Genomic DNA, 62,299 nt, shown 5'->3' with positions numbered 1-62,299 from the left:
TAGTAATCATTTTAATAAGTACCCTTTTTCTTGAGTTATCGATCAAACAAGATCCTTTTCCAATTCCCTTAACGCATTCCGGACCTTTTTTTGGTGGCTGAAATCATTTATAATGTCAATGAGATCGAAGAAATTATTTGATATTCTGACCAATGGTTTAAGATCGCACTGGAGACAAATATTGCATGAAGATAGGCTATAACTTTTTTTTTATTTATTTTTATAATCAAGAAACAATACAGAAATCTACGAGTATATATATAAAAGAAAGTCGTGTTAGTTACACTATTTATAACTCAAGAACGGCTTTACTGATATGCCTGAAAATTGGCGAGGAGGTAGCTTAGAGCCAGGAGACGGACATAGGATACTATTTATTCATTTTTTTTCGAATTTATGCCTTGAAGAGCTGCTTATTTAACTTACTAATATTAATATTTTTAATGTAATAATATATTTTGTATAATTTGTTATTTTTTATATGAAATGTAATATATTAAGAGTGAGGTTAATAAATGAATAATTTTGAAGATATCTCTAGAACGGCAGAACGGATCTCGATTAAATTTGGCATACGTATAGAACATAGTCTGATAGAACACATAGGCGGAGTCGCGGGCATATAGCTATATACAATAAAAGTCTGACTATAGACACTTTTGTACTACACTATGAAATGAAACAGTAGGTAAGTTTTTTTTTGTTTACAGCAAATTAGTGAGCTCGCTCATACCATATACAGGGTGTACAAACGCGATATAAATTTATTAGACTTAGGATTTTATATAATGATTTTTAAGTATGTTTTTGTTGCTTATATTATTTTTTATATCAGTAGGTAACTTATTTATCAACGTTGGAATTATATATTCTGACGTACGCTTACCGTAGACGTTGATAACTAAAACTTACTTCTATTGAATAAACCGTCGCGCAAATAACACCAAAAAGTAACAATAAAGTATACATGGTGTTTAAATCCGAAAAAAAAAATGTTTTTTTCTCTGATGGCAACAAAACACTAGCTAAATTTTCTGTATAACGAATATATTCAAGTAGTAAACGTATTAATACAAGTTCTAGATGGTAAGGAAATGAAAAAAAAATAAAAAAAAACACTTATAAAGTAACGAACAAATGCATCACGAATTATCATGTTTTTAATTAAAGATTTCTTGTGTTTTTATTTTTTCTATGTTTGTATAAATGTAATTAGAAATTGACATAAAATACTCAATTGAAATTAATTGATCTTCATACAGTTCAATAGCAGAAAAATCATTCGCTATTTTTAAGCAAATACTTTACTAAATTATTCAAACTTTCGTGAGACATTATACTAAACTGATATAAACATGGCTAAACACTCACGTATATACGTCCGGTGGCGGCACCGACTAGTTTCGATCACATCGGGGGCCCTTAATCAGGATGAGTGTGATGTGTATTATATCGCGGACGCGGCCCGTCGCTCACTCACGACTTTTTGACGGTTGACTTCACACATGTCCTTGAATTTCTTCTCAGATATGTGTAGGTTGCATTACGATGTTTCCTTCACCGTAAGAACGTCGGATAAATGTACATATGTAAATCGAAAAGCACATCGCTCACTCACGACGGGCCGCGTCCGCGAAATAATACCAGTACCACTCATCCTGATTAAGGGCCCCCGATGGGCTCGAAACTAGTCGTTGCCGCCACCGGACAAATATACGTCAGTGTTTAGCCGTGTTTATATATCAAATACTTTACTATTTTTATTTTATTGACCAATTATAAAATACACCGAAATACACATAAACATAATATAAAAACTTATAATATATATTAATAATAATACTCTTTTATAGGGGTGTACATTTCTTGATTTTCTGATTTCTTTAGTATGTCTTTTATAATTTTAATTATTTGCGTGTAATTCTAATCAACGATTAACATTTACTAATTAAAATGACCGATTAAAGATTTTTTTATTTCGTTTTTTTTATACAGTTTTGTTTTTAAAAAGACGTTGTGTCATGCGTCTTATAATAATTATTATTTTATTATGCTGCTTAACTTTTACTTTTCAGGTAAGAAAAAATATTTAATATGATAAAATAGTTCTGATAAGAATTGATATACAGCGCGTCCCAAAATTCTACGACAAAACTGTAATGCTGTATTCAGGAGTTATCGATCTGGCTATAACTACATGGGGAAAAAATAGTCAGTGTCTGATCATATGGTGGAGGGTATCAAATTATAAGAAAAAAAAGTTTATGTAACTTTTAAACAAAAACAGTTGGATTTTTTTTAGTACTTTTCCCCGTGTAGTTATCGATATGGCTATACATCATTACCGTTTTATCGTTGAATTTTGGGACACGCCGTATAACCTAAACGAGAGTTGATTTTCCGAATGTCATTTGGTATGTAAATGGTAACATTAAAGGGGTTTACCACCACGAAAGAGCCTCCTTAGGATTTTTTAAGCATCACTTCTGTGCTCCGTAGTACGTAACTTTTAGGTCTAATGTCTTTGCCCCGAGAGGGAGCTTGCCTCGGCAGCTGACGCAGACGGGGCCGCGGACGAGAGCGAAAGCGTGCCCGTGGCCCCGTCCCGATGCGTTGGAGGAACAGAGGGGTTTAGTGGGTATGCCTCCGCTATGGAGGAGAATCCCACATAACTACCGCGTCCCCAGGGGCGCGGAGTATGCATAAAGCATTCCGCTCTGGAAAAAAGGTCTAGTTTAGTCTAATGTCTAGCCTATAAGTCTATAATAATAAATCAATGTCTATGTTCTCTAAAAATTCTATCACAATTTCGAAATATAGAGAAAAATAGAAGAAAGAAAACCCGTATCCCAGACACCTGACCTTACATATTAGGTGACCTAGATTGCGGCATGGCTTTACCCATTAAAAAAATATCAGAAAAAAAAACAACGCACACTTTATGTTTATAATATATTTTTTACTTATTTAAAATGCTCTTTTTATTCCAGGAGAGTGAAGAGGTAAAAAAATAACTTTTATAAACACAAAATGTGTTTTATTGGTTTTTTTTTTTTAATTCATTACTAAACGAATCTTTATCTTACTAATATACTTACAAATCAATTTAAAAATATTAATTAATTTTTATTTTTAACTTTAGTATCAAGATAATTCAGTAAGTACTTTTTATCAAACACTAGCCGTTGCCGACGACTCCGTTCGCGCGGAATATTAAAAGAAATACTTTATTAGTAGTCTATCCTTCCAGACTTTACTCGACATCTATACTAAATTTCATTGAGATCCCATACAGCTCTGGAGATACTTTCTAACAAACATCTAAACATTCGCATTTATAATATTAGTAAGTGTATGAGTCGTCTTCGTTCGCGGTGTTGCAAGTATAGAATTTTTTTTTACACCGTGCAAACAACAAAAACTCTAGACCTACAGACAAGTACTAAAGTTATATTTTTTAATTTATTAAAAAAAAAAACATGTCCCCAGTCTCAGGACTTGGGCTACCTAGTTTTAGACATTATTAATAAGAATCATTTGGCGCGAATAACGCGCTTACGTTATGAAGTCAAATGTCAGAATGATTAGTGAGGGGACATAAACGTCGACATTTTAGTTAGGCTAGTGTTGCGCCATTACACCGGCACAGTGTCGGATTTTCTTCCTAACAGCAGTGAGGCTTTACTTAGACTCGAAGGCCAAAAAATCGCACCTTAACAAAATATCTATACAATAGAATCTAACAAAATACAAACAAAAATATGACAGATTTTGTTTTTTTAAGAACGTTTAGGCAAAGAATAATATCTTTCAGATCCAAGAAGGCGATGGTATGTGCATCAAAATCCACGGCTTAGAAGTTTGTTTTCCCACCGAAGACCAGAGGCCAAAAAAAAGAGTATGTTTTATTTTAATTAGTTTAATGGCACCTCACTATACGTCCCCAACAAGGGGCTCGGAGCCTACCCTAAGTTCAGAGTGATCAGGCTATAGTCAACCACGCTGGCCAAGTGCGAGTTGGTTGACTTCACACATATCTTTGAATTTCTTCTCAGATATGTGCAGGATGCATCACGATGTTTCCTTCACCGTAAGAACGTCGGATAAATGTACATATGTAAATCGAAAAGCACATTGGTTCCATGGCGGGATTCGAACCCAGGACCTGCAGATTGCAAGTCAAGTGCTTGTTGACCCCTGAGCCACCGACGCTCTATCGGTATATCGGGTATCGGTTATAGACCGACAAAGTTATCGTAATTGTGTAAGCACACTAGCGCCCTCCTGACAATGGAAAAAGTTTCATTGGCATACTGTAGCCTTGGCATATATTTTTTATATATGTACTTTTGTACTATACCTATGTAAGTGTTACTTTCCTGACAGAAATAATCACGATAGCAACATAAAAACAGAAAAGAAAAATAAATATAGTTGGATGGATGTTGTTAGGAAATATATCCAGAAAGGCTGCATGGATCTCGCTTCAATTTGGCACAGATATAGAACATAGTCTGGAAGAACACATAGACTACTAATTAAGTTTTAATTCCGCGCGAACGTCGACAGCTAATTAAAGTATTATAAATGTCGTTATTTATATTAAAAGCGTAAAAAACGAAGATTCTCTCATCATTTAGCTATAAAACATCGTTAAATTATAAAAGAAATAAATTAACTTACACGTGAAGCTGCCCGTTCAATCTGAAACATAACAATTTTTTTTATATCATGAGGTGGCAAACGAGCGAGCGGCCACTTGAAATCGCTATAATAGCGAAGTGACCGTTGCCTATAGACATACGCAATTGCATAAGCGTTGAATAACTATAATCGACGGAGGGGAGGATGCACGGAATTTTTTTTTCCCTTTCCACGCATCCTCTCATCCGGAAAGTCCACTTACACTTCCCATCCTTTCCTTATAAGAAAAAGGGTGGGAAGGGAAAGGGAACTAAATTAAGCCTCCGGGACGCACACATCAGACGAAACGCGGAATTGCTTCCACTTCACGCCTATCTTCTGTGTGGTCGTGGTATTTCACCGGGCGAGCCGGGACAATTCGTGCGAAGATGTTAAAGCGGGCTCTACCACTGTTAAATTAAATTTATAATTATTATTTTGTGTTTACAGCCTGGTAACAGAGTAAGTATAAAGTTCAAGTATATTTGAAACTGGAAATATAGAGATAAATAATATATTATGATAGCTCTCGCCTGCCACTTCCCTCGTTTCGAATAAATCAATGAGATATAACACAAAACCATACAAACTTGCACAACTATAATATTCAGAAATGCGAATGTATGAATGGATGGATATACTTAATCACGAGACAATTATTATTTTGTGTGTATTCACAGCTTGGACGAAAAGTAAGTGTAAAATTTAAGAATATTTGTAATTGAAAAGATAGTGATAAAAATATGTTTTTTTGGGGAAAAAAAAGGCGTATGTGAGATTCTTACTCACTAAAACCCCTTCGGTGGCCAACCTCATGTGCGTCTGCGAGGGTCCCGGGATCTCCAAAGGAACGCACTGGAATCCTTTGCAGTGGGCTTCTGTACGATTCCAGGAAAATACTTCCTCGTGCCTTCGGCAATATCACGCAATGTTGCCGTCTTCTCAGGATTGCTTTTACTGGCGATCAGGGCTCCCTCTCTCACCGCCACAACTCCCTTTTTTAACGCGACTGCGTGAAAAGGGAAGAAAACAAAAGTAGCCTTATTGACAATCTACAAAACGGTCAGCGCGATTGAAAGATAAAAATAGCTAGCGCTCGCCTGTCACTTTCCTCGTGTTTAAGTAATCGATGAAATAACATAAATCCATAAAAAACTTACACAATTATATTAAGAAATGCGAAAATTTTGATGGATGGATACATATTATACCTGAGATTGATTATTTCATGGATTTTTACAGCCAGTAATAAAAGTAAGTGTCAAGTTTAAGTAATATTTGACGGGTGCGGTGGGTTGCCGTTTACAGAAGGGTTCATTGTAAATTATTTTCAAATAACAACGTAGATAACGCGCGATAGTTCAACGTCCGTTCTGGTCGACAGCCACAAGAGAAGTGTGGGGTCCCTCCGCTGGTAAGGTCGAACCATCGAACGCCGACAGACGGCGCTGGCGTCCCGTTCCGTAGTGAATTCGATTGCCGCAGTGGCGCTAGTGTTACGTTAAGACATTTAAAAATGTTATAGGTACAAATACAAAATATTTGACATTATGAATATGTACGTTATTCCAGACTTTTGAAATCTCACAATGTCTTTTGCAAATGCTCAAAAAACATTCATTTCAATAAAGTTGTGATCTTATATTTTTGTATTATAGGTTTAAATTTAAAATTATACTTAAAAAAAATACATTTTTTTATGCCTATAAAGGTTTTTTTTATAATTTGTATTTTCAAATATAATAATTTGTAAGTAAATTACAAGAGATTTTTACACTTGATTATTTTTTTTTAAACAAATGCAAGGCAAATAATTTTTTTTGGCTTTATTCTACATATATTTATATTTGAAGCGTCAATAGCCTAATGGATAAGGGTACGGATTTCCGATCACGAGGTCGGGGGTTCGAATCCCGCCATTCGACTATTCTCGTAAGCCATATCCTAGCACAAGCCTAGAGCTTAGTTGGAATGGTAAAAGAAATATTAGTAAATTTACAAAAAAAGTCTGCTAATATTAAAAAAAAAAGATATGGGCACAATTATTTTGATGTAGATTTAATTTTTAATCCGCTCATTAAAAATCATCCTGTATCACAAATAGAGGATGATTTTTGACGATGATTGACGTTAAGATTTATAATTTTATCTATGTGTACTAACATTATAAAGCGGAAGAGTTTGTTTAAACGCGCTGATCTCAGGAACTACTGGTCCGATTTGAAAAATTCTTTTTTTGTTGGATAGTCCATTTATAGAGGAAGGCTTTAGGCTATATAACATTACGCTGTTACCAATAGTTTTTTTAATACACAGCTAGCTACTAATTTTATATTTTCTTTACAGCCTAAATCTAAAGTAGGTATCAAATTTCAGATTTATTTCAAACTGAAATTGACGAGATATATACTTTGTTCGAGCGAATTAAAAAAATCTCTAAGTCTTGGACTGAATTATAATCTATATCCGTTTTAAATTTCATCCAGACTTCTAAATTTACGTAGTAACAAAGATCAATACAATTTTTCGCTTTTACATTCGTAAGAGTACTCATAACTTTCAATCATTTTACGCTAAAATAAAAAAAATAACAAAAAATAAATCATCCTGTATAATACAAATGGTGTATTACTTCTTATAATGTTATTAATATTGTAGCATAATTATTTTAATTATAAATTACAGTCCGGCTTGTCTGGACCGAAAAAGGAGAAAATGAGGAAACGAGTAAGTATTTGAGGGCTTTCAAGATTTTAAATATTATAAGTGGAAGTGGACTTTCCGGATGAGAGGATGCATGGAAAGGGAAGATATTTTCTTGCTGTGCATCCTATCCTCCGTCGATCAAAGGTAGGCAACGCATATGCAATTGCGTAAGTCTATTGCAACGGTCACTTCGCTATTTTAGAGATTTCAGGTGACCGCTCGCTCGTTTGCCACCTTATCATATAAAAATGTATATATCCATACATATGTATGTATGGAGTCCATAATGTGGATATGATTTTAATTTTACTTTTACGTTTGTATAGAGACTATTAGTAATGAAATCAAATTGACATGTAATTTTCTTTACATAGAAAAGGGTAAGTTTCTTTACCTAAATACTAGTAAAGAGTAAAGATTTGACTGTCTCTTTGTTTGTTTGTTTGCATTGAATAGACTTTTAAACTACTGACCCTATTTGTAAAATTCTTTTACTGTTGGGAAGCTACAGTATCTCAGGTTACAGACTATGTTTATTGCCTACGGGTTTTTTGTTAATTTCGGTTAAAGCCTATATTAATTAAACATAGGAAAGTCAGATTCCATAAACATATTCATCATCAGCTCACTATACGTCCCACTGACCAGCTCGGAGCCTACCCTAAGTTAAGGGTGATTAGGCCATAGTCAACCATGCTGGCCAAGTGCGGGTTGGTTGACTTCACACATATCTTTGAATTACTTCTCAGATATGTGCAGCATCACGATGTTTTCCTTCATCGTAAGAACGTCGGATAAATGTACATATGTAAATCGAAAAGCACATTGGTATATGGCGGGAACCCTGGACCTGTAGATTGCAAGTCAAGTGCTTAACCCCTAAGCCACCGACGCTCTACATATATTATGTATATGCTGTTTATTTACTCTCATAGTTTTACGATACATTATTTTTGTTATATAGAAGAAGGTAAATATCATTTTCTTTTTCATATATTTACACAATATTTACTTAACGTAGCGATAAAAGTGTTTGATATTTTATATATTTTTTTTCCATATCGTTTTTTCAGACTGAAGCCGTAAGTATTTTCGTTTTAAAATTATTCTTATTCCTATTGCCCCCTTTAAATTAATATAATAAATAATTTTAACACAGTATATAAAATAATTCAGAAAAAAAAAATTAACGATTTTTTTTTTGCTTTAAACAGAACTTTGATTACGACGTACGTATAATTTTATATCATTAACTATATAAAAAAGCTAACTGTTATCTGTTTCAAATTGTATTCAAATACATATGGTTAAAACATCTATCCATCTATGCTCATTTATAATATTACTAACGTATTCATTTATAGTAAATTTCATATCAAAAAAATATATATACAAAACATATTATATTAAAAATAGAACACCACCGGCTGCGGAATCCCATGATTCAAACAACCAGTGGTGAGGTCTGCAGACAGGAACCTTCTCACGATGCGTGCTGTTTCTAGGATAACTGCCTTTTGTATCGGGTCCTTAATCCAACTGTTTAGCGAGAGCTTCTTGATATGTTGGTCGAAGCTCTTCGCTATCAGTCCATTACGATACGACTATCGGTATAATGGTGACCTTGTGAGCCAAACCTAGGTATATTAACATTAGTAAGATTGTTAAGAGATATAATAAAAATATTATTTGATAGGTTGTCGTATAAAGTAAGTAATTATCCAACTTATTAATAATCATCCTGTATAAATCCCCCAAAAGGGCTCGAGACTATCACAAGGAAGTGATTAAGCCCAAGTTTACAACCCTAGCCCAACGCTTGTCTTCACACATTTGAATTTCTTTGCAGATATATGCAGGTTGCATCACGATGTTTTCCTTTACAGAATTTCATTACTTTATCTATGCTAAATCTAGCTGTCGCCTGCAACTCCGTCCGCGAGGGATTAACTTAGTAGCCTATGTGTTCTCCCAGACTATGTTCTACATCTATGCCAAATTTCACTGAGATCCATGCAGCTGTTCTAGAGTTACCTTTTAACGTCCATCCATCCATCTAAACTTTCACATTTATAATAACAAAAAGATTTCTTTGTATTGAATAGACTCCAAAACTACTGAACTAATTTGAAAAATTCTTATATATATATTTTTTTATATCATAAGGTAGCAAACGAGCGAGCGGCAACCTGAAATCGCTGAAGTAGCGAAGTGACCGTTGCTCAGAGACTTACGCAATTGCATATGCGTTGCCTACCTTTAATCGACGGAGGAGGGGATGCACAGAAAGAGAATATTTTCCCTTTCCATGCATCCTCTCATCCGGAAAGTCCACTTCCACTTCCCATCCTTTCTTTATAAGAAAAGGGTGGGAAGGGAAAGAGGACTAAATTAGGCCTCCGGGACGCACACTCATCAGACGAAACGCGGAATTGCTTCCACTTCACGCCTGTTTTCTGTGTGGTGGTGGTATTTCACCGGGCGAATCTAGCCAACTCGTGCGAAGATGTTAAAGCGGGTTCTACCACTCTTAAGTTGAAGTATAATGTTGAAGCTAAACTATCCCCTGGTATAACTAGAAAAAGTAGTTTTCTAATTCCACGTAGACAAAGTTAAGCAAATGTTTATAACAATTCAATATTAAAGGTAATTAGATCTTAAGTTTTTTTTTAAATAATTTATCAAGATATTCGTATTAATAAATATTTATTTCAAGGTAAATAAATTGCTGTGGAAAATCGACGCAATAAATATTTTCAAATTATCAACGCCTTTTAATATTACCATTGTGTTTGAATTAATATTGTTATGTTAGTATTAATGGAGCGTTCTGTTACACAATACGGTAAGTAAACGATTTAATAACTTACAATTTGAAACATCCAAAATAAATTAAATATTTATTCATTTTTCAACATGGCAACACAGACTTATTTTAATAAATATAATAAGATCATAACCTAACTTCAAAGTTTATTATTTATTCAACAAAAATAAAAAATAAACTCGTTTAATAGTTTAAGTTAGTAGTTAAGCACTTGAAGTGTAATCTGCAGGTCCTAGGTTCGAATCCTATCAGGCGAGGTCGCGGACGAAAGCTCAAGCGTGCCTGTGGCTTCGCCATGATACGTAGGAGGAACAGAGGGGTTTAGGGGGTATGCTTCCCATCCGGAAGAGAATCCCACATAACTACCGCGTCCCCCCACCCCTGGGGGCGCGGAGTATTCATAAAGCATTCCCCCCTGAAAAATGAAAGGGTTCAAATCCAGTCATGTACCAATGTGTAAATTTACATATGTACGTATCCCACGTTACGGTGAAGGAAAATATCGTGATGCTGCACATATCTGAGAAGAAATTCTAATATATGTGTGAAGTTACTGCACTGGGTCAACATTGACTATGGCCTAGTCACCTTTGACTTAGAGTCTGCTTCTCAGTGGGAACGTATAGTGAGCTGGTGATGATGGCTGCTGCACGAATATCCGGCTCGCTAGGTGCAACACTAAACAGAAAATTGTTTCAAATGTAAAATATAACTGCATTTCGTCTGATTGTATATTGAAGGCTCAATACTAATTATTTTCTTTGCCACTTTTATTTTACAAGGAAAGAATACTTAAAAGTGGATTTGACAGGGAAGGGATAGATATGACAGGACATATCCTTGACATTACATTATTTCTTATTTTAGTAAATGAAAATGCAGCATCTGCAATTCTTTGGTTCATCATCAGCTCACTATACGTCCCCATCGAGGGGCTCGGAGCCTACACTAAGTTAAGGGTGATTAGGCCATAGTCAACCACGCTGGCCAAGTGCGGGTTGGTTGACTTCACACATATCTTTGAATTTCTTCTCAGATATGTGCAGGTTGCATCACGATGTTTTCCTTCACCGTAAGAACGTCGGATAAATGTACATATGTAAATCGGAAATCGAAAAACACATTGGTACATGGCGGGATTCGAACCCAGGACCTGCAGACTTGACTTGACCGCTGAGCCACCGACGTCTTAACTTCACTTAGAAACAAAAAAAAATTGCGTTGGTTTATTTTTAGCTCTGAAATTAATCTGTGTTTTTATTAGTGTAAATTAAATAGCTATCGCTTATTACATTATGACATTGTTTTGTTGAAATAAGAGCGCTTGTTAGTAATTTGTTGAATTCAATATCTTTTTCACTTTTACAGTTTATATAAATGAAACACAATTTAAATCTGTTACTCTTTAAATCTGTCTCATTTAAAAAGGTTATTGATTAAAAAAAACTTATACTAAAAAAAATATTCTATATTCTTAAAAATAAAAGTGTAGTTTTAGTTTTTTTTTTTTGATATTTTTTAAACTTAACTCATCTCTAGTAATTCCTTTTGCAGGTAAAAGAGTTTGAAAATGTCAACACCAATGCATTTTATATTTTTGATGCTATTTTTTGGTTTAATCGCTATGTTTGACGTAAGTTATATGAAATTTAAATGTATTTTAACTCCTAAACTAATTTTAAAATAGGAAAGATTTTTGTATGTAGCGAAAAAAACTCAAAAACTACTGGATCGATTTCAATTTTTTTTTTTACAATTTTGCTACATTACTAAGTACAAAATTTCTTGTTATCTTACTAATATTATAAATGCGAATGTTTAGAAGGATGGATGTTTGATAGAAGGTATCTCCAGACCGGCAGCATAGACTGGAAGAACACATAGGCTACTAAATAAGGTCTTTTGTCAATTCCACGAAGACGGAGTCGCGGGCGACAGCTAGTAGGCTATATTTATTAGTATTTTCTTTTTAATTCTGTAAACAAAGTCGCAAGAAAAATTTAGTATATTCCAATTTAAAATATATATCATATTCTTATTTCAAATATAACAGACGTCCCAAGTTTCTCAGTCATGGCTGAAAAATATGAAAAAACATCGAAACACCAACAGAGGTTTGGGGACAAGGATTTTATGGCCAAAACGAAGCGTAGTAAGTAACTTCTTACATCTAATATATGCGGTACCAGAAACTAAACACTAGTTATTCCGTTTCCACTATTTCCCAGAAATAAAAGTTTTATATTTTAAAGTGGCACAAGCAAGCAGCCATCACCGAACACCAAAGCGATCCCAGCCTACAGACATCCACAATTGCAGGGTTCTTCAAGAACCGAGCGTATCACCATCTCAAAGGACGCCAATGCATCTGTTCCCCTGGTCTTATAGATGCCCATGGGCGTCAATGAACACCTCGGTGTTCCCGCTGCTCGTTTGCCCCTTACTGTTATAAAAACATACGTTGCCTGCTTTTAATCGACGGAAGAGACACACAGAAAAAGAATATCTTCCCTTCCTATCCCTAACGCCATCAAATCCACTTTGTCTTCCCAAGTGGAGATAAACGCGGTTATTTCGTTTCCCAACTTAACTAATAAATAAATTATATACGTCTTTTAAAAATAAATAAACTTTATGTACTAGTTTACATAATATTGGTAATCATTTTACATTTCAGGATCAAAGAGATTACATGGGACGTGGACATGACGATGGAGTTCCCGTGAGATTTACGGTAAGTACTCAGGCAACTAGACTTTTATTACAAAAAAAATAACGAAATAAGCAGACCAACATAGTTGCTTTACACAGAATTACATTAAATTAGTCTTAAGTAAAATGTAATTGATATTAACTGTCACACGGAGTCGTTAAGAGATACCCTTAGTTAAGATTTGATACGAGATTTACTTGTGTCAGTAAGTGTTAATAGCTTTTGCACCTTTTTGGTTTAATGGTTTGGAAAATAAAGATTTAGGGCGACGCATAGTTAAACTCATAGTTATTAAAGATATTAATTTCAGCCATGTAGTCGTAAGGTAATTTTGGATTTTTAAAACTATATAGATCAACGATGTTTTCGTAGATCTTAAAATCTTACTAATATTATAAATGCGAATGTTTAGATGGATGGATGTTTGTTTGAAGATGTCTCCAGTACGGCTATAACGGATCTCGATGAAATTTAGCTTACATATAGAATATTGTCTGGAAGTGGAACAAGGAGCGTCGGTGGCTCAGTGGTCAAGCACTTGACTTGGAATCTGCAGGTCCTGGGTTCGAATCCCGCCATGTACCAATGTGTTTTTCGATTTCCGATTTACATATGTACATTTATCCGACGTTCTTACGGCAAAGGAAAACATCGTGATGCAACCTGCACACATCTGAGAAGAAATTCAAAAGATATGTGTGAAGTCAACCAACCCGCACTTGGCCAGCGTGGTTGACTATGGCATAATCACCCTTGATTTAGGGTAGGCTCCGAGCCCCTCGATGGGGACGTATAGTGAGCTGATGATGATGATGATTGTCTGGAAAAACGTATAGGCTACTAATTATGTTTCTTTTTAATTCCTCGCGGGCGAAGGCGCGGGAGAACGTTAGTATTCTATACATGATACCTATGTATTTCAATAATTGAGTCAAAAGTTTTATATCTGTCTTACCTCAATAAGATGAAAGTATGATTGTTTGTGTAAATTTCAGTTATTAGGAATTGTTTTTTGTATTTCAGACCCCAGGGTCAGATGGATGGTATTGTAAGTATAATTTTCATTAGCTATCACGTATTTCTTGCTATTTGGGATAATCAGATACATATGTATGAGTTACAATCAACTTTTGTTTAATATTTAAACGTAAACAAATATATCTTACTAATAGAAATGCGAATGTTTAGATGGATGTTTGTTTGATGGTATCTCCAGACCGAGTAAACGGATCTTGATGAAATTTGGCCTACAAGTGGAACATAGCCTAGAACACATAAAGTACTAATTAAGTTTCTTTTTAATTCTGCGCGGGCGGCGTCGCGGGCGACAGCTAGTATATTATAAATGCGAATATTTAAAGCCATAGATGAATATCTGTCTGAAGATATCTCCAGAACGGTTCGAGGGATTTTGATGAAATTTGGCATATATGTAGAACATAGTCTGGAAGGACACATAGGCTACTTGTTTTTTCTGCGCGAACGGAGCCGTGTACCACGGTTTATTTTTTATATATAATCTCGATATTTTTAAATTAATTATCTATAGCTATTAAACACGCTAAACACGATCAATTTTAAGTGAATAGTGTAACAGTATGAACAGTTAAAACTAAAGTCAGCAACACACCTCCAGTTTTAACTGATAAAACTGTATAGTTAAAAGTGAACGATTTGTTTTAACTTTTTAATACTTTAATTATTAGAGCTGGTGCGGCTTGTGAAGCGGCGGAAAAAGCTAAAGCAAGCAAATACAGGGGTCTTGGGGAATATGATTTTGCCCCATTCGGTGTCGATACCCTTGGTCCGTGGAGCCCTAGCGCTTTAAGGCTTTTTAAGGAAATGTCAAAAAAGTAAATCGACATCACAGGGGACCGAAGAGCTGGCAACCTCCGACAAAGAATTAGTATAGCTATTCAAAGGGGAACGTTGCCATCTTAGGGACCTTGTCTAAAAGAACTCCTATTAATATATAGTACTCACCTCGTACCTTTTTTTAATTTTTTATTTATTTTTGTAGATTATTTCTTAAACGTAGACAAAGGCATGCAAAGAGCAAAGGTGTGTATGTGTTTTGTTTTTTTTTTATAATACGACTAAATAAAGTTGATTCACTTTTGACATTTGTGTTAAGAGAATACAATGTTTTTTTTTAATGTGTCGACAGTTTAAAATCGGCCAGTATTTTTGAAAAAACTTTTTTCTTCCACAGAACTTGGAAGGTTACGAAGACTAGTATTAAATTAAAGAGTTAATAATTGTTAATGTAAAATAAATATATGAAGCACTTGTCTATTTGCTTTTTTTTTCCTCGTAGTTTCCAATTTATTGATTTTTTTTTATATCTTAAGGTGGCAAACGAGCGATCGGATACCTGGAATCGCTGAAAAAGCGAAGTGACCGTTTCCCATAGACATATGCAATTGCATATGCGTTGCCTACCTTTAATCGACAGATGAGAGGATGCACAGATAAAAAATATTTTCCCTTTCCATGCATCCTCTTATCCGGAAAGTCCACTTCCACTTCCCATCCTTCCCTTATAAGCAAAAGGGTGGGAAGGGAAAGAAGACTAAATTAGGCCTCCGGGACGCACACTCATCAGACTGTAGTTGGAATTGCTTCCACTTGACGCGTGTCTACTGTGTGGTCGTGGTATTTCACCGGGCGAGCCGGGACAAATCGTGCGAAGATGTTAAAGCGGGCTCTACCACTGTTTACCCCCTTCTGTTATAAAAACATTAAATATTTTGATTTTGTACGTGTTTGTTTGCATGCAAATTAATTAAGTTTCTTCACCCCGTTTAATTAAACATTGCCTAGTACCTAACTGTTACGGTAAAATTAATTAAAAAACTTGTTTCCTAATTTACCTTAAATCTAATTTATTTGTACATATTTTTGATTAATGTATTGAACATTTCCTTCTGTTATTTCAACTTCATCGGTTCACTAAAAAGTTTTCAACATGTCGACGAAAATGTATTTCATTATTTTACTTATGTTTGGATTCTTCTTGATATCGGTAATAAATTTATATTATAAAAATAAATTCCAACTACCTTCATGCGACAGACGGACGGACAACAAAGCGATATAAGGGTTCCGATTTTTTTCCAATTCAAACATGTTTTGCAGTATAACTCATTTTACTTGACTCATTCACGATAATGTTTTATTTTTTATTACGTAAATTTTTACCTATGCAAGTTACATTGTGACCCCTTGGAGCCTAAATTACTGAACCGATTTTGACGAATTAGGTGTCATTCGATTCGTCTTCCTCCCCTGAGTGTCATAGAGTACTGTCACTCGAGTAACCTTTTTTTTAATACCACATAATGTTATTTTTGACATATTTCAGAGCAATGGAGTTAAAATTTGTGTAGGTGGAGTTTGTATAAACTCTCAAGTAAGTTTTATTTAATTCTATCTAATTTTTAATGTTACAATTGTATATTTCGCCCGCGACTCTGTCCGGGGAATTAACTCTTTAACGGTAATAAGGAGTGGACAGTGGAAGAATGAAATTGATAATGGTGGATAAACGGGTATATAATAGAGGTAAAAACATATGTACATATTAGGTGCGCAACTAAGTTCTTGCTGTTTGTCAGTAGATGGCTCTAGCAGTAAGAGCTGGTCGATTTTGTCATATCCAAAACGTCATGAACCAAGCTTAGACATATGGTAAACAAACCGTTGCGACACATGAGTGATTTTGTTTTCGCATTATATACTTCTGGTAAAATAAAAATGTCGAATTTCGTGTCATATATATATTCGCGGACGCGGCCCGTCGCTCATAATACCAATGCCACTCATCCTAATGTAGGGCCCCCGATGGGCTCGAAATTAGTCGGTGCCGCCACCGGACGAATATACGTGAGTGTTTAGCCGTTTTTATATATCAGTTTAATTAATATTTTAATTCTATTTATTTTTTTAAGCGACAAGATAAAAGAGTTCGAGGATTAAAGCATTCTAAACCACCTCGCAATAGGGAAGAGGAACCGGTGAGGCAATCTAAAGGAATTGGGGAACGTGGCATAGTAAGTCAAACAAAAATATTAATAACTAGTTGTCGACCGGCGACTCCGTCCGCGCGTATTACGTAATAAGTAGCCTATGATTTTTTTCAGACTATGTTCTATATCTGTGCCATATTTCATCAAGGTCGATTGAGCTGTTCCGGAGATACATTCAAACATCGATTAAATTTGGTATAATTAATATATAGATGGAGTCACGGGTGAAAGCTAGTGGTATATATAAAATAAAAAGATTTAAACCCGGAAAATTAAACTATTAAGAAAGTCTAGCAAAATTTCGTTTGCATTTTAAATTTGGGTTTTTATTTTAGCTTATACGATTTCCAAAATCTAAAGGCGAGCAGGAGGAATATGCGGTGAGTCAAATATACGATATTCATTGAAATTATAAAGTTAACGTATTTCAAAGTTTATTTGAAGAAGTGAGTGACAGAGCTGTTGGTTTCTTAAACCGAAATCTTTGAATAAAACATATCTTCATCCTTGTCATTATCTTTGATAAAACAGAGATAACAATATGTTTTATTTCAGATTGTTAAATCCCGTCGGACGCACCTCACACACGGCCCGCAACGGATTGCTTCTTGATGCCGTCTTTCGATGTGGGCTGCGAGAATAATGGACGCAGCGTTACGTCAAATACAAAGCAAACGATAATCCGTTGCGGGCCGTGCGTACGTCCGGCGCGGGATATTGAATCTTAAGAAAATATAAAATTTTGAAATAATACTGATTGAAAAATTTAAATTAACCTAAACTCTTATTAACAATCATACATGTGATGTTTTTATTAAAAACATATTATTTATTTTCAACAGGACGTGGGTGACGAAAAATAAGGTTATATTGTCGTAATAAAGACAGAACGCCTCTGATTATTGTGTTTTATTTACTTTTAATATTCTGTTCATTTAATTAATTTGTATTTTCTACAATAATCCATGTATTCGATCTAAAGAATTCTATAAATTACGCTTTAGAAATCAAGCAAACGGGGGATAGAATAGTCAATAATAACTATGAAAATTAATCTTGCCTCTTGACACTAGATGGCGTAGCCTGGCGAGTTGATATGTTATTCTCGTCGTTAAAGATGTTGTTGACCAATTTATATCGATAGGATTATATCTTATATTTACACTTTACATAAAGCACTGTTTAAAAACGAAAAATATTACATGCACACAATTATACAGCACATAAAAGTATTTTTTTAATTATATAAACATAAATAATCACGATTAAAAATTATTATAATGTGGTTATTATAGCGTTTTAAAAAACCGCCGCGTAACTGACTAGAAATAACCGAATTAATGAATGATAGGTAAAAGTTGTCATTCGTTCCCTCTATCAGTTTCACGGAAAGTTTAGCAAAGTACCTACTTTTAAAGTTTGTATAATTCTATTATAATTTGAATATTTGTAATATTTTTAACCTGTAATTATTTTTTTTCTCGTCGTGTTAATGACAAATTTTATTATTCATAATTTATGAAGACTTGAGAACTAAGGATGAAAAGGATACGAATTATTGCATTCAGCGTACTGACCTCTATAAGTTGACTGGCTAAAGACGTAGCATTATGTGCCTATTTCTATCTATAAGTTAAAATATTTAAGGTTAAGTAGGCAAAATGTAAATTCATTAGTTTTTTTTTAATTTTACTGTTTGCCCTCTAATTATTTTTTTTTTGTTAATTACTTATTAATGAATACATAAGTCTATTAATTAAAAAACTTGTTTCTTACGTCTTAATTAAAATATCGCTCTTTTTAATGGTGTAAGTAAAAATTAACTTTTATTTGGTGTCACTCTGGGAAGGAATCACTTTAAAAGAGGTATGTTAAAGACGATTAATGGTATTGTAATTATAACTATAGCTCTTACGGACATATTTGAAAGAAAATGACATCTAACCTAACCTAAATATGATATACACCAAAGTGTTATTAGTATTGTTATTTAATAAGTTGTATTTTGTTTATATTTATGTCAAATTTATTAATAATTGAACTTTTAGAATCAGTGATTCCAAAAATGTCGTCACCAATATATTTGCTGATGATCTTCCTGATGTTCCAACTTTTACAAACGAATGATGTAAGCATACTTGATTTTTTCTAACCTCACTTTTTAAAACAAGATAATTGAAGGTCCATGATGTCCCAAATTGTGACCCCTGGGTTTCATGAAAGATGGTCTCGATTAGTTAGTTACTTGACTTGCAATCTGCAGGTCCTAGGTTCGAATCCCGCCATGTACCAATGTGTTTTTCGATTTCCGATTTACATATGTACATATATCCGACATTTTTACGGTAAAGGAAAACATCGTGATATGAGTGGAGTCAACCTACCCGCACTTGGCCAGCGTGGTTGACTATGGCCTAATCACCCTTAACTTAGGGTAGGCTCCGAGCCCCTCGGTGGGGAAGTATAGTGACCTGATGATGAAGATAAAATTAATGTTAAATTATATTTACATTTTTCAGAGTATATCTTTCAATGATGATTTTTTTTTCATAAAGATCTGTTATAAAGGAAGTACAGTATGTCTCCTACATAGTAGACAGATTCCTAAGAAAGTAAGTATGTTTTTTTCAATTATTTTTGACATTTTCTTTTTAATCTTATGACAAGAGAGTAAAATTTTTCTTACGCAAATGTATCTTTTATTAGCTGTCGTCTATGCGCAATAAAAAAAACATAATTAGTAGTCTATGTGTTCTTTCAGACTATGATCTAGCTAGAGATACCTTCAAACATCCATCCATCGAAATTAGCATTTATAATATTAGTAAGATTAAAAAGTTTTCTCTTCACGCGTGTTAATTGAGGTATCATAAAGTTTAAAATAATCTACGAATTATTTCAGCCAGCTCATGTACCAAAGTCTCTGAAACATGTCAAAAACGTCACAAGCACTAATAGAGGTCGTAAAAACAAAATATTTTGGAAACAACGAAGTGTGGTAATTAATTTTATTATATCAAGCAAGCACTGATTTAAATAATCTTCACTTCTAAATCACCTATGACATAAATTATTATTAAAGATAATTCAGTCTTTGCGAATATTTTCGCAAAATTAAAAAAGAACATAATTAGTAGTCTATGTTTTCTACCAGACTATGTTCTACATCTATGCGTCTAGAGATATCTTCTAGCAAACATCCATCTCAACTTTCGCATTTATAATATTTCTTAAGATTTTTTATGAATATTACAGAATCGTAAAGATTATATGGTACAGATAAAAAAGGACTCAGAAAGACCGGATAGAGCTACGGTAAATGATAAACTAAATTATTTAAAATAAATTCCAGCTTGATACCTTTACGCGTTTTTGAGAAAAAGGGTCTTGATAGACGGACGGACGGTCAACAAAGTGATCCTACAAGGGTTCCGTTTTTTACTATTAGGTACGGACCCTAAAAAGATAAATAATCATAATTCAACGGTAATAAAGCCGTTAACTAGTAGAAAGGTTATGTTTTTCGCGGGCATGTAATGACCGTTCCACTGTGAAAGCAGAGAAAAGACACTTTCTCTTTTATTTATCAAAGGAGAAGAGGATTAGAATTAGTCCTCCAGCACTCATGAGGCGAAATGATGAATTACTTCCACTAAAGGCGTGTCTACTGTTTGGTAACCGGCCAAGAAGGGTTTGTCGTGCGACCTCTACTACCTTTACATTTTGAAATTTGTAGTGTCATTCAATGCCACTTTCCAGTGTGTCAGTTGTGTTGACTTTATTTCGGGGACTAGCTAAGTCTTATTGATTCGAATATTTTTTTTTTATTCAACAGTTTTCTCTATTTATTCCCGTAAAGACATAGTTAAGGTAAGTCTAGTATACAAAGTTTTTGTTGATATCGGCTATTGACAATATATTAATATTTTATTTTTAAATAGAACTTGTCAGTGAAGCAAATCGAAAAGATTTAATAAATATTTGAAATTTTCAATTGTATTTTTATTTCATATTATTTTTTTGTTATAAAAAAACTGACGCCCGAAAATCCATCCACGCGGAATCACAAATACTTAATATAGCCTATGTGTTCTTCCAGACTATGTTCTACATCTATGCCAAATTTAATTAAAATCCGTTAAGTCGTTCCGAAGATATCTTCAAACAAATATCCATCCATCTAAACATTCGCATCTTACATCTTTATCTATATAAAAGAAAGTCGTGTTAGTTACACTATTTATAACTCAAGAACGGCTTTACTGATATGCATGAAAATTGGTGAGGAGGTAGCTTAGAGCCAGGAGACGGACATGGGATACTATTTATTCATTTTTTTCGAATTTATGCCTTCAAGAGCTGCTTTTTATTTAACTTACTAATATTATAAATGCTTATGTTTATAATATTAGTATAATTAATAAGTCAGGGTTTTTTTATTAGGAAAATGAAATGAAACATATTAATATAATATTAAATTTATTAAAAATCGTAATTGCAAAAAAGTTTCATTATTTAATAAAATTCATTACGCTACAAAAATACAAAAAAAAGGATAAAAATGTCAGTCTATATCACATAATAAAAAAGCTAAAAAACTACCCGCTATGGAGTTTGGCGGAAAAGTATCTTAATTTAAAGTCCGTAAGGTTTAATATTCAATAATCACTTAGCTAATGTACCAAAATTAAGATAAATTAACTCATCCGATGAAAAAGGTTACATGTCTTATCTTTTAAGAGATGTAACTCTTTTCGTCAGATAGTTCGCAATATATTAAAAACTTTAAATTATAATATCAATAAAGAAGTCACATCAATCGTTATGTCAAAATTGACTTATCAAATTTTAGCGTTGCCATATCTTTGTTTGATTTAAGAACTCAATAGGCGATATATTAAATTAGTTAGCGTTATTAATTAAATTAGGCCTTTGTTGGCAAGTTTGTTTTTATGTTTAATTTAATAGAAATAAGAAGAAAAAATCTTAATTTAAAATATGTTACGCACCTTTACGAAATGATAAATGCAAGAAAAATATAAATAATATTAGTTCAATCGATAAATATAAAAGCTATAAGCCATTTTTTTCCATATTTTTTTATAAATGGCGTAAGTATACGTACACTGACGAAATTAAAAACATTTTCCTATCTTAATAATACCAAATTGACACGATGTTTTAAAAATTCACACATATTTGAAGTTAGCAACGGGAGAAATGTCAAAATTGACATTTCCCCGTTACACGTTCCGTCTCTGTCGCACTTATTACTTATGTATGTATATCTCGTTCTCTCATGAAATGATTTCTGTTGCTAATAACCGTGGATTTTTGACAGAAAATTCTTTATTGAAAATATATCATCATCCCTGTCTTTCATCTTTGACAAGACAGAGATAACAATATGTGTTGAAACAGGGATTTTGGTTTCGGAAACCTACAGCTAATAATATGTTTTATAATTGTTTCGTAACTTATATGCTTTGGGGTTTCCATTGCCGAAACATTGAAGAAAACCTATTTTTCTAGGTGTTTGATATTTTTTGTATCAGTGGAATCCTACGGTATTATTATAAGGGCTTATACTAAATGTCTATCTAATTTAAACTAGTAAGAAAAAAATTCTAACCTAAAAATTGTTGATTCAAAATCAACTAAACTATATTTCGAGTACAACTAGTTATCTAAAAGCTACAGAAATTAATAAGATATTAGAATTCATCATTTCCATACATACATTCATACATACACTTTTCAAAACGAAGGAAAAATTTTGTAAAAAAAAATCGCTTTTTTGTATAAAAATTCGGTAATTTCAAATGAACAATGAAACTGGCTTTTTATATTATATTTTAACATAAGTTATCCATAATGATTGATATGATTCTTTTATATCAATCCATCGAAAAGATTTATAGAAATATTGTTTATATAAATTAAAAGGAAAAAATGTACTTAAGTTACTTTCATATTTTGGTAGTTAATTAAAAAGTTTTGTTTAGTAAATTAATAAAATAAATATGCATAAAATCTCGTCAAGTCGTAAGGAGCGTCGGTGACTCAGGGGTCAAGCACTTGACTTGCAATCTGCAGGTCCTGGGTTCGAATCCCGCCATGTACCAATGTGTTTTTCCGATTTACATATGTACATTTATCCGACGTTCTTACGGTGAAGGAAAACATCGCGATGCTGCACATATCTAAGAAGAAATTCAAAAGATATGTGTGAAGTCAACAAAACCGCACTTGGCCAGCGTGGTTGACTATGGCCTAATCACCCTTAACTTAGGGTAGGCTCCGAGCCCCTCGGTGGGGACTTATAGTGAGCTGATCATGTATTATATAAAATCTCTAAGGTAACAAAAAATCAGTTATTTTTACACATTCATACATCATATTAAAATAATTAAAAAAACTAACCTAAGTTCTAAACATAATTCATGAGATCTTGTGACAATATCGAAAAACGCACTTTAGATTTTGTGATTTAATTTTTAAAATAATATTTTTTAATCTTTTCTGCATCTTAGTTTTTATTTTTTTTTTCAATTAATATTTGGCTGAATGGCATTAAAACCTTTGCCATTTAAGAAAATTAATGTCAAACTGACATGTTTAAAAATGACAACCTTTCTTTTAATAAAAAACACTTACTAAAAATCTTAATTATTCTATTTTAATAAACTATAGAAAACCTGAGACTTGAATAACCTATTTTCTATAGTCAAAACCTAACCTATAAATGCATAATCTGGTATCAATTTAATGTACAAAATACATTTTTTTCCATATTAATTAAAATTGGGAAAATGGCACCAAAATGAGGGTTATTTTAAAGTTATTTCACAACTTTCTTGTGGTAATTTTTAATATGTCACGACAAGCGAAGGAACGATGAGCTGATTTCGCTAAAATGGCGAAATATATATCTGAAATATTTGAATAAGGTTGCAGCTTCGTGGCCTATAATAGACAGGGAAGGGGATATACACAAAAATTTCGTTCCCCATTTACACATTTTCTCTTATGTCAAATTCACTTCTTTATCCTTCCTTTATAAAAGGGTGGACAGGGGAAGAGTACTAGAATTTTGTCTACGGGATTTTATTTTAGGTTATCTTAATGTTTCTTATGATTATATTATTTTCACAACAAGTTGTGAAATTACTTATAAGTTTTAGTATCGAATGCCGACAGAAAGTAAAAAATAATATTTTTAACGTATATTTAACAGTTTATTTACTACAGTGCTCGAGGCAAAGGCAACTGTATTCAGCCTCTAATCGAATAATCGGTCAACTGTTCTTCGATTTTTTTAATCGATTTAATATCGATATTCGATACTGAAACATAAAAATTACACTAAAATTATTCTACAAATTTCGATTGTATCGGGACGTGCAGTTTATAATACCGGACGAAAAGAAAAACTAAATCTAACGCTTAAAAACTAGAATACATCAGTCTTAAATACTAAAAAATCCTATGTACATCAATGGCAGTATCGTTTTAGCTTATGTTTTTCGCTTATATACTAACTTAAAATATCTTATCTCTCTATCCTACACATCTATACGACTATTATACGGTATTCACAAAAAAAAAATTGCCAAATTCTAAATTCAAATTTCCATTTGACACTTGTAGCTGTCATCTGTCACTAGTAATGTCAAAGTGAGTGTCAAACTGACTTGGCATTCGATGTCTTAGAATTAAACCTAATTTAATACTAAATGCAATAAATACGCTGTAAATGCATCAAAATGACTAAATTTCTAAATGCTATAGTCTTCCAATAACTTTATCTTAGTCTATATAGCCTTGAGTATCCAATGAAAAGAAAAACGGCACCAAAAGAATGTTTGGTTATTTTTTTAAATTTCCTTTATCTAGTGGAGCGTTGCTGACAACTTTTATTTGTTAGATTTTTTATTCAACGTCATTTTTCCCGCCTTTTTCTGACATTTGACATTTTTTTACAACATAAAGCACAGACAAAATACATCAAAAGATACAGTCTTAAGCATTTAAAACACTATAAATAGAATAAAAAATAAATAGCATCCAAAATACATGTAAAAACACATTTAGCAATTTTAAAAAATTAAATAAACACCAAAAAAAATCTCAAACATGGCAAAGCTATATACAATAGATAATAAATATCAACCTTCAAAGATCTTCAAAGCAATTAAATTGGCACGTAGGGAACAAGAAAATATCAATATTCAGCGTGCCAACTCAATTGATTCGTTCTAGTAGCAACCATCTGAGTTGGCACGTACGGTATAAGAGTTCACGTAAGCCCCACGTGCCAACTCACTTACTTCTAGAAGTAAAATGACTTCTTTGTTCTTTATTCTTCTACTTCTGTCTGTGAGTGTTGAGATGCGTTCTCTGCGGTTATTTCCTTCAAAATATTACCAACTTCCTCACAAATTTCTGTAAATTGTGGGCGATCGGTGGGCGAATGACTCCAACAGCGTTTCTAAAAAGGTAAAATAATTTTAGAAGTTTCTATAATTCATATCTTAATAATATTATAATTGCGAAAGTTAAAATGGATGGATTGATGGATGGTTTGTTAGAAGGTATCTGAAGAACGGTTGCACGGATCATGCTTAAATTTGGTACAGACGTAGAACATAGTCTGGAAGAACATATAGGCTATTTATTATGTTTTTTTTTTAATTCCGGACGGATGGAATCGCGGGCGACAGCTTTTATTATTATAAAAAAATAAAAAGGTTGATACTAATTTACAATTTTTATTTTACAAGAAGTTTCCATTAAAATAATACATAACAAATAGTATGTATGTAATTAAGGAATCTTGTATGGATGGAGGGATGTTTGTTTGAAAGTACCTCCGGAACAGCTCAACGGATTTTGATGAAATTTGGAATACATATAGAACATAATCTGGAAGAACACATAGACTACTATTTAATTTTTTTTTAATTCCATACAGACGAAGTCGCAGGAGACAGCTAGCAATAGAATATACATAAAGATAATCAAAGATTAAAAGCACAGACTAGATATTAAGTATTAAACTGTGTTTGATTTATAAAATATTAATTTTGATACTTACAAGTAATGTAGCCAGTTTGTCCGGCATAGCGGGCGGGGTCAGCCATTCCTGTTTGCCTGACTTCAGTCTCTCCAGTACTGAGTTGTCATTCAATTTGGCAAATGGCAACTCGGCTTTTGTGTAAATCTGTAAAAATTAATTGTTTTAAATAGATATATTAATTAATTTTTTTGTTGTTGGGAAGTTACACTATCCCCACGTGTTATACCATGACCTTACAGAAGACACGTCTCAAGTCTGATCAGTGTGCGTCCCGGAGACCTAATTTAGTCCTCTTTTCCTTCGCACCCTTTTTCTTATAACGAAAGGATGGGAAGTGAAAGTGGACTTTCCGGATGTGAGGATGCATGGAAAAGGAATATATTTTCTTTCTGTGCATCCTTTCCTCCGTCGATTAAAGGTAGACAACGCATATGCAATTGCGTATGTCTATGGGCAACGGTCACTTCGCTATTTCAGCGATTTCAGGTGACCGCTTGCTCGTTTGCCATCTTATATAATAATAAAAATAATATGTATTGAAAAAGCGAAATTAACCGGTAGACATTTCCGCATCGCTTTCGGTTCGATTTCGTTTCGCTTTCGCGAAACTGTGTAAAGTTTAAATCATAGTATAATACCTCCCAAACAGTTGCAGCGAACATGTAGACATCAGATTTAGTGGAATAGTCTCCTTCAAGCACAGCCTCCGAAGGCAGCCATCTCAGTGGTATGACCTGGTGATACATTATTTTACTTATGAACACTGTACGTATATACATTAATATAAAGTGACAAGAGTTGTTTGTTTGTTTATTAACTCTGTAACTACTTAACTGAAATATTCTTTTACTGTTGGGAAGCTACACTATCCCTGAATACTATATTACTTATAATATTACTAGCTATCGCTCGCGACTCTGTCCGCGCGGAATTGAACATAATTACTAGTCTATGTGTTCTTTCAGACTATGTTCTATATTTATACCAAATATCATCGAGTTGTGGAGATACCTTCAAACAAACATCCATCTATATTCTATACATTCGCATTTATAATATTAGTAACATAAATGCGAATGTTTAAATGGATGGATGTTTGAAGGTATCTCCATAACAGCTGTATGGATCTCGATGATATTTGGTATACATATAGAACATAATCTGGAAGAACACATAGACTACTATTTTATTTTAATTTTGGACAGACGGAATCAGGTGCAAAAACTAGTAATATATATATTATTGTAGATATAGTTGTGAGGATGTACCTGGTCATGCAGCTTGAAGTACTCGTGCGAGTGTGGGCCGCGTGTGAGTGCGGGGTACGACAGCTTCAGTTGCAGCTGGGATGTTATCATGCAGTTCCGCGCCGCTATGTCTCTGAAAATATCATATCAAACAAAGATTTAACCCCTAATTTTGTTAAGTTAAATACCCTTGGTTCTTCAACAATGGGTTTGATATATATAATTAGAATTATTTGTCGCGAATGACGTGCTTTCGTTACAAAGTCCAACGTCAGAATGATTAGTGAGGGGACATAAACGTCGACATTTTAGTAAGGCTAGTTGCGTCAGTACACCGGCATAGTGTCGGATTATCTTCCTAACAGTATTTAGGGGGTCAGTGTTCCCAAGTTTCGTAAGGTACTGTCCTCTGCGGGGTAGTGACCAATGGGGCTTTTTGGGGGTCGACATATTAAGTGATGCGGGTCGTTGGGGGTCGATGAACTACGGCTAATGGCCATTGTGGGTTTTTGGGAGTCGATGAATCACAGCTTACAACCCTTAAGAGTTTTTAGGCGTCGCTATTTCGCGCTATTACCAGTGGTAGCTTTTGGGGGTCGATGATTTATGGAATTAGATATAGCATCGACCCCCAAAGATCAAAAGGTCATTAGACCAGGGATGGTTTTTAGGGGGTCGATATTCTACGGCTAAAGTCCAGAAGGCTTTGGGGGTTTTTTGTATGATGCGAAGCTTACCTGTGCGTGATGCGCTTGGCAGCGAGTCGCGCGGCAGCCGAGGCAAGGTGCGCGGCGAGCAGCGCGGCGTGGTGCGGTCCGAGTTGTTCCGCGCGCCGTTCACTGCGCGGTACATACGCGGGTCCGACGCGTGCGCAGTACTCCGCGTCCTCTTCTTCAGAACGGGTCGCGATTAGGAAGCTTTTCAGATCACCCTGGATAGGTTATATAATGTGTGATCACTTTGTTTATTAGACAATTTTATAAACTTAATTTCTAGAAATAAATAAGGCATTGATGGAACTGAATTTTAAATGTTTTTTTTATGAATTATAAGCAGATATTTAGTTTATTCACTAATATTTCTTGAACCATTCCAACTAAGCTCTAGGCTTGTGATACGGTTTGCAATAGTCGGATAGTCTGATTCGAACTTTGGATCACATGATCGGAAATCCGTGCCCTTAGCCATTAGGCTATTGGCGCATTTAATCTGAATTAGAATTCTACTGAAAAAAAAATTATAAGAGATTTCTTTTTTAATATTTTGATTATAATTTTTAATAACTCAAGTAACAATAGGTTCTCGATAAGGTCTCACCCAGTCAGTATGTTCGAGCAGCATGTAGTGAGGGTCCGCGTCATTGCACAGACCGATCAGTCGCACGACATTTTCATGTCGCACGCGACTGAACATGTCCAACTGGCGACGGAATTCTGCTAATTGCACCTTAAATAGTAGAAAATAACTTTGAACGAATACACATTTTGACCGCCATTGACTCCGTTAGAGGTTAATATTTATTTTATATGACGAAATAACTAAAAATGTCTAAAATCTAACTAATATTATAAATGCGATTTTTTTGGATGGATGGATGTTTTTTTGAAGGTATCTCTGAAACGGCTACATATAATGTAAGCTTACGGTATACAAACCTCATCTTTGGTGGTCAGAACTTTGACAAGCACAGGTTTTATCTGCGGCTCAGATTCCCCTTCCTCTTTGGTGCGCAGTTTGCGCACTTGTACCATATCTATCTTAGCCATTAACACATCTCCAAATTCACCGCGACCTGACAAATAACATTATAAATAGTACGACAAATTTATCTGACCCGGTGGATATAGGGTTACACCCGTTCAGTTTTTACTGAACAGTCAAGCTATACAGTAAAAACTGTGCTGTTAAAATCGAAAGTAGGCTTGAGTGAAACTAAATCATATGTAATTCATTTGTTTCCCCCTAGCAGTTAAAAGATCCTTGTTAGATTGTATCTTGTTATGTCTTGTCATATGTTATATGGACCCCCTAGAGGGTCTATAGGAGTCTACATCATCATCAGCTCACTATTCGTCTCCACTGAGGGGCTCGAAGCCTACCCTGACTTAGGGGTGACTAGGCCATAATTAACTTGGTTAGCGGTTGGTGGACTTCACACGTATCTTTTGAATTTCTTCTCAGATATGTGCAGGTTGCATCACGATGTTTTCCTTCACCATAAGAACGTCGGATAAATGTACATATGTAAATCAAAAATTGAAAAACATATTGGTACATGGCGGGATTCGAACCCAGGACCTCCAGATCACAAGTCAAGAGCCTAAACCCCTGAGCCACCGGCACTGTGAAGACTACAGGGTGTTATAAAATCCACAAGTTTGAGAAGCAATGTAACAACAGGGGGTCATAGTTAGTAAAAAAAATGATGAGTCTAAGAGAAAAAACTTTGAGAATCGCTGATTTACATGACACTTACCCAATGTGATTTCTTCAGTCAGCAATGTCCTTGGTATTGACAAATGTTCGTATTGTCCGGACTTTTTAGAAGCTTTCGATATACCGGACACTTCGGAATTATCCGCACCTATAAAATAATATAGAATATACACATGAATTAATATTTTTAAAGAAAACCATTTTTTTTTCAACTTGAAAGAATTTTTAACAATCAGATATTATCTAAAAAAAATGTATACAAAGAGTATGCATGTGCTTTGTCAAATAGAGATCTCTAATCATTAGCTATCGCTTTTTACGTTTTGGGGGTAACTTACCACTATCTCTATCTATAGGCAAAAGTCTTCCATTCTGCACAGCAGCTCCATTTTGATTCTTTTTATCTTCTTCTCCCTCTTCTACTAACTTCTCTCGTCCTTCTTGCATTTCTAACTCCATTTTCTCTCCTGTAACGTAAAAAATTTAGTAAGTAAAACTATTTAACGACCCCCCAAAAATCAGCTTCTTTTCCAAACGTTATTTTATATTATGGCTATAAAAAGATATTAAACAAGTACATAATAAAGAACAGAAAAGGACCCCTTTTTTTTCAGAGGGGAATGCTTTATGCATACTCCGCGCCCCGGGGGGGACGCGGTAGTTATGTGGGATTCTCCTCCATAGCGGAGGCATACCCACTAAACCCCTCTGTTCCTCCAACGCATCGGGACGGGACCACGGGCACGCTTTCGCTCTCGTCCGCGGCCCCGTCTGCAGAAAAGGACCCCCTAAAATTTCGGGACCCCCTAACACTTTGAATACCACAGTCTTAACGAGTTTAAGTCTTAGGGTACCTCTCTGTCTTCTCTGCAGTCTTCGTCTTCTGCAATAGACCATTAATGCGAGGACCAGTAACATGTATGCTCCAGCTACAGATATTGACACCAGAACTGCCTTGCCTGCTACTCCAGTTGACTCTGATGGTGGTAATTCACCTTCTGAAAAGAAAAACCGATAGTAGCTTAATGACCCAATACTTAATGCAAACACGTAACGTCTCTGAGTTTAAAGTCTAGATGTGGATTTACCTGGATGTACGATCAAGACCAGTTCCTTTCGGTCTAGACCGGCAGCACTGCCCGCAGTGCATCCGTATCTGTCCGAGTCTTGTTCCACCGTGTCCCGGATTAGTAGAGAGCCATTCTTTAGAAGAAGCAACCTGAAAGATAAAAAAAACTTTAGTATATGTTGCTTCAAATATTTTGCCGGCTTAAGGTCATCTCCCCGCTATCCTGTTTTTGTACGGCGACTCGTACTATGTTCCGAGTCGCTAATATATTTGAAAAATACTATAGCAAGCTTCAGAAAAACAAGTGCTAATCCTTTAGTAATAAGAGAAATCTTACTAATAATATAAATGCGAATGTTTAGATGGATATCCCCACGGCTGAACGGATCTCGATGAAATTTGTCATACATATGGAACATAGTCTGGAGGAACACATTGGCTACTAATTATGTTTATTTTGAAATCCGCGCGGAAGAAGTCGCGGGAGACAACTAGTATATTAGAATAAAAGGAACAAATACCTTGAAAATGAAGCGTTTACTCCACCTTCTTCGTCAACATCATTTTCTGCAAAACAAAAGAAAAAAAAATAGTTTTCGTTCTATTTTTGAATCATTGTCTTAATTCATGGTTTTCAGCGGACACGTGTCTTTGGTGGCTCTGCCTTGGCTTTCCAGACACGTGCCTTTGATATCCAGCCATGTATGAATGCACTAGCGACGTTCAACTTACGTTGTCTATTAAGCACGGTTAAGTTGCGGTCCCAGTGTATAGTGGGGGGCGGATCTCCGGACGCCCGGCAGTCCAGCCGGATTGTTTGTCCGACGGACACGTGTCTCTGCTGTCCGGCTTCCGGTTCTATTACACGCGGTGATACTGGAACATAGTGATAAGTCTAAAGTTTAGATGACAAATCTACCTTTTAGACCTGTAGTTAGGAACCAATTAACGACTATGCGGCAATTATAATGGTTTTCGTAAGAATCTATCCATTGACCCTTTGCAAAGGGTAGAATGATCGAGCGAGATAGACAATGTAAAGGCGTCCTGTTTCACCAAAAGTGAGAGAGATAGATAGCTACATCTAAACTTCAAATTTTTACTCACCAACAACATCCAGAGTAATCTTAGCGGTGATGGAATGATCCCCATCAGTCGCTCTGCAGGTGTACTGTCCGGAATGACGACGTGACGCGTCCGTCACCAGCAGAGTACCGTTCTGTGACGTCATACCTTCGGGTAACTGGTCCTGTTCGTTCTGCGAAACATATTGTCATTATTATCAAAATTTTTGATAAAACAGAGCTAGCTTTATTGTTTTTTTTAGTAGAGAAGGGGCCAAGGAAGACTCGCTTCTTGAAGGTCCGTAAGTCGTATTGGTTTGGAAATACCGCTGAGGACAGACTGTTCCACAACGCGGCTGTACGAAGCAAGAAATGGCGTGAGAATCGTACCATTGTGGAATGCCAGACATCGAGTTGTGTAGATGGAACCTGGCGGTCTATCTTTTCATGAAGATTTTGTACGGATGTTTAGGTAATTGAAATTTATGGTAGTAATGTTAACATACCAAAAACCATTGCACAGTGGGTGCTACGCCACCGGCGACTTTGCAGTGCACCTTCCCCGAGGAGTTCAGTCCGAGCTTGCGGTTATAGGGCTCCGGATCGAAACGAAGCGCGCCATCTACAGGAACAAACAAAAAATTGCAAAACTTATGCGTTAAGTAAGTTAAGAACAGATATATGATGTTGCACTAGTTTATATGGAATTTAAAATGGGTATATTTATTTTCTTCTTTCAATAGCCTAATGGTTAAGTGTACGGATTTCCAATCAAACGGTCGGGGTTTCGAATCCCGATATTAGAATATTGTCTTTAACCATGTACTAGCACAAGCATAGAGCTTAATTGGAATGGTACAAGAAATATTAGTGAATTAACAAAAATCTGCTAATATAAAAAAGGCAAAAGAAATATACCATTGGCAGCTCGATGTCTTCGGCCAGGTCTATGAGCTTTAATTCTATGCGCTGAATGATGTCCAACATCTGAATAAAAGTTAAAAAAAATTAACACACGCAGACCACAAACATTTAAATTAAAACTCTAGCTTGGTTTTTACACTGCTTAAGTAAAGAGATCAACACAGAACCTATTTTATGTAATCCGGCATTAATTTGGCACATCGGTTAGAAGAATCCCCTTTTGCCCTACGTGCTATCTTATCTGGATCTAATATTGTTTGAACTACATTCTTTAAATTGCAATAGTTCATTTACTCGCTTACATGCATTTGCCCAGTTTCTTTTTCTGGAATTCAAGTGTCATTAAGTAACCATTAAACCATAATTATTGTGTTTAAAGTCATGTCTGTCTTAGTGACTCCGCCATTGTGTGTTTAAAAATACTTTAAACCGATCTACAATCAATATTTACGTAACCACAAACTTGTGGCTGGCTTGTCGACTGGTATTGCGAGCAATTGATGCTGTCCAGTGGTTCCCAAAATGGTCTAGACCCCCTTGGGACCACGAAAGACCTGGTGTTGGGCACTAGTAAAATTTTGAAAGGTCTACGCAGGGCTTAACCATTATGATCAACTGGCTACGAAGATCAAGCTTGTACCTTTGAAAGTAGACTATTAGTTGGCGCTCCCCGAGGCCCGGAGCTGCGCTGCGCACTTTGCAGACCTGAGATAATACGGCCCTGGGTCGACGAGATAAAAGTTTGGGAATCTCTGGTACAGTCAAACAAATATTTGTCTGTCCGTCCGTGCGGGGGCTAAGTGATAAGTGACGACTGGTCGCCACTCGCCACTTGCCTCCAATAAGGAGTGATGGCTAACAGGCCGGGGATGGACGGGGTATATTTAGTGTGTAGGGCAAGCATGAATTTTAGAACTTATAGGATAGTCCCGAATTTAATATAAATTATCCGTTGAATTTGACAAACGAAATACTATTTATGTAGGTAGCACTTGAATATTGTGCCGTTTTAAATTGCTTTGTTATTTTTTTTATTTTGACATACTAATATTATAATGTTATTGTGCGAAAAAATATGTACTCTACAAACTGTCGATTTGTTAGGAATCGTTATTATATGATGGAGAGTAAGTAATAAACAAGTTAAATATATTTTTTCAAGTATAACGAAGCTTTTGGCACTTTTCTCTTATCTGAGCGCAATTAAAAAAGAGTTATCTTGAGTGGCGGATACATGTAGGCAAACTCGAATGAAAAATTTCTACAAATTATCCTTAAAAACAATAAAGTCATAGTCTCTGTTAGAAGGGCATCGTCCAGAAGTATCGGCTTGCGTTTGATGTCGGGTCCGCGTCATAAACGCGGCGCATATGTTTATGTTACGCCGTCCCAGCGTTTTGTAGTTTTTAACCTGTGTACAGCCGGCAACGTATCGAGAACAAATAAACGGATATCGCTCTACTACGTACTGAAAGTGTCAAGAATTATATCTCAGGATTAGTAATATTACACAGTGTAACCACTCATCGCTTTAAGAAGAGAATGGTTGATCTTTACGCGCCTCTAGGTCATCATAAGACATATTTTATGCGTCTATATATATTATTATAATGTATATTTTCCCTTTTTATATAAAAGAAGGGATCAAACTAGCGGGAATATCAAGATGATTGTAAATGCTCTTGAACATCCACAGCACTAGAGAAACTGCAGATGTTTTGCTGGCCTTCAAGAAAGAGATACACTTGCTACTTGAAAAACCTTAAGTTCTTTTGTTGACATGTCTACTTGGGTGGCTTAAAAACATATTAAAACTTAACTTTCATTATAAATGTCACCTATCTTTAAGCGAACATCCTACTGGCCGAATAAAATAAAATTTATAACACAAACATGACACGTCTATTCGATATAATCTGTGTACAGATAATGTGTCCTAAGTAAACTGGAAGTGCTATAAATCCTTATCACGGAGGCAAACAGCTAAGTAGGATGTAAGCACTTCTAGTGATATTTATAAATCTATCGGAGAACATGGATACAAAGATACTACGTCTTCGAACTATATCTTTATTAGTTATTGTACTTTAACGTCCGCTTCCACTGCAGAAGCATATGCAAACATATCGCTATACCTCTTTTAGTAAAAAAGGAGAGAGAATAATACGTTTTGGATAAGACTTGTGGCAGTAAAAACTTACAGATAAACTTATAGATGGTTAGTTAATAGTATTTTTTGTATAATTTTCTTTAAATAGCAAAGCATTATACGTTTATTTGATAACGTTGTATCATTCAATCGAACACTCCGTTGTTATAAAGAAGTTTCTGCCTGAAGACGTGAATCTAATAATAAAATTGATAACATTTTTGATTTCAATATTACTTGGTACTTAAAACTACACGTTATTTTACGTATAGGGAGAAGGGTAGTCTATTACCTCACTACCAAAACGGTGTGGGGTCAAAAAGTTGCTAATAAAAACAAGTGATTAAAAGTCCCAAGTAAATTAAATTAAGGACTTTAGTAAGGACTATAAAAAGTTAAATAAATTAACGCCATAAACTGATATGATGAATTTAAAACAACAGTCCAAGATCGATTACTTATTTAGGCAATAAAAAGGAATTAAGCACGCGGGCGCCCCTCGCGGTGGATTCGTGCACTACGTGGCGTAATGGCGGCGTTGCTATGGAAACCGCTCGTAAAATTTTATGACGCGCGCGCCCCCCCAGCGAAATTCTCCTTGGAAGTTACCATGTCGCTCCACTTGCAGTATATGGTTACCAGAAAAATATACAGAAAATACGGACAAGAAATGTTAGGTGAAAGAAAACATACCCTCAGAAGATAACATTATTTCTCATTGTTTAGATTTCTTGTCCTCAACAACGTACTTTTCGAAATAGACGTATAATTACTTAGTGAGATGCCTAGGCATCAATTCTCTTCATAAATTGTAGTTCAACAATCTTTATTAATTCCATATTCTCAAATCTAATACAATATCCTGAAAGCGCAGTACACAGATAATCGTGGCAAAATATCTTTCTTATTTGTAACATTTAATCCGGGAATTATCCTAGTATCGTCAAAACGCATGGCTACCCTAAGCTAGTTGTATTAGACAGAATCCATTCTGACGTGATGTTATAGCGTTGCAATTTCGATAAAGTGCTGCGATTCCAACAGTTTCAAAATATTTTCATATCGCCATACAATTTCTACATTTAAATTGCATTTGAAAAGTAATTGGATGTGTATTAAAAGGAAATAAAATAAAAAAACCCAGAAGAAAGATTCAGATTTTGGTAAAGACTTAGGCTAAATCATACTAATATTATAAATGCGAATGTTTACATGGATGGACGGATGTTTGTTTGAAAATATCTCCAGAACCGCTCATCAGATCTCGATGAAATTTGGCATAGACATAAAACATAGTCTGGAAGAACACATAGGTTAATGATTAAGTTTTTCTTAATTCCGCACTGGCGACAGCTAGTTTAAAGTCAAATTGAATATTTACTGTAACTTAGTCCTAACAAGAATTTCAATTTCAAATTCTTTTACGTAAGGAAACATAAAATTTTAATTAGACAGAAGTACTTCGTGACAGTTAAAACTTACCACCTCCGCTTTGCATTCAACTACCATCCCCTATAATTCACCCCCCAAAAAGTCGTAAACTTGATGGAATTTGGACCCTTAAATGTTACATTTATAGATACGTGGAGACGCTTACGTTTTAAGGGTAGTCGTAAACTTTAACCTAAGTATTCCAGATCTTTTAATAAACGCCTTTAAGACCATAAAAATAAGGTTCATTATAACTGAAGTGAAATGTTTATTTTTTTTAATGGTCGAATAAAAATTATGCATACACACAGTGGTCGATGATAAGAAAGTGGTTATAAAATTTACGCATGGGTTTTCACTGTTAACAAACATATACAAAAACATTGTTCCTTGTGCGTACCGCAAGGGATTGGAACAAGTTGCCAGCCTCTGTTTTTCCGTCCAAATATGATATTGGGACCTTCAAAAGTAGAGTGAATAGGCACTTACTAAGCACGTACCATCTTTCGACCAAATCTCCACTTACACCATGTGGAATCGTGATCAAACGTAAAAAAAAACATATTGTCATCTCTTCAGATTCATCTAACTAATCTTACTATCTAATATTATAAATGCGAATGTTTAGATGGATGGATATTTGGAAGTATCTCCAGAACAGCTGAATGGTCTTCGATGCAATTTGGCATATAGAACATAATCTGGAAGAACTAATTATGTTTTTATTAATTCCGCGCAGACGAAGTCGACCTTAGAAAAATTGGCTTTAGAATTATATAATAATATATCGATAACAGTAGTACACAACCACAACTCTTGTAATATTTATTGTGTTTAATAGAAAGAAAACTATTTAATAGTATTGTCTTTCTGAATAAGATAGATTATGAAACTCCACCAACATTCACTAATTAACATCAAACTTCCATTGTCTGCACAGACTATATAAGAAAAAACATTTTCATATTCCTGTTACTGCACAGCCCTAAAATTAATTACCCAGGGCTGTCACCAGCTGACAAACGGGAACCTTTATTGTCTACGTGCTTAGAATCGAACTGAGACCGCATTGACGTAAGACTTATTTTGGTAGAAATATTTTTGTATTTTCACAAATTATTATAAACGTAAGTTTTCATTCACATATTGTCGTCCTTCTTTTTCTTTTGAAAAAAAATTGAGACAACGATATGTCTTTAAACATGTTCGGTTATTGAAACTCATAATTACTTTTTATAAATAACTAGCTATCGCCCGCGACTCCGTCCGCGCGAATTAATCTTCCAATTTGTGCGAAATTTCAGTGTTATCCATGCAGCCGTTCTAATGATACCTTCAAACAAACATCCATCCATCTAAACATTCGGATTTATAATATTAGTAAGAACCATCTTCTTCATGGACTTACAAAATAAACAGTTTATTTTAACCTATGAATTAGACAGAGATAGCATAATTTACCTTTTAATATTAAGTTTTCCTTTAGTAACATAGAAAAACTCTTAATAGTTCTTGTTAAAGAGATAATTCCGTACATCTGCGCCCCCAAGTTTCCCCGCAGTGAAATGGACGTAGTTGGTCAGAATTGTACAAACTTTACTGCGGTATAATACTTTGTTTCAGCCTTACAATGTTTGTTGTAAAGATATTTAGGAAGTATTGGACACTAGTGACCAAAGAAATAACGACGGATACGTGAATTACTTCACACTCGCAGTCGCCCGCGACTCCGTCCGCGCAGTTAAAAATAAAATTAATTTGTAGCCTATGTATTCTTTCAGGCTATGTTCTACATCTATAGCAAATTTCAGCGAAACCCATGCAGCCGTTCTGGAGATACCTTCAAACAAACATCCATCCATCTATACATTTGCATTCATAATATTAGTAAGATATTAAGATTTAAAAAAAAACTAAATTAATATTGTAAGTTTACAAATTCTTTAACTGTTGATTTCAAACATCAAAATTACTCAGTAAAACATATCGTCATCCCTGTCATTATCTTTGATAAAACAGAGACAACAGTATGTTTTAAACGGGAATTTTGGGTCTCAGAAACCCATGGTAAATGTGTCAGTTGTAAATACAAGAAACCTAATAATCACGACTAAGAAGAATATAATAATAATAACATATTACCATACTTCAAAATCAAGCAATAAGCTACAGGATGTTACAATGTAACGTACATGTTAATCTTTAATTTCGTAAATAAATTACGAAAAGTGGCGAGAGAAGCTTTGACAAAGCTTTATCTATCATTGTATTGCTCACAAATAGAACATTCGAGAACTTTCAAAAACAATCTCGAAACTCACCTATTTGCTAATGGAAGCTAAACGAAGATTAACGCAAACTTGCAACTTATTGAATTAGGACTCGAAGTTTTACCCCCTACAATAACTTACCACATGTACACCTTATCGTATTGTGATAAAGACTATATTTCCTTGACATATCAAAGGTCAGTGAACATAAATGGGATGAAAGTATCAGTGTTAGGGGTAATTTACACATTGCGTTCTTTGACGTTAAGGGCGCGTTCTCGGCGTTAAGGGTTTCTTTGAAGTTGCTAATTAATTAGAAAAGAAAGGCTTTATGAGAGGAATATTTCACACGTCGAACTAACAGTTCTTTTACAGGCTAATATTTAAGGTAACTTTCAATCTGTACGCTGCCAAAACATTAGTATCAAAATACCATTTGGCATCTCTTTCTCATTTAATTTATTTGTATTATTCATTTTCAGCACTATTTTTTTTTATTGCCTTGTACCTATTTTTTATTGTTGCATAATAATCACCCTATATACCTATCAAATAAAAATAATAAATTAAATTAAATCAAACACTCTGTAGTTAAAGATATAAAAAACAAAAGAAAATCTTACACGTGTGGAAAATAAGTTGAATTTCTCGAGCATTCTTTTACGTCACTCAATTTTCCTTGACTTTTTTTTCTGCTTTCTATTAAATTTGGTACGTGTTGAGAAATACGTGCGGAAGGCTCGTGTTTTTTACTTAATAACCTATTTGTTCGCCAGAATATAAAAAAAAGACGGGGCTAAGATTTTTCTAATAGAATGTTAAATTTGAGTCTTCACTGCTAAAACACGCACTAAAACATATTGATATTTTAAAGCAAACGACATTTCTTCGTACAATGTTTCGACGGCATCTCACATATGAAGGCGAAAGAGATGTGTCAGATTCACGTCAAATGCTTATCACATTATAGTGAATTGGCGTGAGTGATACATTCCAGATAAATAGAAATATGCTACAAAATACTTTGTAATCTAAAAACACCTGGCAACCCTGGAGGGTTGTTCTTACCAAGTTTGGTCACGTTCCGACCTAAATTCGTCGCGCAGACGCGAACCATCTGTTTTGGACTGGATAGAGTAAGAATTTAAAAAAAAAAGGCTTCGTTCATTCTTATACATTTTTATTTAACTTGAGCTTACGAAAAACAGTCGAGATGACTATCAGACGTTTTCTCTACGTAGAGTTGGAAACATATGCTCCTTGATGCGTCTCTATCGACTGTCATAATTCATTCACTTTTTATACATATCCCCTTCTACGGAATCTATTCATTTTACTTATGTTATAAAAAGGAAATATTTGACTGTTAGTCTGTATTGACTAGGCTTTGAAAAGGCTTCACTGTTCGGAAGCTCTATCCCCAGGTGATAGGCTATATCTATAACAAGATTTTATTATTTCCACCCCGATGAAGGCGTAGACATTTAAAACATACGTAATTAAAAATAACACGCAAATAAATATAAAAACTTTAAGTAAGTATAAGTATGTTTTAATGCTAAGTATAGCTTAAGTTATCAGACATCCATTAAAAGTAACCAACTAGTGTGAAAGATTCAAGTTGGCTAAGCTAAAGAGCGAAGTAATTTAACTTAGAAAGTCTTAAGATATCGTCCAGACCAGACTTATTCATGCTTTATTCCTTACTAATGGCAGGATTTCGCACTTGAAATGTTTAGGTATGTAACGTACAGTGAAAGCGAAACAGACGCGAAAATACAACCAAGAAAGTATTAAAACATGAGATCTCTTTTTTCACAAAGAAAGTAAGAGAACAGCATCTCCGACGCGCGGAAATAAAAAAGACTTAGTAGCCAATGTGTTCTTCTAGACTATGTTCTACATCCATGTCAAATTTCAGCAAGATTCGTGGATCCCTTCTGGAGATACCTTCTAACAAACATCCATCTAAACATTCGCATTTACAACCTCAAGAACCTTAAGAAGTAAGATTTCGATAGTAAAACCTCAATACACAGAATTTTCATAAGATACCGTTTCTTGCTTTAAGTTTATTTATTATTTTGTTAAAGTGAAATCCAAGCAATTTTTTTCTATCGAGATTGATATCGCTTCGCTTTCGCGACAGTGTGTTAGAAGCTTTAAAATTGTTTTTATGCTATCCAAGATACCATGGTGAGAAATGTTTTTCCGTTTTAAAATTTAAATAAGACTTTAATGGTGTGATTTATGGTAGATTAAACGTCAATTCTGCGTCAGATTTAAAGGGAATAGTAAGATACATTTTTATTTCAAGACGTTTAAAGTATTTCCTTTGTTTATAAAACGTGAAAGCGAGACATATTGACAAAGATATTTGTAATATATTGAAATTTTGCAGATGCTTTGCCTTTTGGACAGAAGAGAGCAACATACTCATCAGACGAAACGCGCAATTTTTTATTTACAATACAAAACTATTTAAAGCCGAGTCGTAATTTAACTGCCCAAGCTCATGAGTACATATATGTAGAATGTAGTTTGTAGGAGTCTGTTACCGTGGGTTTCTGTATTCAAAATGTAAAACATATCGTCATCCCTGTCATCTTTGATAAAACAGAGGTAACAATACTTTTAAAGAGGATTTTGGTCTCAGAAACCCACGGTTAGTTAATTAGCGTTGGTTACAATGAATATAACATTTATTTTGTTATCAATTTCCTTTTTCTTACTTAAAGACAATCAATATTACAAAAGCTTAGAACATAGGCTTAGCAAAAAAAAAATTTTTTTTTCAACCAAAAATGTATCACGTTATATGTCCTTTCCTTACCTTTGCTCAGTAAAACAAACAAGAGTCAAAGAAGTTAGATGCAGCCGTATTAGGTTTCCGAGCACATTATGTAAATTTCTCCCGGGACCGGGGATAATAGGGTTTTGATTGTCATTCTAGTTATGGTCCCGGGATCGAAGCATTGCATGAATCGTAATATTATGATCACGCCGCCTGTTTTTTATGGACTATGAAAACGAAAATACATTTTTTTTAAATTTTTTTGGAGAAAATACTAAAGGTATTGGGTAGTGTATCCAACATAAAACATATTACGTAACACTATATGTGCAAAAATAACACATATATTTGTTATATTCCAGTGGAGCGTCGGTGGCACAGGGGTCAAGCACTTGACTTGCAATCTGCAGGTCCTGGGTTCGAATCCCGCCATGCACCAATGTGTTTATCGATTTCCGATTTACATAAGTACATTTATCCGACGTTCTTAAGGTGAAGGAAAACATCGTGATGCAATCTGCACATATCTGAGAAGAAATTCAATGATATGTGTGAAGTCAACCAGCCCGCACTAGGCCAGCGTGGTTGACTATAGCCTAATCACATTTAGGGTAGGTTCCGAGCCCCTCGGTGGGGACGTATAGTGAGCTGATGATGATAATGATGATAATTCTAGTAAGAAAAGAATATCTTCATTCATCACCGTTAATCAAATTCGAAATCAGAATAACAATCTAAAATTAACGTCTGAATCGATTTAGTAGATAACAAAACATTCCAACTGGCCAGTATCAATGAGATAAACCAGAGACAATCCTCTTTGCTAAATGCAGACAACGGCAACAAAGGCAACTTTAGAACGCGTTCAGAATATCTTTACCATTGCTATTCGTTCAACGTTTAAAAAACTTTTCTAGATTCAAAGCTTTAACAAACATTAGTATATAGATAATTGCGATGTAAAATATCTTTTTTTATTCACAAAGGCACATCAGTTCAGTCGATGAAAACCTTCCCAGACTTCTATAGTCCTCCATAAAATCCGGAAGAATAGGTCTTTTTATGTCCTAAAATACGTTGAAAACTCGAAGAAAATGTTCGGACTTGAAAAACCATTTAAAAGTAAGGCTGAGCAAGGCAAAAACTTGTGCCTTCTTGCGTGAAAGATGCTTTTTAAAAAGGATAAAAGTTTTTCAACAAGCAGGTTTTATTGTTTGGCACATTGTAGATTTTACTAAGTTTTTACACAATACTTCGCTTAGTTATAAAAGTTTACTATCATTCTTACTTATCTTTAGAAGCAGTATTTTTATTAAAAAAAATGAATCCATTAAAACATTCAACAGGAAAAATTGTTTTACAGAAATGTAAACAATCAAATTTAATTGTTACGTTTGATCTTTAATGGTGGTAACGAAAGGCAAAGAAAAAAGCGAGTAACGATTATAAATAATAAGGAAACATTCGAAAATAACCAATTTATTTGACCCCATTCATAACAAGGTGTTTAAATTACATTAAAATCACAGAGGTAACTCAACAGCTGTTCTATGCAGCTGACAGGCAAACATCTCTTCCGGTTTGAACCAAAGCGTACCGTTTAGAAAAAACAATCGAATCTAAATGGAAAGGTTTCAGAACGCATCGCGAACAGCCGACGAAAACAAACAATAGCCCGAACAAGTTTAGAACAATAGGGAACGTTCAAAAACTTTTCTAATCCACTAACGATTCGAAAACTATTTAAAAAAGGAACACGACGCCCAAATAAATTATTCCTGGCGGGAATTTTCACGAACCGAACAATGCTCTGTCAATATGGTAGCGTAAAAAAACTAGCCACACTGACATTCCCGCGTGGACAAAGGGCGCGAAAAAAGTGCGCCAATATGCAGACTGCGGCCATGTTTGATTTCGACTGTCAGCGCTTATTTTTAAATAGTTTACGACAAAAACTAACGAACTTTAGAGATGCGAACAGATTTTAGAGTAACTCAATAAAAAATTATAATTAACATTACAAGCTTCGAAATAACGAGTGTACAAGATTGAAAAGAACTTTAGAAAATATTAAAAACGGTGTTTACTTTGACAGAACTAAATGACAGCTGTACTCGTAAAGTAAACATTTCTAGTTTTTCAAGAACTTGTTTTGAGTCTAAAGGTGTTGCAAACACATTTGCAAACCAATCGAAAGTCACATTCATCTGGATATCAAACCGAAGAGAAAATACTTGGTAGAAAAAAAAAACTGCGCTGCGGGCGTAATGACACGTCTACCCTCAATGCTCCGTCCCACTCATGATAGTACATTATAAAAGGGACGGACTTACACAAAAGAACGCTCCCGTATTCATTGGTACGCACGGAGGCGACGAAGCGTGCACTAGACTAGTCGATGACGATGACCTAGGGCTGTAAGCAATGTCGATACGAACTGTCGATACGAACTGTCGATATCGATAAATGCAAGATTTTAATACGTAATCAGTAGTAATATTACACTAACATAACTATAACGATGGTAGTTTTTCTAAGCAAAAGGTTTTTTATGCCTTTAGATTGAATTTATAGGATGACTATAAAAATAATTCTTCTTAATATTTACACTGCAATAGTTTACAGTTTGAGCTAATTAGTTTAAGCTTTTAAGCAGGAAAAAGGTGATCCAATCAGTTGATACCACATGTTATGAACTTAAGATCAAATAAATGCTAATCACTCGTAGTACAGTTCACTTCACATTCAAAATTATCGATAAAAGAGCGCATCACTGGTATCAAAATAAAACCTGCCACTTGATGACTCCAGCCCTATCTAGGATTGGTACAGCACTATACAAATCCTGCATTCACCCCTACTGGGACTGCAGTCAACTTTTCACCCACCTTATTTACAGTTTTGTAAAGACTTAATTTAATTTGACGACGTGAGCAGAGAGGTTTAATTATTTGTTTAGAAATCATAGATAATGTAGCACTTTTGTATGCGCTATAGAATTTATTTATTATGAATATACCGCAATAGACAGACGATTTTTTTTAAGTATTTTCTTTTCAAACACTGCTACACTCAGTGGTGTAATCATTACTTAAACACCTCAATGTATATTTCTCAAAATAAATCTACACTAAGGGACTCCTATCTTTTCCTTGCAGTTCGGTTTCGGTTTAAAGATCTTTATTTACTCATAAAAAACACAAAGTTTCGCTTACAATGAGTATAAATGTAAAATATAATATAAGGACTTGCGGGCTAATACAAAATATAGTAACCATATATAAAATTATACAACTATAAGAAGTTAAATTGAACAGAAATTATATCTAGATATAATATTGAGAATAGATTATGACATTACAGCGATGAGATATGATTTAAGTTTGTTTTTAAAAACTTTAACACTTTCACAGTTCTTTATCCCGTCTGGCAGTTTATTAAACATTTGAACGCCTTCAAACAATACAGTTTTATTTCCATAGTTAGTACGCGGAGTAATTAATGTTAATTTGTGTTTATTGCGAAAATTATGTTTGTTATCCCTCTTTTCTATTTTAATGTTAGATTTAATTTTATTATTTGTTATATTCATTATAAGAGTACAAGTTTTAAATTTATATATCTGGGCAATATTAAATAATTTTGTTTTGTTATATATTTCATTAGTTGGAGTTCGGTAATCGAAATGATATAATACTTTTATAATTTTATTCTGTGTTCTTTGTAATGACATTAGATAAGTTGACGCAGCTGATCCCCAGATTTCTATTAAGTATTCAATATGCGGTTTTACTAAAGAATTATATATAAGTGCTTTAACCTTCTTAGGAATACAATGGGCTACTTTGTAAAGAGCTCCTAGGACTGCCTTTAATTTTGACTTGACCGTTTCTATATCCGGCTTCCATGTTAGTTTGTCGTCTACTACTAACCCTAAATACTTTTCTTCACATGAATGTGAAGAATGTGTTCCTTTTTCAATCTTACTAATATTGTACATTCAAATGTTTAGTCGTATGGATGGATGTTTGTTAAAACATATTTCCAGAACAGCATAAAGGATTTCGATGAAATTCGGCATATATATAGAAGATAGTCCGGATGACTTAAGTTACTAATTAAGTTTTTTTTAAATTCATATATACTGTATTGTGCAAGGTGCCTAGCGATTAAAATTGACATTTTTCCAAGTGTACGAAGAGGGGGTTAAGAGTTGTAAAATTTTGAAAAAAAAATATCAACAAATCTTTCTTTAAAAAACAAATACGCGAAACAAAAGAGGCCTTAAAAATCAATAACTTTTATACTAATTGTCGTAGTGAGAGGGCACACATCATTACACGATTTAATTCCCCCTTTCTTTGTATAATCAGACCCTTTTGTTTTAAGACTCGAGAACAATCGCACACATAGCTATGTCTTTCAGTCGTTTCAAATATTATTTACTGACTTTATTTCTTTTTGGTATAAATGCCTAAGTCCGAATAACTTAAGAATGTTTCCTTTTTGGAAACTTAGTAATATTATAAGTGGGAAAGTTTATTTGGATGGATGTTTGTAAGAAGATAACTTCGAAACGGCTCAAAGGATCTTAACGAAATTTAGCACAGATGTATATCATAGTTTTAAAGAAAACTGGCTAGTTATTAGTATTAAGGCGTGGATGGAATTAGGCAGCTAGATCCAAATGATTCAGGAATTTTTACACTAAACTTACTTGTTTAGAAACTGAAATGAAGGTAGGGAAATATTGCTAGTATCCAGTATGGAAATCTAAGTTTTTCTCAAAATCAACATTTCTATTCAAAACATCCAAACATAAACTTCACTTCGCATGATCGGCTCTCATCGAAACCTCTACATATTCATCTACGCATTAAAAGAAAAAAAAATCACAAAAGCCCCGCAAACGCCCGCCCAAACAATGATTTCCGTTTCCGCCGCCAATATGGCGGAAACCCAGTATCTTTGACTGTAGAGAAACGGACTAGGCAAAGAGCCGACGCGCCGCTGTTGTACTAATTAATTTCTGCCACCAATAGTGTCTTTATGAACGCATTCTCACTAAAAAATGACACATCTACACAATACAAGCACACAAAAAAGCAAGTTTAAAACTCATAGTTCGTGTTTCAGACACAGGAAAGCGCGCTTCACAAGTCCCGACTTTTAATAGTCAAAGCCGGATAGTTTTTACATCTCCAACGCTTTTATTTGCGAGTGTATTTGCATAGACGCACAAAATCATCTCGCGTGTGTGTTTAAAAAAAATTGCAACAGTATTCAGAAAGATGTAGTGAAATTTACACATGTTACCAGCAAATCCTGTATGTAGCCCGATTGTAATTTGTCCAGACACCTAGTAGAGGCTTTGACAAATGTATTTATTGTCAATAAATTAATTCAAATTAAAATAAAATAAATAATTAAATTACTTACTTATTCGTGCGGAATTAAAAAAAAAAACATAATTAGTAGCCATGTGTTCCTCCAGACTATGTTCTAAAACTATGCCAAATTTCAGCGAGATCCATGCAGCCGTTCTATCAGATAACATCTAACAAACATCCATGCATCCATCATTCGCATTTATATTAGAAAGATAAGATTGTATCGAATTTTATTTCGATTATTACAAAGCTCACATTTATTATAATTTTTCAATGAAATGACACATTAACAAAATTATAACAGTACATAAATTTATTGAGTAAAAAAAAAAAGAATTTGGACGATCTGCACTTTACCGGAACAAGTTCCAAATAGGCAAGGTTCACAATTTGCTGGTAACACATACCTTTTTGCAAGTCTTGAAAACGACAGTGCTATGGTAGAGCGACTTTAAATTGACTGTACACGTCTAAAATAACATCGGTGGGTGTAGTTTTTTCAAGTCTATTTGTCACATGATATGTCTGTTCATCCATGTACAATATAATTACTGAGGCGAAAGGCATTAAAAAAATTTACGAAAAAAAAAACCAAGTCGAATAAAATAGACAGCTCATTTTTCAATGCATTAAAAAATTCTATTTAAAATAGTGAACAAAACATATAAAAAAATGTACTTAATCTTACTAATATTATAAATGCGAATGTTTAGATGGATGTTTGTTACTACGCATCTTGAGAACGGCTTACTGAAGTTTGGTATAGATGTAGAACATAGTCCGGAAGAACACATAGACTACTTATGATTTTTTTTAATATCGCGCGGATGGAGTCGCGGGCACAACTAGTTTATATTGTTAACTATAACTATATATACTGCATCTGCAAAGTCGTATACTACAGTCAATATAAAATCGAAAGGTTAAATCGGCGCTCCGTTAAAGTTAACGCTCCGATTAACCTTCTCCGTAGGTTCGACGTCGTGTTTTTGACCGGCGGCGACCTTTTGTCTTTCAACGCGATATTACGTTAAGTTTACTCGTAATTCGTACATTTAAACCTCTCATTCTTTTATATGTGCGAGAAAAGGATAGCTACATAAGGAAATAAGTCTATTTCTACATATTTGAGTATGAATCGCTTGTTTTTTTTTACAAATATTTATTTAGTATCTATATGTTACATTTTGTAAAGTAAAATGAACTCTGTAACAATAGACCTAAGTCATAATTTGGTAAAACAATCAGTTAGTTTGCATTGTCTTTGTTAAAAGCGCGGCGGTACAATAAATCAGTGTAAAATGTTTGTTATAAATCAAACGATATCTACCGACACTGCCAATTTGATACGGCGGCAACTTCAAAAGTAACCAATAGATACGAATGCGTGTGTTCAAACGCACATACATAACTAGAGATGTATCAATATTATCGATTAGATAAAAATCGATTTACATTTATATATTTGGGTCAGTTTGTTCAGCATTTAGATTATACTAGGTATGTCTCGCGACTCCGTCCGCGCAGTATTAAAAAAACCTTCATTACTAGCCTATGTGTTCTTCCAGACTATGTTCTATATGTCTGTCAAATTTCATCATGATAGTTCAGCCGTTCTGGAGATACCTCAAAACGAATCCATCCATCCATATATCCAGGCGTAATCAGCCTTTATTTTAAGGTAGGTATTATGTTTTAAATCCAGAGTTGCGAGTCCCGAAATTGTAGGCTCCACCAGGTTCACAACTAGTCCGAACCAACCGGTTTATGTTAAAACCAGTTACGTTATCGTCGGAACATCAAAATGTTTTTATCCTTTCCGACAATTTAGCAAATAGGAATGTTGAGATAAGGTTTGCAACTCAGAGATACGTTAATTTTTAAAATAATTTTATTTAACTTGGTTAAGTTTTTTTTTTAATTAATAGAAATTTTTTCCTCTTTCTGATCTAGATTGGTCTAATATTTAATGCTTGACCTAAGTTTGTAACTTCGAATTGTATTTCTGTAAAAATTATTTCTTTTATTTAAAGATAACGATCAAATATATAAATAACAATACTAATCGTGGGTTTCTGAGACCAAAAATCTCCGTTTAAAACATATTATTATCGACGATCAATTATGTTTAAAAAAAGTACTATAATCTTTGCTAAATCTTCTAAATAATCTCATTTATTTAGGCAGTCTGCTTGGTAGGAGGTCCCCTCCATCCCACGGGAGTGAGTTTGGAACTGTGCGCATAATTCAATGACGTCACGGGGCATTAGCGTTACTTAATTATTAAGTTAGTTATGACGCGATATTTCTTTTACCTTTTCACAGACGCTTCTTCGGAAAAAAGATTAAAAAGGTAAGAATCATTCAAATCTTTGAATTCTTTTTAGTGATATTTAAGCTTACCTTCATATCCAAAGCTTTGTAGAATGCCTGTAAACAAATAAAAAATATTAAATATTATTTTAAAAAAAACCATTATTTTTACAACATTTTCTTCCAATTAAAAAATATTTAAAGAGAAAAAAATGGATTCCTGTATAAATAAAATAATTGTGTATAAGAAAAGTATAATAAAATTATTTTTTAATTGAATCAATTTAAAAATCTGAAGAACATGAGCAAAGCATCTTGGATAGCATTTCAATAATCGACAATGAAAAAGTTCGTCAGTATGAAACATGGCAACCGACGCCATAAAATAATAAAAATCACACATATATAAACTCCTTTCTCTTTTGGCGCGAAAATGTTAAGCTGCAGCGAGCAACAGTACACTCAAACATTCAGCCAGCATTGCCGAGTGGATCGAAACGCAGGGAAAACATAACAAACTGTAGTCCAATTTAATCCGACTACAAACGCTTGTTACACACGAAACGAAAGCGATGCGTAACCAAAACGAATGCGAAACTATCATGGATCGATCCGGAACCGAATAAATTAATTATCACATCGCTCTTTCCTTAAAAGATCTTAACTTCTAATACGAAGTAATCTTTGCGTTCCGTTTTCGTAAATCAGTGTACTACAGGCTTTATATTTTGCGGTAGTAACGCTTCGCTTTTGGACTTGTGTGTTACAGGTATTAACGTTACGGCCGCAATTAAAACGCCGCGGCCACGCTAACGAATCGCAGCGACACTCCAGCTCGAGTAGTCTGCTAGTGTCGTACTGCTATAACGTTACGTTAAACGTTATTTTTTGTATATTTTTTTAGCTTTTAATTTTAACGTTTCACGGTCGAGTGATATCGTTTTAATTAAAGTGTTAATTACTTTTGCGATTGATATTTTTGTAAATATACGCTTGAAAAGACGCGTCTACGGTAATACAGGAAATTGAATTCAATTTCTTTAAAAAAAAAAAATTTTTTCATAAAAACTGCACTGCTTTATGTGTATAAATAGCTTTATACAGTCTATAGAATTCATCATCAGCTCATTATACGTCCCCACTGAGGGGCTCGGAGCCTACCCTAAGTTAAGGGTGATTAGACCATAGTCAACCACGCTGGCCAAGTGCGGCTTGGTTGATTTCACACATATCTTTGAATTTCTTCTCAGATATGTGCAGGTTACATCACGATGTTTTTCTTCACCATAAGAACGTCGGATAAATGTACATATGTAAATCGAAAAACACATTGGTACATGGCGGGATTCGAACCCAGGACCTGCAGATTGCAAGTCAAGTGCTTGACCACTGAGCCACCGACGCTCTGTCTATAGAATTGCCACGAAATAAATATAAAGAGTTTGTCATTTTGTTTCTTCATATCCTTTAACATTATGAAAATCCACCGTTTTATAACCCAGTTAACAGTTTTTTTATACGCTTTTGTGCATATTTAAAAAATAAATGAAAATTGTCACCGATAGAACTACAGTCAGTAACAATGAAAAAATTAAAAAAATAATATTTATATAAGTTAAAAAAAAATGTATACAAAATATAGTTAATGCTATTTATACATGTTTCCCATCCCTACTATGTTCTCATTACATGGTCTCACATGCGCCGCTGACACGGTCGACACTTGGGAATAAATCAACGCGGTGGCAACATCGTTAGAAAAAAAAATTATATCCGCTCACTGAATGTGGAAAAATACAGAAATACACCAAGTCTATAGTTTTACTAACGGAGAAAAAAAATGACTGCAGACTTTTGTAGAATTTGAAAAAATAATACATTTTTTTTTACATCGCGATGATATATTTTGTCAGTATAGCAAACAGTAAACTATATTTTTTTTTTAATTTAGTGTTAAAGTCTTTGATAGTATGCGACTTGGTTTGACGCTTTCATGAAAATCGTGATAAAGACAAAAAATTACACAGGTTTATTATATATGTATTTGGAAATATTTGGCATAAAAAACTTGGTAGGGTAAAGTAGACAAATCTTATATATAAAATTCTCGTGTCACAATTTTCGTTCCCATACACCTCCGAAACGGCTTGACCGATTCTCATGAAATTTTGTGAGCATATTGAGTAGGTCTGAGAATCAGCCAACATATATTTGTATAATAATCCCGCGCGGACAGAGTCGCGGGCGACAGCTAGTTTTGATATAAAAACAATCCTAACAAAGGTGCAATTTCTGTCTAAAGCAAAGAAACCCGTCCAATTTGTAAAGCCCCGTCACCTTGCCGTGTAAAGACAAATATCCGACAGGTCGGTGTTCATTTTATAAACAAGGGAGCGAATGTTTCCACTAGCGTGGGATTCCACTGCCGAAAAAACTTTTCTAAAAAAAAGTATTACCAACTCTCTCGTTCTCTTTGAAGAAAACAGAGACAATGTATAAAAAACAGCAATGGTGCTTACGATAATCACTGTAGTACAAACATTTATTTGAACTTTAAAAGATTTGTCGCTTTCCATGGTCGTTTAAGTTTTCGTTACATGAGCGAGATAGGTATATTGCAACAAAAGAAGAAAGAGAGAGACGAAAACAATTATCTACAATTGTCAACGATTCCCGCAAGAAAACTGTTTCCATTTCTAATCAAGGAAGGGAAGATGTTTAGATCTTATCAAATACCCACCCTTCGTACCTTATCGTAGTTTCTAAACAAGCCCGTATACAAAACAAACAAGTGAGACGGAAGATGTAGCCGTCTGCTTCCAACACTATACTACAAGGATTTAAAACTTAGAACAGTAGAAACATAGTTTTTTAAGGATTTTTGTAGGTACCACTAAATTTTTTTATAGATTTTTTGTAAACCTACCCTTATGAAAAGATTTTTCGTCATTATTGGTCTCTGATATTTAGTCAGTATGCCTTACAAAGCATTAAAAGAATAACTGCCGCATAACGTAGATTAAGTATAAGTAATCTACGCTAAGCGACTGTTAAATGACCATATAGCTCTGAGTGTGCACTTGATTCTATAAGGCAGAAAGACAGGGGAGATATTCATTCGAATATATTTCCCACCACACAAAATAAGCCCTTAAATTTTTATAACGAAGTGTGCAGAGAACGAAAAGTGAGTAGCTTGTTATTTTATTTTTTCAAGTCCCCGCATAAACATTAAATACACATTGTAACTATTCTACGTAACAGTATGAATGCGCAAGTGCTTCCAGACGGAGATCCTTGACGGTTGGTGGAAAAAGAAATCTTCGCGACCCGAGTTACGACTCAAAATGTCCCCTTAATTTTGTTTAATTCCAGAAAATTCTCCGCCAACAAGTGCACGTTCTTTAGTTTCGATTATATTACGCGTCGTTTGACGTCTAGAATATGAAAAATAGAAAATAATCCACATATTTTGTTTTTAAATGTCGACTCGAAAACTCAACAGTGGCACGCCGGTTCGACGTTTGGAGAACTCGACGCGAATGATACGTGGGTATAAAAAATTAGACTCTAAACGTGACTAGTAAAGTTGAATTCTGATTAGCGTCGCACCAAGTTTACTGTGAGTTGGCGTGCGGTACAAGTACAAAAAATTAAAAAAAAAACTTCTGTGAAACATTTTAGTTCAGTGTAAATATTTTCGAGTTTCACTAACAATTATAAAAGTGGAGAGAAATTATAAGTGTTACCTATAAATAAATACGTATAAAATTAAACAAAAACTTAAATAAAATATAACTATCCTTTTTATGTAATTTTTGCTACAACGCTCTAGACTGCGCATTCTGATTTATAGTTAATCTATGACAGAGTTTATTAAAAATATAGTCATAGAGTAAATAATATAGTTGTTTCCAGTATAAAAGCAACGGAATAGTTATTTTTCATGACAAAATCAAAATCGCCGCCGTCCATCACTCAAGTCACCGGTTTATAAACGGGGGTTGAACCAAGCTCGTAAATATGTCGGATTTTATAGTTCTGCTCCCCTTAGGGCGCAGGGTTACGGCCTCGTTGCGTTAGGGCGAAGCGGATCGGGTTTTTTTTTCTTCCCGTACTCTGATACTATGCTTATCCCGTACCTTGGATAGCCACTTTACACAGGGTAGGTGACGCGTGAGAAGAGGCCCTTGTATTCAATTCAAAGAGTTCTTTTTATTATCTTACTATGTAATATTATAAATGCGAATGTTAAGACAGATAGACAGATGTTTGTTTCAAGGTATCTCAGAACGATACAACGGGTCTCGATGAAATTTGGCATGGATCTAACATAGTCTGGAAAAACACATATGCTAATAAGTTTTTTTAATGCCACGCGGACGGTAATCAACATCCTGTAGAGTCTAGAATTAACGAAGAAGTCAAGATAGAATTTTTTTTTTATTTTTTACAATTACCAATCTATAATAAATCCCCTACATCTCTTATAAATAGTTATAAATTACGAAATAGTATCACCTCTTTGGAATAAAAAAAACAGCAAAAAATCAAAACCTCTATAGTTGTCGATGTAAAAAAACCCACTTAATTCCGTGCGGTTGAAATAACCGATCAAGTTATTGGTTATATATCGTTAAAAAAAAACTTGTTTAAGGGCCATCACTAGCATTGAATCGATCTCAATCAAAGAGCTCATCAATTATTATATCGAGAGTTTATTTGCAATTAAAATGCTGGTATCCATTGAAGAAAAAAAATGAAAAAAGTACTTGAGTAATATTACGTACATACAACTGAAAAAATTTCCTGTCTGTTAATTTTAAAAAGTGAAACATATATTACTATAGAAATCTGATAAATACTAAAGCATGTTATAAATGATTAACCGTGTGTTTCTGAAACTCTGTTTAAAAGATATTGTTATATATGTTTTGTCAAAGATATTGTCATTGGCAATATGATTTATACGGATAGTTTTGGTCTCAGAAACCTGCAGTAAATCTTTTGTTAATCTTTAGTAATTATCAAATCATTTAATAGTGTTTTACGTAAAGCTATTATCTATATTTGAGATGTTTGGATTCTTAATAAAATACAATTATTATGAAATAATAAAAATCTGTTACTGTTAGAGTTATCGTAGGTCGACTATAAAGACTGGTACTGTATTTTAAAGTTGAACTGAACTACTAATTTAACCATAAATTAGTACTAGCCGTAATAATTACAATCACTTATAACTACACCAATAATCAGTTGTACAGGAATCCTAACAACAATAATAGTCGCTAAAAAGCATGTTTGAAATTAGCGTAAACTTAAAAAATAAATTCCAACTTGATACCTTCACGCGTTTCTGAGAAACAGTGATCCTATAAGGGTTCCGTTTTTTTCTTTTCGAAGTACTGAACCCCATAAACTAGGAGCGGAAATAAAAAATACATAACTCACATGAGATCTGATAGAAATAGGTCGTGTATTTAAAAAAAAAACTTTACTAAATCATGTAGTTATTTTTTCCAATTTGATGGATGAGTCACTTTTCTACAATAGTTTCGGCAATGAAAATTCACAGCCCGATAAAACGAAACATTGTACAATTAACCATGGGTTTCTGAGGCCAAAATCTTCATATAAATATCGTCATCCCTGTCAATATCTTTGACAATACAGAGATATGTTTTAAACGGAAATTTTTATTTCAGAAACTCACGGGAAGAGTTCTACTTGCCAAAGTACTTACGGAATAATAATACATTAATTTAAAAATGGTGTTAGAATTTTACCTAAACTGTGTCTTATTCAGTTATCATTTTTTATCCTACCCACAGTAGACTGCGTTATAACTAAAAGAAGCGTTACTATTTATACTTTTTATAAACGCAAGCGATGAAACGTTCATTAGTTACGATTAACTTTAACCGATAAAGACTGATCGTAATAGAGAAAGTACATTACCAATGTTTAAAAAGCTCAAAAATAATACATAACTTAACAGTTTTCTTATAAATAAAGTATTGACAAGTTTAGAAATTAATCATAAATTTTAATGCACATATTTTTTAAGATCAAATTAAATCAATTGATTGATTTTAACAAGTGCAAATAACAATAATTAGATTTAATATTTTGCATTTTTATTACTAATTTTTAAAATGGTCCTTCTAGCCGGATACAAGCTTAGAAGTTCTTTAGTAATTTTTAAACGTGATTTAGGGTAGAGACTAAAAAACTTTCTTTGTAAAGAGTATTAGCTTTCATATGATTATATAATTAAAACATAGACAAAGTTTAAAGTCGTTTAAATCCTTAATAAAAAGTTATATGTTAGATGAATGTATATCGTTACTTTATTAAAAAAAAAAACAAGAGAAAAAACCTCGCACTCTTTTGTAAATACCCGCAAATATAAGACGTTGAAAAATACATCTCACAACCATTGTCTAGATGGATGTAGACAAAGAAAACAATGCTAACGTTCTAACTGCGATATTAGTCAAGGAGTCAAGCTTTAGCTCACGAATTAACCTATCATGGATGCATAGCACATTTTTTTGGAATATCTTCCAAGGGATACTTTTCAATTTTTTTTCTCGTCATATGTAAGGTTCAGAAAAGAAATACGAAAGAAAACGTACTTGGGAAAGTCTAGATTAAACGCAATATTAATACAAGTAACTTATCTATGTTTGTATTTATTAACTAGCTGTCCCCCGCGAGTCCGTCCGCGCGGAATAAAAAAAGTATTGATCGCAGCGTAATTTTATATAGCCTAAAGCCTTCCTCTATAAATGGACTATCCAACAAAAAAAGAATTTTTCAAATCCGTCCAGTGGTTCTTGAGATTAGCGCGTTTAAACAAACTCTTCCGCTTTACAATATTAGTATGGATTGGCTTTTCACCAGTCAGCAATTCGTGCAAGTTTTTATATTTAAACCTTTTAAGACTTACTTTTTTTCTTAAATACAATTTTAATGTAGATTTCGAGAGAAACAGAACAAAAAAGTGTCTATAAATTTATAGATTTAAGGTGCTGTTTCTTTTTAAGACAACGATGATGAGTAGAAAGAATTCCTGCTGTCTACAGAAAGCTATTTCTAAAGTCGACAACAAAACTGCTTGTAATTATGTCATTATCAACTAGGATGGGATAAAGAGCCTTTTTTACGACTAGTGCCGTTATACGATTTAATATTTTATCGATAAGTTCTAACGATAAATAGCACTATTATTTATTTTTGTATTTTACACATTTGTAGATTGTTAGCTTATTTTATAAAAAAAAACTATACGGTAATTGTTTTTGTCATATCGTCGTACGTCGAGTAAATTTGAAATACATGGAAATGCTCGTGGAATATAATAGTTCCATGGAACATGGACATCTAACGAGGATTTAAAGTGTCGAATCATTAGTTAAAAAAATCTCTCAGATTCTCTATCTCCATGACAACTGATTTTTCCGAAACTTATTAGATTTTTAATTGAAACAATATCTTGTATTTCATATAACTACATTAAATTTAATCTAGAATGTCGACTAATTTTTATTTATGTAATATCGTGTAGAAAGAAAAATATCGATACATTTTATAACGCAGCTAGCACCGCCCTAGTGGAGACTACCTGAGAACTACCATTTCCTCGGGTAAAATGATTAAGACGGGCGACTCCGCAAAAAAGAGGGGTAATTAAAACAGTTCTAATTAAGATTTGGCTTAATGGCCTCCGAGATATCGTTTTTTTTTAATTATGTCACTGATCGTTAGTAAAGAATGGAAGATTAAATATTTCTCTATCTTAAATTGGATCATCATGAAATTAAAAAGCAAAAGGACTACACAGCCAATAAGGTTCAGAAGGAGAATCTTTGTTTTTTAATTTTTTTTAAGATTTGAAGGCGGGATATTTAGACAATTAGGTAACTAAATAACAAATTTTTTGAGTAACTAAACTCAAAATGTTCATCTTCATATGTTTTAAGCGAATTCGGCCGCGCAGAATTAAAAAAAATGCATAATAAGTAGCCTATGTATTCTTCCAGACTGTTTTATATGTATGTCAAATTTCATCAAGATCCATTTAGCTGTAGTTAAGATACATTCAAACAAACATCCATCCAACTAAACATTTGCATTTATATATTATATCATACTACAGAATTATCAATTGCTTATTATTACTATAAAATGATATCGTTGACAGTTAGCACTGTCTGTTATTACATCTTCATACCTACGGTAGCATAACATTAAATATTTTATAACGAAAGTCTCACATTTACAACGTAACACGATGCTGCACTGCGATAAACAGTACAACCAAATGTGACTCATTGTTACCTCAAAGCTTGCATTTCTACTAACAAAATATTGCATAAAAACATATCTATATTGTTAATGTTTTTTATTGAAACTTGATGATATAATTTTTGTAGGAGTGAGATAATCAAAACCCATGGTCATCATCATCATCAACCTGCCCTTATCCCTATCAAGGGTCGGCACAGTATGTACTACTCCTCCATACATCTCTATAAGCCGTCATATCCGAGTCTACTCATATCCCCTTTCACACAGCCATTCCATACTTTTTTTGGTCTTCCTCTACCCTTGTAGCCATCCACATTCAATTTCATTACTTTTTTGTGTATATCATCAGCATCCCTGCTCATAACATGTCCAAACCATGCTAATCTTTTACTCCTCAATTTCTCGATCACTGGCGCATTTGTATGAAAAGACTAACATATAATTAGTATACTATAGCATATCTACCTCAAAATGTATTTTTAGACATCATTAATTAGAATTCTTTGGCGCGAATGACATGCTTTCGTTATAAAGTCAAGTGTCCGAATTATTAGTGAGGGGACATAAAAGTAAGGCTAGTGTTGTGCCAGTACACCGGCACAGTGTCGGATTTTCTTCCTAACACTGTGAAAATAGAAGCAAGAGAAGTGTGTACTCTCTCACTAACTTACAGTTACAGGCTTAATAGATACTAATTTATTTAAATGTTACTATCAATATAATACACATTTAAACTCTCTACAAGTTTTATTCTTGCAGCTAGAAAGCTACAACCTAAGTCTATTCTGTCAATATAACCTGGTCAAGGTTCTAGCTTGAATCAAAAGATGAACCAAACGGTAAACAAAAATTTTCATAAAGTATATAAGCTTCACATTAAACTACAAATCTTGTGGGTTTTGTTGACATTTCAAGATGACTAAAAATTTATTTAAATTGGTTCCTCCTAACTGAAAGTGATATAGAAATTGAGGAGCAAAAGGTTGGCAAGGTATGGACATTTGACAAAATAACAATAAATATAAATAAGCAAATAAACAGGGAATTAGTGAGATTGAATGTGGATAGGTAAAGGATAACTTAAGAAAGTATGGTAAGAAAGTATTGAAATCAAACACTAGTTATAATAGAGTAGTACATGCTTTATTTAAACTGCATACAGAAAAGGGAAATTATAATAAGTAGCATGAGATATAGACCTAGTCTTATTTGAATTATTAACCTTTATAGAATATGTTATTTATTTTAAATGTGATTAAAAGTCGGCAAAATTATTTTTGTGAGTCATCAAGTAAGAAGGATTAAAGATGATGCATGAGGATTCATGTTGAAAAAGTATGTAAATAAGTGATAAAAGTTTATTAGAAGTTAATACATTTAGACATTTTTTAATAATACAGCCGGTAAAAGCAAAAAGTTTTTATAAAATCATTTGTTTTCAAACTAACGGAAGTTTTAAAAACATTTCACTGGGTGTTAGAAGAATGATTTATGTTAACAAAACGTTACACAAAAATTCCAAAGAAGGGCCCCGATATAATCTAAACACAGTCACATTGTTTTAATACGGCGCAACGACCAGAAAACATCAAAAGACATTCGTTTATATTCATCCTGCGCGTCGGATCAAAGGACCGCTTCCAAGTAAACGTGCAACGAATTACATATCCTCCTAACAAAATCCCATTAATATCAGCCCAGAATGACCGTAAAAACCTATAAATAGCACCGCAAAGGGCTCTAAGGATGCGACTTACCGGATAGGAGCAGCGAAACGAATAAAACCAGCCGAAATACACACATTTTTCCCACTAACAAACACTTATTGTTCACTACGAGTATTAAAATTCGTATTTAGAATAATTTTCGTCCATTTTTAATTTAGAAGACCTTCGGAAGCATGTTTTTGTTTTTTTTTTCAAAGGAAGAACGCGTTGTAAACACAAGTTAAAAGCAACCGCACGACAGAAGGAGCGACTGACGAACTCGACTGGAGCTTTTGAACAACCGCCAGGCAAGCGAAACTTTTATAATCTGTGCTACAAATTGAACGTAACCGGAGATCCTCCATCTTGAAAATTGTGTATCTATCTCACTCATAACTCTCTATAATTTTTGGGCTGTTTTAAAAAAAAAACCATAGTGCATATGAATAAATTGTGATTTAAAAATTTATGATTTCTTTACATTTAAAGTTTGGATTATAAATAAACAACAATTTAATCTAGTTAATTTAAGTATGTAATTTAAAATTTACAATTTATTTATCATGAAAACAAACCCGACAACGATGTCCTTCGCCGTCCGCCATTAAACCATTAAAGTTTCATTCTCTCATATAACAAACGAAAATTTTTATGATATTATCATATTTAAAATGTAACCTTATTTGGTAAGAATATTGTAGTTTCAGTGTGAATTGTGGGATGAAGTGTATTATAATTTTGAGAGTTAGAAAGCTGATGTTTTCTTCTGAGAAGATTTCCAAGAACCATGTGGTAATTACATTGTGTTTTTAAGTACAATAGAACTATATTTTGTATTTTTTGTTGTTTTGACTATTATTCTATCTCACTACATATCAAATAAAGCATCAATGATACTACACTTGATATTTTATGTACGTAAATAAATCTTATTCCATATTTACGTTAAAATGTTGCTAAAAGTTTTTATATTCGTAATTACTTAGTAAAAGTCAATGAAATGAAAGTTCGCTTTGAAATTGTATAGAAGTTCTAAATAAAGTAAAAGGTAATGCTTCACAAAACCGAATCAAGCCAAATTTCCATTACATATGTCTTAAAGGATAGGGAATATTCTTACACTGTTTTGGAAGTTTTTTTTTGGAGTCGTAACTTAAGTTGAAAAAAAAACGAAGAAAACTACATAGGGTAAGTTAAGTTTGGAACAATAGAAAAGCGCAGAATAAGTAAAGCTAGGTTTATAACATGTAATTAAACACCAAAAGCAAACTGGAAAGGTTAGGTTTGGAACATTTTTAAAACCATAAAAAAACATCGAAAAAGCGAAAATATTTTTTATTATAACATGTGATTTTATAAAAATTGTGAGTGTCAGCATACCTGTTACAAAACTGAAAACATATGAAACAATTTTATTATCTCACTGAAATAAATTAAGACCCCGAAAAAAAATCTTCATAGCAATATATTCATCTTCAGCAATCTTCATAGCAATAATACTAATGATGATCATTTCCTAAAGATTAAAATTGATTTTACGAAAACTTGGTTTGATATTACGCTATTGTAAAGTTGTACCAAATAAAATTATTATTCAAATGTTAAAAGATTTTGTTTATTGTTGTGTTTTGGGTCGGACTTTAAAATGGGTGTGTGACTCACTTTCCAATGACAAATTGACTGAAATTTATTATTAAAAAGTACACATCTTTAGGTTTGTTTATAATAAAATTATGAATAACATCAACAATATGTGATCATATGAAAATAAAGATATCTGTAATTGTTTATTTTTCTAAATAAACTAAGTTACCAGCAGTTACATCCAACCTCTGAAGTTTCTGTAACTTATTAAACAATAAGAATAAGCTTTACAGTTATAATTAATTACAAAGAAAGAACATTGTATGAACAACTTATCAATTTTTAATACTTTCTGTTTTTAGGTGTGAAACAAGTAAAAAGTAGTTGAAAACATAATCTATGAATTCACAGAAATAGAAATTGAATAAAGATAAAATTTTACATTCTATTCATATTTAAAATTAACTAAATGTTGAACTAGAACTTATGATCTTATGCTGATGGCTGAAAAATAAATTTACAATCAAAATTGATGAAAATAACACAAAAGTAAGTACAGTCAGCGTCATATAGATCGTCACAGACAAGATATGCAAATATATAGGTACATCAAAAGTAATCAATTATATCGGTACAACAAAAGTCCTCAAAATAATAGATACATTCACCCTGCTCAAATACATCGGTACATACACAGCGTCAAATATATGAGTACATGCAAGATGCTCATAAATATCGTAGCAGCCACAGCGTCATAAGTAACGAAGCAGTCAAGGTGCGCAAAAATATCGGTACATTTGACAAAATTGAACTCTATCTCTATATACTTGTGATACAATTTGGAATAAACTACTTCTGTTACATTCATTTTACACTTTGCATCAAACCATTTTTCAAAATTTACTAAAAGTGTTCGACGCGGATGACAGATATTAGGTAGATAAAACCAACATCAAATTTAAGTTTGTCATCATATTTGCTAGTTTGGTCTCGTGGCCTTACCGTTGGCCGCCGTTGGTACGTAAGTTCGGCGGTTCAAATCCCAAGCAAGTATTTTTTTTTTATATTTTAACTTTTTAATTTTAATATCGAAGAACATGTAATTAAACTCTATCGCCGTAGTTATTAGGTACTTTTTGATATTGCCTTGGACTGAGTTTGACCGTTAAAGTACTTTTCTATTTCAAACAAAAATGAGGGAGATAAAGCGATGCTATTGACATGTAATTTGTTTATTACTCATGTTTGTTAAACTTGTACCGGTAAAAATAACACTTTTACTTTTACCTTTTACTGATACTGATTATATTTAAGAAACAAAGAAAAAAAACTGAATGTCAATATCCAAACTACATCAAGTTTTTGGTCGATTGCAATAAACATTCCAGTGTGCGTGGGCGCGCACACATATGTAGATAACACTTGTACGTATAGTTTCCGCACGTACCATTCTTAAAACCCGCAAAGACAATCCACGCTCCGCCCACTCACTTCACCGGCGATGGTCTGACCTAATTGTTGTTAATTTTATTTAAATTTCTTTCTACCCGACAGCGAAAATTATAAAAAA

The 62,299-nt window shown here is 33.8% G+C and overlaps 3 protein-coding genes and 2 long non-coding RNA genes across 6 annotated transcripts; 4 read left to right on the top strand and 1 right to left on the bottom strand.

Moving 5' to 3' along the window:
• Positions 1 to 2,984: 2,984 nt before the first annotated feature.
• On the top strand, positions 2,985 to 5,375 carry LOC106125737 (uncharacterized). Its single transcript, XR_001228281.1, has 5 exons — positions 2,985 to 3,002; positions 3,143 to 3,157; positions 3,815 to 3,898; positions 5,134 to 5,145; positions 5,364 to 5,375. It is a non-coding gene; the product is annotated as an uncharacterized LOC106125737 (long non-coding RNA).
• Positions 5,376 to 7,381: 2,006 nt separating this feature from the next.
• On the top strand, positions 7,382 to 10,159 carry LOC106125736 (uncharacterized). Its single transcript, XR_001228280.1, has 7 exons — positions 7,382 to 7,410; positions 7,764 to 7,769; positions 8,354 to 8,359; positions 8,463 to 8,471; positions 8,604 to 8,618; positions 9,086 to 9,098; positions 10,106 to 10,159. It is a non-coding gene; the product is annotated as an uncharacterized LOC106125736 (long non-coding RNA).
• Positions 10,160 to 11,761: 1,602 nt separating this feature from the next.
• Positions 11,762 to 15,194, top strand: LOC106125729 (uncharacterized). 2 transcript variants are annotated; one of them, XM_013323030.1, is made up of 7 exons: positions 11,762 to 11,849; positions 12,270 to 12,368; positions 12,894 to 12,950; positions 13,240 to 13,254; positions 13,953 to 13,977; positions 14,950 to 14,990; positions 15,142 to 15,194. In XM_013323030.1, exons 1-7 carry the CDS (start codon positions 11,787 to 11,789, stop codon positions 15,163 to 15,165), a joined length of 324 nt encoding a protein of 107 aa, XP_013178484.1. In that variant the 5' UTR covers positions 11,762 to 11,786; the 3' UTR covers positions 15,166 to 15,194. The 2 variants fall into 2 exon arrangements, with proteins under 2 accessions (XP_013178484.1, XP_013178485.1); XM_013323031.1 differs by lacking the exon at positions 13,240 to 13,254 and having other exon boundaries at positions 11,771 to 11,849; positions 15,142 to 15,187.
• A 3,604-nt stretch (positions 15,195 to 18,798) lies between these two features.
• On the top strand, positions 18,799 to 20,925 carry LOC106125741 (uncharacterized). The gene is made up of 7 exons (XM_013323041.1): positions 18,799 to 18,823; positions 19,006 to 19,085; positions 19,477 to 19,569; positions 19,860 to 19,955; positions 20,213 to 20,272; positions 20,793 to 20,827; positions 20,899 to 20,925. Exons 2-6 carry the CDS (start codon positions 19,023 to 19,025, stop codon positions 20,820 to 20,822), a joined length of 342 nt encoding a protein of 113 aa, XP_013178495.1. The 5' UTR covers positions 18,799 to 18,823; positions 19,006 to 19,022; the 3' UTR covers positions 20,823 to 20,827; positions 20,899 to 20,925.
• A 4,126-nt stretch (positions 20,926 to 25,051) lies between these two features.
• On the bottom strand, positions 25,052 to 59,452 carry LOC106125824 (tyrosine-protein kinase-like otk). Its single transcript, XM_013323214.1, has 18 exons — positions 59,197 to 59,452; positions 49,214 to 49,240; positions 32,771 to 32,839; positions 32,359 to 32,474; positions 31,896 to 32,046; positions 31,521 to 31,664; positions 31,310 to 31,355; positions 30,808 to 30,938; positions 30,574 to 30,717; positions 30,058 to 30,186; positions 29,760 to 29,867; positions 28,939 to 29,075; positions 28,601 to 28,729; positions 28,021 to 28,214; positions 27,305 to 27,416; positions 26,675 to 26,770; positions 26,055 to 26,180; positions 25,052 to 25,448 (listed from the first exon to the last, which is right to left on the bottom strand). Exons 1-18 carry the CDS (start codon positions 59,240 to 59,242, stop codon positions 25,317 to 25,319), a joined length of 2,037 nt encoding a protein of 678 aa, XP_013178668.1. The 5' UTR covers positions 59,243 to 59,452; the 3' UTR covers positions 25,052 to 25,316.
• Between the last annotated feature and the right edge of the window lie 2,847 nt (positions 59,453 to 62,299).

Source organism: Papilio xuthus, unplaced genomic scaffold (assembly GCF_000836235.2).
Source record: "Papilio xuthus unplaced genomic scaffold, Pxut_1.1 DF825783.1, whole genome shotgun sequence".
In the NCBI taxonomy this organism is placed as follows: domain Eukaryota; kingdom Metazoa; phylum Arthropoda; class Insecta; order Lepidoptera; family Papilionidae; genus Papilio; species Papilio xuthus.
Note: the sequence above shows the minus strand (reverse complement) of the source record. Positions and strands in the feature narration are given on the sequence as shown.

Coding starts and splice junctions, on each gene's coding strand:
- LOC106125729 (XM_013323030.1), top strand. CDS start 11,787: ATGTCAACACCAATGCATTTTATATTTTTGATGCTATTTTTTGGTTTA. Junction 12,369..12,893: donor TATGGCCAAAACGAAGCGTA/GTAAGTAACTTC, acceptor TTTACATTTCAG/GATCAAAGAGATTACATGGG. Junction 14,991..15,141: donor AAGGCATGCAAAGAGCAAAG/GTGTGTATGTGT, acceptor TTTCTTCCACAG/AACTTGGAAGGTTACGAAGA.
- LOC106125741 (XM_013323041.1), top strand. CDS start 19,023: ATGTCGTCACCAATATATTTGCTGATGATCTTCCTGATGTTCCAACTT. Junction 19,956..20,212: donor TTTGGAAACAACGAAGTGTG/GTAATTAATTTT, acceptor TGAATATTACAG/AATCGTAAAGATTATATGGT. Junction 20,273..20,792: donor AAAGACCGGATAGAGCTACG/GTAAATGATAAA, acceptor TTTATTCAACAG/TTTTCTCTATTTATTCCCGT.
- LOC106125824 (XM_013323214.1), bottom strand. CDS start 59,242: ATGTGTGTATTTCGGCTGGTTTTATTCGTTTCGCTGCTCCTATCCG. Junction 31,665..31,895: donor GATTACTCTGGATGTTGTTG/GTGAGTAAAAAT, acceptor ACTATGTTCCAG/TATCACCGCGTGTAATAGAA. Junction 27,417..28,020: donor GCCAAGCGCATCACGCACAG/GTAAGCTTCGCA, acceptor TGATATTTTCAG/AGACATAGCGGCGCGGAACT.